The sequence below is a fragment of the Euprymna scolopes genome, chromosome 37 (genome assembly GCF_053919585.1).
Source record: "Euprymna scolopes isolate OS-2025 chromosome 37, ASM5391958v1, whole genome shotgun sequence".
Lineage (NCBI taxonomy): Eukaryota > Metazoa > Mollusca > Cephalopoda > Sepiida > Sepiolidae > Euprymna > Euprymna scolopes.
In genome coordinates this window covers 524,472-581,243 of record NC_136518.1, presented here as the reverse complement: position 1 = coordinate 581,243, position 56,772 = coordinate 524,472, and the positions used below count along the sequence as shown (strand labels likewise).

At 35.8% G+C, this 56,772-nt stretch overlaps 1 protein-coding gene across 2 annotated transcripts; it reads left to right on the top strand.

Annotated features, from left to right (window-relative positions):
- Positions 1-6,959: 6,959 nt before the first annotated feature.
- LOC145261024 (uncharacterized) lies at positions 6,960-56,024 on the top strand. 2 transcript variants are annotated; one of them, XM_080119154.1, is made up of 4 exons: positions 6,960-7,225; positions 16,957-17,102; positions 38,725-38,904; positions 52,973-56,024. In XM_080119154.1, exons 2-4 carry the CDS (start codon positions 17,078-17,080, stop codon positions 53,260-53,262), a joined length of 495 nt encoding a protein of 164 aa, XP_079975280.1. In that variant the 5' UTR covers positions 6,960-7,225; positions 16,957-17,077; the 3' UTR covers positions 53,263-56,024. The 2 variants fall into 2 exon arrangements, with proteins under 2 accessions (XP_079975280.1, XP_079975279.1); XM_080119153.1 differs by lacking the exon at positions 16,957-17,102 and having other exon boundaries at positions 6,964-7,225.
- The last annotated feature ends 748 nt before the right edge of the window (positions 56,025-56,772 follow it).

The following is a 56,772-nucleotide window of genomic DNA, read 5'->3' as shown; positions in this document are numbered from 1 at the left end:
ACTGGATCGATAGAAAGATCCCACCATTTTTCCAGCGGCCTTGGCAACAGATTTGATATACATGTTCCATTTAAGATCAGGAGTAATGGTCAAGCCCAGAAGCTTGTCAAAACTTGAGGCCTCCTGAAGACGAGAGCCATTCATTTCAATTGATGACAAATGTGAATTAGAATGTTGATGATGTAAAGAGAGAAGCTTGGTTTTAGATGCATTAAAAGTAACCAGCCACTCCTTTCCCCATTGTACTACGTGCTCAAGATCAGAGGAGAGAGAATTGGAGAGAACTTGGTCATTTACTGTCTTAGATGTGCTACCATAAATGGTAGTGTCGTCAGCATAAATGTCTACAAATGATGTAAGGATATGATTTGGAAGATCATTAATGTAGATCAGGAAAAGAGTTGGGCCCAGGATGGATCCCTGAGGGACACCGGCATTAATACTGTGAGCTTCTGATTTTTGCCCCTCAACTACTACTCTTATGAACCTATCAGAGAGAAATGATTTAATAATTGAGAAGACTTTTCCAGCTATACCATAGCTAGCGATCTTATGAAGTAAACCTTTATGCCATACCCTATCAAAGGCTTTAGATATGTCAAGAGCAATTGCCCTAGAAAGATTGCCACCGTCGAGAGATTTGCTAATCCTATGCGATATAACTGTAAGGACATCTGCTGTAGATCTAGCAGAACGGAAACCATATTGAGTGTCACTAAGAAGGTTATTTTTGTTGAGATGTTTGATTACTTCTGTATTTAACACAGATTCTAGCAACTTACTCATGACGCACAGGAGACTTATTGGCCTGTACTGAGAGGGGGATGAGCGATCACCTGAATTCTTAAATACAGGGCATACTGATGAGATTTTCCAGGGAGATGGGAAACTATTCTCCTTAAGACAACGTTTAAACAGTTTTGTAAGTATGGGCGCTAATTCAGGTTGAAGTTTTTTGAGTACTATAATTGGAATACCGTCAGGGCCAGTTGCTTTACTCGAATCAAGGTTTTTGATTAGCTTCGCAACATCACATACAGATATACGTATATCACATAGCGTGTTTTCTGATACAGGAGGAAATATTGGGGGTTGGCGGTCTTGGTCGCAAAGGGTAGAATTAGCTGCAAAGTTCTTGACAAAGAGTTTGGCTTTGTCAGATGCTGACGAGATTACCTCAGGTCCATTGATAATAGTTGGGATGGAGCACACGCTTCTGTTCAGGATTCTGTTTGCTATTTGCCAAAACTGGTGGGAACCAAGCCGCTGCTCAGCTACTTTGGACTTAACAGATTGAGCATACAACACTCTTGCGTTCCTTATTACTTTCTTACAATGGTTGCTGGCAGTCCTGAAAACGGCTTTAGTTTCCATACATCTATTACGTTTGAAGCAGTGGAAAAAGTGATTTCTGTGCGCAATGGCAGCAGCACATTTTGGAGAGAACCATGGCTGGCTGTTAGGTTTTTGCTGAAACTTTTTAGAGGGTATGAAATGGTCAATACCTACAATTAACCATTCAGTTAGGTCTAATACTATAGAGGACACATCCTTTTTAAACATGGAATGCAGAGGTAGATCAGATATAAATGTACGGAAGCTATCCCAGTCAGCCTTAGTGTATCGATATACTGTACGATGAAGAGGTACGTCTGGGGACTTATTACATTTCATTTTTATCTTGATTGATACAACAGAGTGGTCGGAAGATCCAAGAGGCGACAGAACAGAAACTGAACATAGTTCAGGGCAAGTTGTGAGAAAAAGGTCTAGTAGGCTCGCATACTGGCCGTCATTATCGGGCACACGGGTAGGTTCCTGAACAATCTGAGTGAGGTCATAGGCAATGGAGAAATCATGACAGAACCTCCCCTCATCATCGGTCTTGTTTGAGTGGGTCAACCATTCGACGTTGTGAACATTGAAGTCTCCACATATGTGAATGTTAGCTGAAGGATAAGTAGAAAGGACTTGGTCAATTTTCTCAGATATGCTTTGAAAGATAGTAACTCCGCTGTTGTGGGGGCGATAGAGAGTAAATATAAATGCAGTAGTGTGAGCTAAAGCAACCCGGAAGCACATATAGGGTAAGTTAGGATCTTCCCTGGAGATGTCCCTCCCACATGGAAAGCTATCTTTAATATAGGCACATATTCCATGCCCATGACGATCTTGGGGGTCAGTTTTAGAAGTTAAGTTAGAGTATCCTGAAATTGCAAACTCATCTAGGGAAATAGCCTGTCCAATGCCAGTTTCACTTAAAAATAAAAGGTCTGGTTTAGTCTCCTGTAATTGGGTTTCAACCTCTGGAAGGTTAGAACGAAGACCCCTGATGTTGGAGAAGGAGACATGGTAGCAGGGGTCTACGTTGGAAGTTGGAGAACCGGGTTTAATCGTGTATTTTTTCTTGAAACTTGTCATGATGAAATTTTGGAATTTGTGGACTAGGTCGACAGATTTACTTAGAGCAGGACAGAGAGGGGAAATTAAGAGAGAAAAAGAAACGAAGAATTTTTTTTTATTTGTAGCTAATGATAAGGTAAAGCCGTAACAATTACCCACTAGTATGGCATCGAGAGGCCCCACCAGAAGCTACTGCATGGTCCAGAATCCATTCACCAAATGGCAATACAGCAGCCCCAGTACTTTGCACCTGCTGATAGGACAGCCTCCTTAGTGGTTAATCCAAGGTTCGGGTCCCTGACTATCAGGCGGATAACGTCAGCCCAGACAAAACGTTTACCTCCAGCACCCTTACTAGTGACATGGCTACAAGGATAGACATAGAAACAGAAAATTTCCGCCATCTCAGCAAACTGATTCGCAAAAATACTGCCAACCTAGAAAACAGCTTTTTCTTCTCCCTTTGTCCGAAAAATCACTCATTTAAAAAATGAAGACTGAGGGACAAATAAGAAGAAGCGAGAGTAACAGGAGCTGCCGATAACGCATCCACAATGCGTTTTCTACTCTCCATTAAACAAAAAAAAAAAAAAAAAAAAAAAAACTATTAAGTATTGTACTTAATAAAAGTCCAACAGACGTGTTTAAGGGAAAGTATGGTGATAGATTCCCATCACACTCACTAAAAATGAGTATAATTCGTAATTTTTGCTATCAACTCGGTAGATAAATAAACATATGTACGAGGAAAGAGAAAAAAAAAAAAAAAAAAAAAAAAAAAAAAGCTAGCATTTAATACAACAGAAATACACAAATTAAATACTGAAATAAAATGGAGTTGTTAATATTTTAAATCTAAAATAAAAAGCATGGGCGAATGGTGGCCTTGTAGAGGTACAGGATACTTTCGGGCGTTAGTAGCTTTCTAGCATGGTAAAGAGAACCTACCTTCTTCGCAGCGGTCCTGGCAATGCTCTCAATGTAATTGTTCCAACTCATGTTTCCTGTGAATGTTAGGCCGAGGAGTTTAAAAGATGTACTTTCAGATAAAGAATGCCTTAGTTTTTGTATGAATTAAAATATAATATTTATGTGTATTTTATGACTGGCCAACGCTGGGCGACCTGCTTGTATTTTATAAAATGATGCATCACGTATACAATTTTGATTTCCATACTTACTTCAGTAGAGCTCAGTACTATAAAATATAACTTGTAAGTTTTACACTGACAAGACAAAAACATTTCACAAATTGTTGGGGGTCGGAGGTTACATCAGAATAAATGCAAAAATAACACTCAAGATAAGAATAATCGTTTGAATATTCCAATACAAGATGAAAATAATAGTCGAAGTAATGAAATTTTTTTTTCTTTTAAAACTTTTGCTTCTAATTCATAAAAATATTCTTGATGGCAAGTAAATAAACGTGTGTGCAACAACAGTGCTCATACAGAATATGAACCAAACTAAACAGACTTTCGACGAATAAGATTTACATAAACAGTTTGCGGTTGTTGATGCAATATTCACCAGAATGGATTAAACCAGCTCCTCCGATGAACGCAGACCACACACGACAATCTGAAGTGGCCAAGATAGTGATGTACAGCCAGTCCCGGGACCAACAGTGAACATCATAAACATGTGGACTGGAGCTAGGTTCAATGTTGGCTTTGATGGTGTGTAACCATGTTTTCAGTTGGCCTCCAAAGTGTCTTCATCAACCTTGGAACTATTCCTTCGTAGATGAACTCGAGTTGAAACATGCATGTGGCCAAACCAACAAAGTCTTCTCTTTAAAAGATATTAATGAGGATGTAAACAGTTGGAAAAAAACTGTCAAACAGAGAGTAGACAATGACCCTCCCCTACGATTTTGTAATAATTAACAAAAAAAAAACAAAACATTCATACTTATTTTTTTGTTAGTTTGAAAGAGTCTCCATTGTTAGCAAACAGTTAAATCAATACATAGATTAAGACTCCAAAAATTTGTTTTATAGAAATCATTCCAGACAAGGCATGAAGCTACTTGATGTAAGAGACTATCAAGGTTAACAATAATTAGGTTAGGTTAGGGTTGAGTTAAGGTTAGTTAAGAATTAAGAGTAAAAAAAAAAAGAAAGAAAATAGTTATCTTTTGTAGATTTTTTTATGTGAATGAAAAATTTATTTCTGGCTGGTTCTAACAAATCTATTTCATTAAGAGTTGGTTTAGTTTGGTTCATATACTGCAGAAGTAGTGATTAGGATAAAAGAAAAACATTTTTTTGGAACTAGGATGCAGCCAGGTCGTCTTGTATTTATCCTTCTGCTGGAACACGGTGTTACCGATTTTAAAACCCATCTCTGAACAAAACTGCAACAACATCAGACTATTGCTATTACACTTGCCCACTCCGTGTTTACCCAGCACGTCCCAGGTTTCAAAATCTCTTCCCACTCTAGCATTAAAATCTCCAAGAATGAAGATCTTATCAGCAGAAGGAATGCGTCTAACGACACTGCACAAAGCAAGGTAGAAAGCAACCTTTTCATCTTCTGTTGCATCCATAGTGGGTGCATAGACACTCAAAAAAGTTGTATAACGACCATTTACCAGAGGTAACCTCATAGTCATGATCCGGTCACTCACACTACAGGGAAGTTCTTCCAGGCTAGAAAGAATTGATGCCTTTATAGCAAAAGCCACGCCTGATTCCCTCTTACATCCATCCGCTCTACCACTCCAGAAAATGGAGTAGGCCCCAGCCAACTCAGAAAACATATATATATATATATATATATACTCGGGGTTTTTTTTATTCAAAAGTAATGGACTAGTGAATTCAACGAGGTTGTTAGATAGTGCTCAATAAAAAGAGCTAATAATACTTGTTTATTGTTATATAAACATGTTTACATCCCGCTGCTACAAACAGCCACTTGTTTCAATCAAACAACAGATATCATCAGGCAGCGACTTGACTATATATATATTGCACTGCCCAGAAAAACAATTTTAATCAATTATTTCAGCTGTTTTAAAGACTTTTCAATCGGATTATATGCATCGTCACGCTGGACCTATTTTGCAATTCATTCTCTCTAGAGAGTTATTTTGCATTTCAGATTAACTTGAGAGGATTTTCATGCAAGCTGAAATATTATGCGCGATTTATTTATATATATATTTTTTACATGTCCAACATTTTTTCACTTTTTTTTTGGCAATTTATAACTACACTAAATTGCGGTTTCACTTAATGTCGTAACTAGCAAATTCTACCATTGCTACAAATATAATTTGCTGATTTCTTTATGTCCTCTGCCGAGAAGAATAACAAGAATAACATTCTTTGAAACTCCGCAGAAAAAGGACTTTGTAAATTGTTTTTTGGAGTATTCAGTCGAACAGTAAATTTTGATTGTAAAGTTCAACTTACAGTTTTAATTTTCTTTCTTTTGTATATATATATATATATATATATATATATATATATGATGATTGCAACGTCTTGTCAGACGAGTGCCACTCCCTCAGACACTTAATGTCAATGAGCCCCCCCAAATTTTTCTTTTTAGTCCTACTGGTGAATTCACACGCTCAAGCAGGCATGACACTGAAGACGGTTATTCAGATCAAGTATTACATGCTTCCAGCATTTCAAGCCTCCACGCATCACAACTATTTATTGCCACAGGACCATGTTTATAGACAAATGCCTGAGGGAGTATCTATACACAGATGATGTTACAGAGTCTTAGCTTTGTACGACAGTATAGTCTCTCTCTCGGTTCAAAATGTTGAGATCCAGCAACAAGCAAGAGCAAGATAGCCAGCAACGTTAAACTGCAGACCAGCTTAATGTAGGTACTAATCTCCAATTTATGGTTTTTTAAATCAGAGGTTTGCTTCTCCTAGAAAGGTTGCCTTCACCACGGCTTATGGGAGCACTCTCCACCCCAACACACACATACATACACACAAACACACACGGTGCTAGTTGGCCGTTGACCATGAAAAAGGGTTCATTCACCCTTTGGAAGGTCTTGTTTTTAATCCTCACCAAACAAGTCTGGTGGGAGAACCAGTTTAGTCGCCGGTGACCCGACCATGAGGCAGGTAGTACTGGGTTACATGGTACCAGTAGCATATGACACGACCTGACATATATATATATATATATATATATATATATATATATATATATATAAAGAGGGATATGAACTGACAGCTGATGCACAATATATAACTAAGATAAAAATACAAAGAGGGATCTTCCAAGATGATTCCCTGTCACCACTACTGTTCATCATAGATATGTTTCTCTATCTCGCTTCTCTCTCTCTTCTCTCTCTCTTTTTCTCTCTCCCCCTCTTTCTCTCCCCTTTTCTCTCTCTCTCTCTCTCTCTCTCTCTCTACATATATATATATATATATATATATATATATATATATATATATATATTACAAAGAGTTGAATAGAGTGGGGGCAGGAATAAGACACGAATCTGTTAGAAATATGATATGTATAAAAAGAAAGAGAAAAGGTGCAATAGAGTATAAAATTAGATTGCAGCAAATCTTACTTTACGAGAATTATAACTAAATCACATCTCACATCACCTGGGCGAACGTTCTCTACGGCCGTGACTTATTGTTTCGTTAAGAGCGTGTAAATAATGAACACCAGAAGTAACACATTTACAAAATAACACAAAAAGAAAATACACACTTAATTTTTTGAACAAGTTGTCTATTGTATCTGATTAAAAACTACAATTATGAAAGGAAATTTATCGAAGTGTATCATCGTTTTTCTTATATTAATAACAGGTATGTACACTATATTTTTATAAAAATACATTAACAGAATATATATATATATATATATATATATATATATATATATATATATATATTAGTGTTGGGACGATTAATCGAAATTGAGAATTGGATAAAATCGGAATATTCTGGAGTATCAGAATCGGTATCAGAATCGGTATCGGAATCGGAAAAAATTGTGTCTATTTTCCGATGCCAACGATTCCTTTAATTATCTCTTTTCTTTTTATTTGATTTTGGTTTAAGAAAAATCTTCCACTGCTTGTAGTACTAATGAAATAATAAATATTTATTGATTTTAACTTCCAGTAAAACTAAAATCTATAGATCACCGCATCTCACAAATGTGTTTTTACATTTGAGAAAATATATGCACACTTAAGTGGTGTTTTTACCGTAATCGGGACAAAATAATAATTTTATGATTAAATATTTAGAGATTTATAAAGAATCGGAATCGGTAATTGTATCAGAATCGGAAATTTAGTTCGGAACTGGTAATTGTATCGGAATTGGTAAAAATATTGGAATCTTCCCATCACTTATATATATATATATATATATATATATATATATATATATATATATATATATATATTCTACATTTAAATATCCATTGAAAATAATAGAATCATTCTAACGATCCAGTAGCTATCTCACTGCTGATTCAATTCTCTGCCTATATAAGAGTCAAGTACGTTCTAGGATGGAGTACTGTTGCCACATATGGACAGGAGTTGCTAGAAATACTCATCCTGTGTGGCAGAGTTCAAAATAGACTTCGTAGCCTATTGGGGGATGCCCTTTTCTCTTCCCTGAAAACTCTTTCGCACAGAAGAGATGTTGCGAGCCTGTCTCTACTCTATCGTTATTTTCATGAAAGTGCTAGTCTGAGTTCCAATCTATGGTTCCTCTTGCTAAACTTTCATGAAAAGCATCCGTCTAGTAGAAACCACTATCAATAATTTCCCCCACTCTTTATCTGTGCCTAAACCTAAACATGAATTCCATGAACATATATATATATATATAAAATACATGTTTGCTGGTTATTTCCCTAAGAACCGAAATAACACACACACATATTCATATATATATATGCGCGTGTGTGTGTGTGTGTACATGTACAATTTAATATTTGCTCTGAAATTATTTTAATATATCCCCCTTATTCATACCATTTTCTGTCTATTTTTAAAACACGCATTTTTTTCTTGATAGGAAATTCAAGAAATTTTTTTTCAATCAGATTAAATTTAAAAAAAAATCAACACCATTATCATCAAAATTGTTCTTTTCGTGAAATTTATCTTTTTCTTCAAATAAAGCGATGAATAAAATTCACGGTTGTAGCCTTATGTAGTAAATAACCAAATTTAATATTAAAAGACTTTCGAATGAAAAAAAATTATCTTATTTCATAGTGTTCTTTATTATTTATTTGATCAAGAAAATATACACAAAACATACATACACGTGCATCCAAGTATTGTTGTAATAGCTGTAGACATGTATGTAAATCTTCAAGCTGTGACACTCAAAGGTGTATAATATAGTTCCTCTACAAGAACCAGCATATATATATATATATATATATATATATATATATATATATATATATATATATATATATATATATATATATGCTGGTTCTTGTAGAGGAACTATATTATATATTTGCAAATTGTCACTTGTTTTCGTCTTTCTTCCTCAACACCACCGACTACATTCCATTCCTTGCATTTTGATAGCTTTCTAAATCACTTCTATATATATATATATATATATATATATATATATATATATATATATATATATATATATATATATATATATATATATGGTAAAACTGGTAATTAGTAAAAACCTGAAGAGAGTGTTCAATACTATTGCAGAGCAAATATGTGTTTTATTTTTTTTATTACCGTTTTATCTCTTTGGTTACATATGTTTCGGATGTTATAATAATAATAATAATAAACAGAGAGACCCACTGGAAAGTGAGAAAACTTAAAGAAACAGCTCACATGCTCGGACATAACAACCTACTGAGCAAACCAAGCATAGAGCTGAATGCAATTTGGACACCTCTGATAGAGAGAGAAAACCTTGAATAACAACATAGGTTTAACATTAACAAAAACCAACTAAGAATTGTCCTAGTGACATATGGCCGAGTGGTCCTAGACGTTGTATCAAAGTTTACAGTTACCCAAAGGTGCTGAGTTCAATCCTGAACGAAGGTAGTGAAAAGGTAACATTCAAAACAGAGAATCAGCAACTATGTCCCAAAGCCCAGCTGGAGTCCGAACATGGTACCCCCGTAATAATAATAATAAAGAGTTGGGTTCGAGACTCCTAACAAACGGTTCCCCAGTTCGATACAAAACACCTGACGTAGGTCGGAGGGCAAAACGGCCGAAACGTTGTGACAATAACAACCAAGATGAGGGAGTCAGTCCGACAATCTCAATCCACGAATAGGTTAGCCTAATTAATCTGGAGTGAAATCTAGATTTAATATCCGGAACATCTTTTTGTTCTTTTGTTTAACGGAGGTAGTGTTTGATCAACACTGATGAGGAGTAAGGATTTAATATATTGTTTTGTTTTTAAATCCCCAAAACAGTATACCATGCTAAACAATTGATGGTTCCTGAAATAACATTATGACTTTTGTGAATATGAGAAAGCAATTGATTCAGCGAGTGCAGGGTGATTTTTTATATAGTACTAGCAGGCTGCCCGGCATTGTCCGGTCGTAAAATTCTCTTAAATATGATATTTCTATTAATGCCGAGTAGTTTTCGAGAGATAAATCCAACGTAAAGTTATTGTAATTTCTGACAGCCATTTTTTTCACAACCGAGGAATTAGTAATGCGCATGCATGTAAAAGAAAACAATTACAACTTTTTCCCTTTCGTTGAGTAATTTCATGTTAAGAACGGCTTTCGAATGTGAACGGTGAGTTGGACTTAATGTAAAAATTTACATAGATTTGTTTATTGCGCGCGTACAAAGATGGGGGTCAGTGAATTACAGTGCATGATACAAGTCTTTATATCTCGAAAACTACTTGTCTCTGCAAAATTTAATTTGAGCTTTTCTTATTCAGCATAGTCAAAAACTTATAAAAGTCGCAATTTTATAAAATTTTGTGACATAATGCAAAAATTTAGAAGAAAAACATAAAAAAACAAAGTTAACGTCTGTGCAGTCTCAATAAGCGGCCAGAAAAAGAAAATTGAATAAAATTCTCGACAGGAAGTAAAAGTGGTAAAAAAACAAAAACAAATATATAACAAATAAGTGTTTCTGTATCCAATGAAAATTTCTTTAAAACATACCTGCATACTATTTTGGTGTTTTAACTTATTTGTAAGCGTTTATTCAGTTCTACAACGATATGGATATGATAACTAACAGCTTTTCAGTCTAGGTAATCGGTGAAAAATATAACATTAAGTCAAATCGTCCACAGGAGTAGTAAATGCAATAATAAAAATTATATTGCATCCTGAAAGGGTCGATAATTGCTCAAAAATCGTAAATTAAATATTGGTACCTCCAAATTTTTTTTCAGGGCTGTTTTTTGTGAGAAGTAATAGCGTATAGGTATTTTGTGCATATTTACATTCCCAAAACCAATGCTGTGTTTACATTTTGAGAGTTCATCCTTGCACGGACGGAACTCTCAAAATGTAAGAAAGAGCAATATGTGTTTGTTTACATATTATTGTTAGTCTATCTGCGCACTGAAAGAGCCAGCAATGCGTGGTAAAATGACAATAATTCTCAAAGCTTTTATTAGAGCTTACTGTAATAAATTGTGACAGGGTTCCAGCAGTATTAAATTAAATTCCAGTTTTACGGCATCACTTTTTTTTTTTAGTTAAATGCATAAATCAATATAGATTAAACAGGCTAAACCTTCCAAGATTATATATATATATATATATATATATATATATATATATATATATATATATATATATATATATATATATATATATATATATATATATATATATAAGATTATTAAAATAGATAAAATCCGACATGAATTATAAATGGAGGAGGAGAGACCTAGAGGCTCAACGTTTCGCCCATCTTATGCGGGCTTTCTCAAGAGGCATTGTCAAAAACCATGAAATAATCTATAGGCAACAGAAGCAACTGTTACATTCCTGCGAGTAGACAGTAGATCTAATCCAAGTAGATCATATACTCTAGAGGGAACAGGGAACTCCGGCAAACACAAGGGATCCGTATTCCAAGTGGGGACAAATCATTGCCTTGTAAAGCTTAGTCAGCAAATGCCATTCATGAGGAGCTTAGGATACGCAACACGTAAAGCTCCTTATTAACCCTATTGGATATATAAGATAAATAGTTGTTGAACCTGATTGCTCAATATTATTACTGTTAGATAGGTATGACATTTCGAGAATGGCAAAAATGTGTCTTGAAACAAAATCCCACGGATAGGAACATGAGAGAGATATCTAGAGGACAATAACACAACTGTTTTGCTGAGTTGAACACCATGCCCCAGCCCACTCAGACGTAAAAACAAACAGCGACTGCAGGTATATCGACGTTGTGGCACAAAAATTTAGGTATCATCGGTATAAGAGCTTGAGAACACAGGCACGTCGTCACAGTTAAAATGGGATGTTGCACTGTCCATTGATGGCAGCAGGTGGGTATATGCGAAAGGGGGTAAAAGGGGTACCGTTAAAGGCTAGGTTATGGTTAGAAAAAAAAAGTAATATACGACGTACCAGGCGTATCTGCATCGCTCTTTGGGAAAGAAGAAGGAAAGGATAGCAAGCTCATCTATATACCCGAAGGGCATCGTGAGAAGGCAGGGCATGATGGGAGAAGCTATTTCTTTTCTTTTCTTTTTTCTTTTTTTTTTTTTTTTTTGATAGGAGGATATAAAAACTGGGAAAAATTCCCTGCAACACATATTAAGAAAACAGTTGTGAACATCTTGTCTTGAAAAGTATTTCGTGTTGCTGACGTTCAGATTGTGCGGTGTGACAATGGTGGCGAGAGGCCAGGTGTGGTTGATTGGAAAAGAAGAGGGCAAAAATGAGCTGTTGTCGAGCGAGTGACTCACTACTTCCCGAACCCCAGAACAGAATCCTGATCGTTGCCCGGGTATTTGGAGGTGTATGTTGAGCAAAAAAAAAAAAAAAAGCGGTCAATTTTGACCTCTATTATGACGCCTTAAATTTTATTGTTTTGGGCTCAAATGAAGTTATTAAGTTAGATCCATGTCCAAGGAACCCATAACTTAAAATTTCAAGTGTTTAGACCCAAAATTAGGAGTTTGGTAGAGTTCTCAAAGGTCAAATCGTTGAACTTTGACCCATTAATCGCCAAATTTATGGCCGGAAACCGATCACATCGAATTTCCCAAATCTCAGTACCTTGTATATCAAATTTCGAGTCTGTAGACTTAAAATTGATAGAGTTATTGCGTAGGGAAATGTACACACACAGATACACCCACAGACAGACCGATACTTTCACTTTTATAGATATACTAGCATGGATGTCCGACGTTGCCCGGGTGTTTGGAGGTGTATGCTGTACATGTGAAAAAGCGACACGCATACACACGTAAATATATACGTATAAGAAAATACGCACACGCAAGAATACACAACTATATGTATAGATACACAAATAATCTAGGTATACATATATAAAAATACGTACAAATATACACACATACACATACATATGATGATTGCAACGTCTTGTCAGACGAGTGCCACTCCCTCAGAACTTTTAAAATCCATGAGCATAAATGTCTGAGGGAGTATCTATACAAATATGATGTTACAGAGTCTTAGCTTTGTACGACAGCTAAGTCTCTCTCTCGGTTCAAAATGTTGAGATCCAGCAACAAGCAAGAGCAAGATAGCCAGCAACAAATTAAACTGCAGACCAGCTTAATGCGGGTACTGGTCTTCCGCTTTATGGTTTTTTAAATCAGAGATTTGCTTCTCCTAGAAAGGTTGCATTCACCACGGCTTACAGGAGCCCTCTCTACCCCAATACACATATACACACACACACACACACACACACACACACACACACACACACAAATATACACGGTGCTAGTTGGCCGTTGACCCAGAAAAAGAGTTCATTCGCCCTTTGGAAGGTCTTGTTTTTAATCCTTCAGGGAGACTAGCCACCCTCCTCACCAAACAAGTCTGATGGGGGAACCAGTTTAGTCGCCGGTGACCCGACCATGAGGCAGGTAGTACTGGGTTACATGGTACCAGTAGCATATGACATGACACATACATATATACATATATATATACATATACATATATATATATACATATATACATATATATGCACACACACATATATATAGACATATACAAATACAAATATACATACACATACGCACATATATACATATATATATATATATATATATATATATATATATACACACACATCTCTATATATATATATCAGCAAATACATCTATATGTACACCTACACATATACGTATTATACAATAAATATACACAGACGGGCATCTACAGAAATAAAACTACGTACAGAGATACTATTATACAGGCATAAGTACATATTTATTTAAATAGTATTAGTATATTAAAAATTAAAATGAATTATATTTAAGATAAAATTTTCGATTAAAGACTATTATGGAATTATTAAGAAATTATTAAGAGAATTAAAATGTAATTGTAAACATGAAAATATGTGCATATTATTAATAATAAGCAGTTATTAGTATCAGCATTATAATGAGTTATAAAAGGTGTTAAATTCTATCATATTATTATGTGTTGTGTAAAGTATTCATTTTACTAGTTATTAATTAAAGTTTATAATATCTTTTATTTATTTATTTATTTATATTATTTATTTTTTAATAGATTGGAGTTGGGTGGTGCATGCTTTAGACCATGGAATTGGAAATCCTATCAGAATAGTAAGAGAATATTATGAGAGGTAAAAATATACAGATGCAAATACAAATAGGTACGAACATAAAGTACGCATACAAAATAATACACATTTATTATATAAAACGTCATTGGGTCTCAGGCTCTTTTCTTCATCTAAATTATACATAGTTAAAATTTCGTTATATAAGAATTGAAACATACTAAAGTACTAGGATGAGGTTGCGGGGGGAATGGATATAGTAATATGTACATTTACAATATAGGTGGGGAGCAGACATTTAGACATGTGTAAGAAAAAATACAGAATTTACATATAAAAAATATAAATATGGTAAAAGATGGAAGAGTCTCTAAAATAAAAAACATGTAGTTATTAATGGGGTAGATACTTAATATGGGCGAATTAAGGGGGGAGTAAAAGGGGTATATAGAAAATAAGACCATTTTGAGTATGACTGTACACTGCAATATAAGAATTGAGGGTATGCCGATGGTATATTCGGCTATGTCTTATGTATGAGGTTCAAGTAGTGTTTAAGACTTCAGATTAGATTGAGGTTAGAAAGGAGGTGTTTTTATAGTGTTTGCAATTAATAAAGTTTTTTTTTTGTTTTTTGTTTAGGAGCTTATCTCTCTCCCTGAACGTTATAATAAATAGTTTCTCAAAAAGGCATAGATAGCAAGGTGAAGTTATAGACGAACAGGTGTTAGCTCTCTTAATGATAGACCAATTAACTATTGGTAATAATCTCTGTTCGATTAATTCATTTAAGTATTTGGATAGTGATGTTCCGTCCGTATGGTTAGGATTTTCAAAGGAGCATTTATGGCCTGTATATCTTTCCTTGAATGTATTGCCAGCCATGCCAATACAATACTTTTTGGTGTCAGGGTTTTCCTTAGTAGAAATTGTAGCTTTGTAAACAACTGAAGTTATTAAGCAGCTTCATTTACGGGGGCATTCATCCCATGTAACAACTGTCAACAAGCGTACATAGGTGAAACACAGCGAAAATTGAAATTAAGACTTTACGACATAGAAGAGATATAAGGAATGGCAACGTCCTAAATGCACTCTTTTGCCATTGTGCAGAACACGATCACTCATTTAATTTAGATCATGCGAAAATTATTAAATACGTGATAGATAGAGCTAAAAGAAGACTTTTAGAATCAGCACTAATATTAAATACTAATACTATTACGCAAAGAAAAGGCTTCTACCATTTAGCCCCTAGCATAGGGAAAATAATAATCAGAGAACAAAATATCAAAACAGATCCTGGCTAACCGTTTTTCCTTAAATATTTCAAGAAAATGAATAAGTTTACAGAAATAAAAAAGTGTACATATTTATTTAACGTATTTTTAAAAGTGTATATATAGACATTGAACAACCCAACCTTCCCATACGCACTCATATGTTTGTCCTTCCCGACATGGGTAGGATTCAAAAACTGTTCTCTTTTTCGTATGATCTATGACTTTTCTTTTCTTGCATTTTTACTTCAATATCCTGGAGATGTCCTCTGAAATAAGGACGAAACGTTGATTATTTTAATAATTTCATTCGGTTTTTCTATTTTTTCTCAAAACACACACACACACACACACACACACACACACACACACACACACACACATATATATATATATATATATATGAAAATTCTTTTTGAGGTACAAAATTTCATTATGACCAAATATCGACCAATTAGCATAATGATTAAAAAAAAATAATAAAAACTGACAAAAAGGTTAGCTAACTGTGTTTCGTTCCTCGCTCAACAGAACTAAATCGAGGAAATTGCGATTTAAAAAAACTGTCATGAATATGGCGGGAGAGAGAAAAAAAAGTAATGTATAAAAAATTAAAAAAGGGGAAAAAATCATATAGAAATCAAATTAAGCCCTAAGAGATTGCAAGCAAAAAGAAACTCTCAAAAGAGTGTAAAAAGATAACGATTTTCAAACACCAGACATATTAATAAATTGTTGGCGAAATATGTGCCATTATCCTTTTCTTAATTGTAATAAATTGTATTAATGAGTAAAGCAATAACTACAGCAGGATTCGAACCCAACATGCTAAGGTCACAGTTCACATTCTATACTACTACAATATGCAACTCTGTTTCTTTATCTCTCTCTTTCTCTCTCTCTCTCTCTCTCTCTCTCTCTCTCTCTCTCTATATATATATATATATATATATATATATATATATATATATATATATATATATATATATATAGTAAGTTATAAAAATATATATGGCAATTAAGCTACACAGAATATTCCCCATTTCATCCACGCTAGGATTCGTTAGGCTTATGCGAAGAGTTGTGGTTATTTCGCGTTTTTATATACGGACATTCTATTGAGTTTTTTGTCAGCCAATCAGCTTCCTAGTTTCCTTTCCTAATCCGCCAATGGGCAGGCACTTACAGGACAAAGGCCCAGTTGACCTAAGGTTCAACCCTTCCTTTGTGTGTTCTTTTTATCGGGAAGCGTAAATATATAGTTATGTGACCTATTTTAAACCTAGGTGTACTTAAATGTGATTTTTTTAAAAATACTATGTTAGTTTATATATATATATATATATATATATATATATATATATATATATATATATATATGTATATATATATATATAGGATAATTTATATATATGTATGCTTATTTTATTTATTTATTTTCTATTGTTATTGTTAATTGTAAAATTATTTTGTATCGCTGCCTTAGAGTAAAGTTTATCCTGTGTACACAGTCATGTTAGAGTTCGATTTAAAGCATGCCAGATGGAACGGAAGAAATGGAACTGTAACGTCCACCATTTGAAAAGGGGATTTTTTCCCGAAATATAATGGATATTGTCACAGACATAACAAGTAAGACATTTATACTTAATACAATTGAATAAATATATGTATATATAGACATATATGTACGTACTTATTGATTTGTAAATCGCCACTTATTTTCGTCTTCTCTTATCAACACGGACTATATCTCATTCCTCGCACTGTGATAGCCTTCTAAATCTTTACTACATACCTATCCCACACAATGCTTCAAGCAAACTACGTATCAATTCTCTCTCTCTCTATATATATATATATATGTGTGTGTGTGTGTGTGTGTGTGTGTGTGTGTGTGTGTGTGTGTGTGTGTGTGTGTGTGTGTGTGTGTGTGTGTGTGGTTTTCCTTCTCCTAGATAAATGGTCGACCATGACTAACGAGTTACATCTATTCTTGCTAGTTAGCCCATAACTGGAGGCAGGTCTGTGGGCACTAGGGCGTATCCACGCGCGAGGGAGCCTGCATACCGCACTTCTGGGGAACAAGCCTCCTAAGAGTCTCTTGTGTTTCAGCCTGGGTCTGCGAGGTACCTAGTTTTCGTTCGTTACCACTTGTAGGCAGTACATAGGGCATGCTGGTTATGTACTTGCAGGGAGAGACTTACACACTCGGCACTCCTTTTCGCAGTACGGTCAGTAGTGAGGGCTAAAATAAGAGATGAAAAGCACACAGACACTTCGCCAACACGTTAAACGCATCATGTCAACCATATGACACAGAGTAATATGACGGATGTGTGTGTGTATGCGTTACAATTTAAAGCAGATAAAGTCATTCGTATGCATATAGTAAACAAACATTTAAGCAATTAAATATTACTACTTTAAGTTAGTTCCAGGTTTTTTTTTTCATACTACAATTAACAGAAATAAAATACTTGTTTATTTTATCTTTTTATCAATACTATTCAATTTTTTTTTTTAGCGAGTAATGGTATTCCCTCTCGAAAAAAAGTCACTTAAATAGATTAAAATCTCTTTAATAGCTAAAAAGCGATCGCACAAATGGGCATTCCGTATCTTGAATCGGTAAATAAAAAGGGATTTGGAGGGAAAAAAACATATGAAGACTCCTGGACGGTGAATTTTGTTTAGGGAAATATTGTTTTCCCTTCTTTTTCATAGGTTGTCATCACCTTCAAGACAATTCTTCTCGATACGGTCAACATTTCAGTCCCTTCCATTACACGGGAAACAACAATCTGCTCTCTTTGAAAATCTGATAGATCTGTTGTTTTTTATTTTCTTGCTAATATGCAAAAAATATGCGATCTGTAAAAAAAAAAAAAATAAAAAAAAAAAAAAATAAAAAATACTACTACTACTACTACTACTACTACTACTACTACTAATAATAATAATAATAATAATAATAATAATAATAATAATAATAATAATAATAATAATAATAAATTTAACTAATTGATTCAGGAAAATCATAACCATAAATTAAAAATAAAATGAAACAAACATTTTGGTAATTTTTAAAATTTTTATAAGTGTTTTAAAATTGAGGCAAAATCCCCAAAATATTATGCGGTCTGTAGTCTCGTTTTTTAACAGAATAAATGCTTTAAAATAAGTGAAACTACTAACAACTTACCCAGTAAGATAGAAAATGGACACTTAAAAAATCGATTTTATTTTTTTGAAAACAACAGTGAACAAGTAAAAATATTTTTTTAAAATATTATGGGGGTATAATCTCTTTAAAAACAATATCTACTTTAAGAACGGTCATAAAATGTTCTTTTTAATCGATATTTATTCAATAAGGGACTAGCTAGCAAAAAGGGACGAGGTTTTCGGGTACGAGGTTTCCGGGTATCAGTTTTCCGGATATCAGTTTTCCGGGTACGAGTTTTCCTAAATTCCTGACTCCATTAGCAAGGAACAAACCAAACACACACGCGCGCGCGAGATTGCGAAATATATTGTTATAAGGGACATAATTACGTATCGAACCGGATACGAAACAGGATATAAAAGAGCTACCATTTTAAGGTGGGGACGTCTTGTCTTGTTTTGCAGTCTCGCATCGGACACTCTTCAAGTGAACTCCGGTTAACCAAGCTTCCCATGGACGAGTGCTTATCTCTCACACGCTAAGTTCCTTTTCTTTACCTTCATTGACATTTATCTAACTTCAAAAGCAAGTAGCCATTTTGTATTTGTATTATTACGAAGTACCAATAAACCTTCTTTTGTTACGTATCCCACTCGGCGTATTTTGTCATATTATTATATACCGTTGAAACAGGATATAACAGTTGGCGAACGAAGATGATTCTTTATCTCTTAACAGAGATAACTTAGCGTATTAAAAGAACTGTGTTCTATTCAATGATTTTTTGACAAAAGTTTAAAAGAATTTCGTTACTGAACACGTGCGACAATGAGCTCACGGAAAGGTAATAAAATTGTACTTGAAAGATATTGAAGGTAAAGTGAACTTTATATTTTTGACGAAAAAAATATTTGGGAAACGCAAAGTGAATTCGAACCCGGCACATAGGATTACGAGTTTTTCGAAAGAAAAGAAAGAACTCTTACGATTCTTTTTCTCTAAACAAAACAGAGACTATTGTTATAATTTTTTTTCACGTGCATTCGTATTTTTGTTGAAAAACAGTTTGTTCATCATTGTTTCGGGTAAATTAATTAGAACTATTTGTTGTGTGAATTTGAAAAAGTATTATTGTGTAAAATTACGTTGTTGAAGCAGTTTATTTTACAAAATCTGTAGAATTACTGTTGCTAAATTGTATGAACTTTGTTGAAACATTTATTCTGGCAAAACTTGAAGTAAAAAAATGACACAACAATTCTTACTGCAACAGCAACAACGACAATAACAGCAACAACAGCTACAACAACAGCAAGAAATGACACAAAAAACTTTAGAGGCACAAGAGCAAATAAAAATATTTCAGCGTTAAATGTCGACTCAACAAAAGAATTTGGAAAAATTAATTCAAACCTCGACAACTGAGAAAAAAAAAACGAATTTCTCTGCAGAGGGTATTTCAAACTCTTTGTCGGAATTTCACTACTCTCCCGATACTGGCGTTACATTTCCAGCATACTATAGAAGGTATGAAACAGTTTTTACAAAGAGGTGTTCGGACTGGACCGACGAAGAAAAAGTTACGCTGTTACTTCAAAAACTGGGTACTAATGAAAACACAAAGTATGCTAATTTAATTTTGCCCCAAAAAACAGAGGAAGTGACTTTTGAAGAGACAAATATTTTATCTAGAATATTTGATAAAAGAGATAGCCTTTTACACTCTAGATATAAATGTTTAAATTTACAGAAATCGGAATCTGAAGATTATCTAGAATATGCTTGTACTGTAAATTGCTTATGTGAATCATTTAAATTAAATGAAATTTCTGCAGATTTATTCAAATGCTTGATCTTTGTGCAGGGACTCACAGCACCAAGGGACAAAGATATCAGATCCCGGATCCTGACAATTATGGAATCAGATCCAAATATAACTTTACAAAAGGTTACCGAGGAATGTCAACGTCTCATTAATATCAAGAGAGACAACACCCGCATTGAAGAAAAAAGCGTTTACAAGGTACATGTAAAAAGACAAAGGACATCTAGAATGTACAAGACGCAAGAACAAAAGACCCCCCAGAATGCACAAGGACCAAAATTGTGAATGCTGCGGAAGTACGAGACACACCAAAAAGACCTGCTGATTCAAGAATAGGATATGTTATGAATGTGGATTCAGAGGCCACAAGGGAAAGTACTATGACCAGAAGAAAAGCGAAGGACCGACAACGTGAATGCGCTTCGTACAAGGAAAGAAAAGTTGCGAATGGCATAAGTATGTCGATGTTCACATAAATGGGCATCCTGTAACATTACTCCTATATAGTGGTGCGGATATCAGCATCATAGATGAAGATATCTGGAGAAGGATCGGTCAACTTGAACTAATGGAAACCATCAAGATAGCGAAGAACGTGTGCGGCAAAAAGTTGGAATTCAAAGGAGAACTGAGGTGCAACGTGACATTTGGTGGTCAGACACGCAAATCCAACGTGTACGTGGTACCAGGAAGGAACACAAGTCTATTTGGAGTGGATTGGTTTGTCCTGTTTAACTTATGGGATCGACCAGTTAATTCTTTTTGTAATAAGTTGAACACAGAGAAATCGAACCAAGTGGAAGGCTTCCTGGACGATGTAAAAGCTAAATTCCCAAGAGTTTTTGCCGAAGGACTTGGACACTGTGTGAAAATAGAAGCCAAATTTGAAATGAAGAAAGATGCCTCCCCGGTTTTCAAACCTAAAAGAAATGTACCTTTTTCATCGATGGACGCAATCGAGAAGGAGTTGGAGAGAATTCAACAGTTAGATGTCATTGAAAAAGTTGACCATACGGATTGGGCCAACCCGACTGTATATGTAAAGAAAAGGAATAACAAAATCAGAGTCTGTGCTGATTTCTCAACGGGCCTGAATGATTGTATAAAGGACCACAATTATCTCCTTCCGTCGGCAGAAGATCTATTCTCAAAACTAAACGGAGGAAATTTTTTTCCAAGATAGACCTCTCGGACGCGTACTTGCAAATCAAGGTCAATGATGAATGCTCAAAGTACCTGTGCATTAACACGCATACGAGTATCTTCAAGTTAAAGAGGATTCCTTTCGGCTTAAAGGTCGCCCCTGCTCTCTTCCAACAGATAATGGATACGATGCTTGCAGGGTTGGAATTTGCAATGGCACACCTTGACGATGTTTTGATAAAGAGCAGTAATTTGCAAGAGCACAAGAAGCACGCCAGAGAAATACTTAAGAGAATAGAGGTGTTTGGTTTCAGATTAAGTCCGGAGAAATGCGATTTCTTCATGGAAAGTATTAAATACCTGGGTCAAATAATTGACGAAGATGGACGAAGGCCAGATCCACAACGGACCGAAGCAATCGAAAAGATGCCTGCCCCAGACTCAGTACCAAAACTACAATCATTTTTGGGATTGGTACAATATTATGCGATATACATCCCTAATGTACATGATTTGAGAACTCCTCTTAACGAGCTATCAAAAAAAAGCAGTAGATGGAATTGGACAAAGGAATATTAATTTGCTTTCCAGAAAATTAAGAAATGTCTACTGTCAGATCTGGCATTAGCGCATTTCGATCCAGAAAAGGAAATAGTACTAGCAACGGACTTTGGATTTGCGGAGTTGGTGCTGCATTACTCCACAAGTATGAGGATGGAACAACAAAAGCAATCATTCACGCATCAAGAACTTTGATTGCAGCTGAGAAAAACTACAGCCAGATCGAAAAGAAGGCTCTCTCGATAATATTTGGAGTCAAAAAGTTTAACCGTTTTTTCCATGGACGAAACTTCATATTACAGGCGGATCCTAAACCGTTAATCACGATATTTGGATCGAAGAAAGGCATCCCTACGCATACCGCAAATTGACTACTGAGATGGGCTGTAACTCTCTTAAACTATCAGTTTAAGATGGAGCATGTGTCATAAAAAAAGCTAGGACACGCGGATGCACTGTCAAGGTTGATTCCAAAAAGAAATGAAAGTTTCAAAGAGACGCCAATTGCAGCTCTTAAAGATGAAAGCGAATGTACAAATCCAATGTGCAATATGATCCGTGAACTTCCGGTAACTCTAGAAGAGATATAAAAAGAAACTGCAAAAGACGTTTTCATAAAGAAGATGAAAAATCAAGTAGCACGGGCGGAAAGAAATAAAAAGGACAAATTACACCTTTTTCCATTTGCGAAGACGTACTCATGTATGCTGATAGAATCGTAATTCCACAGGTATTACGAAGAAAAATGCTAAAGGAATTTCGCACAGGTCATTCTGTCATTTCAAGGATGAAATCTCTAATTAGAGGTTACGTGTATTGGCCTGGTAAAGAGGTGGAAAACTGTGTCAAAGCATGCAAAGGATGTCAGTTAGTAGCCCGAGATCCCCCGGTAAAAACGACCCAGTGGCCGAAGACGGACTTGCCTTGGTCACGTCTGCGTATTGATTATGCCGGACCCTTAACTGTTTTTTTTTTTACTTAATTGTAGTGGACTCTTTCTCCAAATGGCCGGAGATATTTAAGATCAGATATCCAACATCAAGGAACACTATAAGTGCACTTGAGGAAATTTTCAGCCGGTTTACCATAGTCAGTGACAATGGTACAACATTCACAGGTTACGAATTTAAAGAATTCTGCAACTCACTGGATATACAACACATCACGACACCTATTTACCATCCTTGGTCGAATGGGTTGACAGAGAAATTTGTGGACACGTTTAAGCGGGCATTAAAGAAAAACATGAACATTGACACAGATGAGCGAACAATACAAACATTTCTAGCGATCTACAGAGTAACCCCAAATCCAAACAATGATGTAAATTCATCCCCTGCAGAACTTATGTTCGCCAGAAAAATTAGATCCATTTTCGATAGACTCCTACTGGATAAAAAGAAAGTTGCAAGAAAAGAAAACTTTAATGTAAAGTGCTATTCCTCAGGAGATAAAGTTTATTTTTAAAATTTTCAAAATGGGGAAAATCATTGGGTGGATGGTATCATTAAAATAAGAATTGAGTACATGGTCTATACTATCAAAGGCCCAAGTTTTGTCTGTAAAAGACATATTAATCAAATCTGTTCCAGAATTTCGGAAAATACAGAGGAAATCCCAATAGAAACGTTGTGTGACACATTTGACATTCCAAAACGGGTGTGTATACACGGACCGATGAATGTATCCCCGGAGCCTACCATACGGACTGGACAGAATTCTTTACCAAAGGAAACTCTGACCAAAAGGAAAAGCACACGTAAAAGGAAAGTCGTCAGGCATTTAAGCCCTGATCCTAAACGGAAGCGGTATTAAAGCTAAAATCTGGAAGATTTCAGCTTCAGGGAGAGGTGTTATAAGGGACATAATTACGTATCGAACCGGATACGAAACAGGATATAAAAGAGCTACCATTTTTAGATGGGGGCGTCTTCTCTTGTTTTTCAGTCTCGCGTCGGGCACTCTACAAGTGTACTCCAGTTAATCAAGCTTCCCATGGACGAGCGCTTAGCCCTCACACGCTAAGTTCCTTTTCTTTACCTTCATTGACATTTATCTAACTTCAAAAGGAAGTAGCCATTTTGTATTTGTATTATTACGAAATACCAATAAACCCTCTTTTGTTACGCATCCCACTCGGCGTATTTAGTCATATTATTATATACCGCTGAAACCGGATATAACATAAATGTAAATTGTTTTTAATTCTTTCTCCTTCTAATTCTGTTTCTTTCGCTTTTCCAAGAAATTCACCCAATGTGAAGCAGTCGGAGAACAATTTTTATTGAAACAGGCTGAAATGATTGTTAAGTTCTGCTGTAATTTTGTCTGTCGGAGTTTTGTGCTCTTTTTTCATGATCTTAAAAGGTTCTACGATCTGTTTCAAACAGCTACGAGTTTCTTTTAGAATTTTATTTAGAAGAGAATGTTTTCCCATTTTTTTTTCATAAGTTTTCATCACATTCGAGACCATTCTTCTTCGATGCGGTCACGATTTCAGTCACTTCTGTTAAAGTAGCACGCGCCACACGAACACCAACAATCTACTCTCTTTCGAAATCAGATAGATCTATTATTTCAAATTGTTTTTATGAATATTCAACATCTGAAACAACAACAAAAATAAATAAATAAATAAATAAACGTAATTAATGTCAAGGATGTGAGTTCATATAGAAACATTGATTTAATGTGAATAAAATAAAATGCGCATCAAGTGCGCTTGAAAGCCAAATCAAAACGTAATATTAGGAAAATAAACAAATATTTTACTTGTTTGAAATTTATAGCATAAATACATTTCGGAGTTAAACCTCATCTTCAGTGTGTTGTTTTGTTTCATCCCCCCCCCTTTTCTTCTTCTATACCATGTTGTAAATTTGGAGAAAGAAGTCTGTATAGAGCCGCGCGTTGTATCTGGCGGTTGTATTTTGAAATGTTTGAACTGTGCGTAGGTAACGCGAGAATAACGTCAAGAATGAGAGTTCAATAGAAACGTTGTTTTAATTTGAATAAAATAAAATACGCATCAAGTGCGCTTGAAACCAAATCACAACGTAATATTGGGAAAACCCCCCAAATATTTTACTTATTTGAATTTATCATAAATATATTTCAGATGTAGACACCATTTTCAGCGTGTTGTATTGTTTCATTTTTTTCCTTTCTTCTTCCTTGCCAAGTTGTAAATTTGAAGAAAGAATATTTGTTCATTTTCCTAATATTACGTTGTGATTTTGTTTCAAGCGCACTTGATGCGTATTTTATTTTATTCAAACATAATTAATTGATGTAGGAAAAACATAATCATAAAATAAAAAAAAAAATATGATACCAACGTTTTAGTAATTGTTTCAATTTTTATAGGCGTTTTAAAATTGATGCCAAATTCACAAGGCGTTTCCATTATTTTGTCCAACCCCCGTATATGTGTCCAACAATTTACACTCGTTTCCTTAAATTGATTAACGAAAATAAATTTGTAAATAGATAAATAAATGAAGTATTTACAGATAAGATAAAAACTACCGGGTAATGCAGGGCAATGATAAAATAATCATTCATACGAGTCAAGGCACGATTTGTTTCGTACGCCTGTTCTAAGTATCTACGCCATATTTGACAAAAGAGTACTTTCCTTGTGAAAGTTGTTTAACCATTTAGAAACTGCACGGAAACAAACATTACATTTAATAGGGTAAGTAGCGATAAGTTGTATCCCATGACTCAGCATCAACCACCTCAGCGCACTCCCAAAATGTTAGACATGTATGAGTAATTAGAAACAAAACACAGAATTGCAACAAAGAACAGCTTAAAATAGACCAACAATAAAACACTCTGTAGATGTGTTAGTACCAATTGGGAATACGTCCTCGACAATCAGTCAGACGGGAGGGCATTCTAGTTCTGCTCTGTTAGGCTTAGATATCCCCCCTTCCCACCTTTCCAGGCTTTACCTTCTATTTGCAAGGAGTTAGTTTATTGCTAGTCGTCTGGAGCGGTCCTATCGATGAATGTGGACGGGCCCGCTCAGGCATTTTTAGGCCAGAGTGCACTAATCTTAGTGTGCTGAGTTTTGAAAACCACACCTGAACTTGTGTCTAACTTACCCTAGACAGTAGGGACATAAAATAAAACACGGGAATCCCGAAGATGCGTCCATTTAATCTACACATTTAGCGATAGAAAAATGCCCCTTTTAACCTTTTTAACTTCAGCATGATAGACCAGAGAAATTCCACTTCAAACTGAAATGTGACAGACCGACTGAACGAATATCGGACGAATCTAATGAATAAACACACAATTCAATAAGCTTTTGGTCTAAGTAAAACAATTTTGGGCAAATTCAACTTTATTCACCAATATAGACTCCTTCTCAAATAATACATTGATATTTCATAGATAAGAGAAAAGTCCAGGTTTTCTGCGATGGCTGTACATGTAAAGAACAGTCTATTCATGCAAGTGTGCCTCAAAGTTCGATCCTTGCATCTTTATTATTACTGGTATTCATAAACGGACTCCCTGCTAAAATCGTGTCTGAGATGGGCATATTTGCTTATGGCACCACACTCTATAATAGACTTGAGGGAAAAATAAATGTATATATATCCAAAGCAATTACAGAAACCCTAAAAATGACCGTCAGTTCGTAGTGGAATCGGGCAGAAAATGAATGCCAACATTTAATGCTACTAAGACTAAGCTTATTTACTTGAGCAACTACAAAAAACCTCAACCAACGATTGACATTACAAATAACACCCTATCTAAGAGTTTGCCCTTCAAACTCCTTAAAATTCATAAGCAACATAAATTGGACCAGATACATTGAGGATATTATCAAGGCTGCTGCAGAAAAAGGTGAGATCCCTTTACTTTGCTAGAAAATTGCTCACACCTGACAGTTTCCTATATCTTTTGAAAGCCACCGTTCGTCCATGCATGGAGTATTGTTACCACGTGTCTGCAATTAGTCTTTCACTCTTAGGCAGAGCCCTAAAAATGCTTCTAAATCTAATAGGTCCCGCACTATCTGTCAAGGCCCAACCTCTGTTCCATCACTGCAATGTTGCATCCCTGTGTCTGTTTTACGAATACTTTAATAAAATGTGCTTTCATGAACTCATAGCACTTGTGCTCCCTCGATGGACATACTCGAAACTAATCCAACAAGCAGCAATACCCTACCTCCTCACTGTAAAGATCCTTAGATTCATGAAAGCCTTATACTAATAGTTTCTTCCCTTGGACTTTTAGATTTTGGAATTCCCTCCCTATTTCCTGCTTCCCTGGCTTTACTAACTTACAGAAGTTTAAATGTAATGTGAACATACATCTCACTCCTGAACTCCCCACAGTCCCATTAGAAACTATCCAGAATAGTATCCCTTTATGTCCCAAACGGCAATACGCCTATGTATATGCAGGTGAAAAAGAGTATAAAGAACACTGACTCCAACGCTTCTCTAACAAATCGATGTCGATTTTTAAAACGATTAATTTTTGGCCTTAAAATATGCTTCAATTGTTTGTATCAATTCTTCAACTGGAGTCAAATTATTTTCATTGGAGCATTCGTTTGAGGAAGATAACCCGCCAACAGTCGCTGTGGACAGATCTAGAGAGTAGGTCGAGTGCGAAAGCAATTTGAAGTAAAATTCATGAAAAAAAAAAAAAAAAAAAAAAGCCATTGTATATAATTTTTTTGTTAAAAAAAAAAAAAAAAATTTGTACATATTGTCATCTGGGGCTTTAAGTAGATCCAACTCCTAGAGTGATGCGGTATTGTGGTGATTGCAACTAGTAATAGGGAATAGACAAGTGGACGACCCCCGACACCCATCTTCCCCCCCCCCACACACACCCTTTCTGGTCTCATGCCACATTTAAAAAGAATTAGTTGCCTGTTTTATATAATTTTAACCCAAAAATTCTGTAAAATTTGTGATTTTTCTTCTTAAATAAATATTTAAAATTCATGAAGTTCTGTCATCATTGCGATCGACTTGTGACATGATGACTTGTCTTGGTGAAATAGCACTTTCTCTTTATCTCTCTCTCTCTCTCTCTCTCTCTCTCTTTCTCTCTTTATATCTATCTATCTACAGAGTAGAACGATAAAGTTGTCGCACAAGAGAAAACAACATTACAGCTTTATTTTAAAAAAAAATTAATAAAAAAACATATCAAGTAACTTGATTATGTAGCAGAGCTGACATCTATTTTATGTAGCCGCCTTCAGCTTCAATCACCGCCTTGATAGTGGTCCGGAACAGTGAGTATTCCTTTTCCACAAGCGCCGACAGGAGCTCAGTGAATACTCGGTGGATGTTGGCAATCAAGCTGACTTAGGTGTTGTGAGAGGTCATGTTGGTGATGTTCTCTACATATGACCAAATGAAGGAGTCCAACGGGTTCAGATCGGGGGAGGAGTGGGGGATTAGTAAAAGTAGGGTACAAAGTCGTAACACTCCTTCTGAAGCCAAGCCTGGGACTCTTTGGACTTGGGGGCCAGTGCCGAATCCTGCTGCCACACCCACGATCTGCCATCTGCCACCTGACTGCACCAAGGAATAACCACACTCTTTACCACATCCAGATACACTTTGGCGTTAACTTTCAAGCAGGCTTCAAAGATGTGAGGTGGCATGATGTGGCCTTCACTTGAAACCACACTAATGACCATAAGTGTGGATGAAAACCTTATTTTCATCACTCTTGGGACGTCGCTGTTGTCATAACTTGGATCGGTAGAGAACATGAGTTGTACAGCGACGCATCTCCGATCTTGCTTGTTGCACATGGTGTCACTTCCAGACATGATAGAAGGCTCGTATCACTCTTGGGATTTGAACACAACCGGCCAACTAGTAGATGTTCTGCAAAAAAAAAAAGAGAAAACCGGTTTTCATCAAACGGAAATGGAATGTCTTTTCTAGGGCGACAATTTTATCGTTCCACCTTCTATATCTACCTCTCTCTATTTCCTCTCTATCGCTTTTTATCAAGAATTTTTAATCGTGTGTAATCGACCCCAAATGACCCCAGCTTTATTTTACTACACAATCTTGATTTAATCACAAATATTTTATATCGGAGGTTACGTGTGGCAATGCTTTATGACTACTGTTATACCGGCCTTCCTTGAACAGAGTAATTTACACCGATTACCACTATAAATAGCGCTAGTAATTCCAACACCGGTGAGAGAGATGCGACTGCACTTCAACTGCTAGCCGATTGCCCAGCAGATATGCACGCTTTCCTATCTTTGTACATTATTGTTAATCCACTTGTTCCTTAATCGAACCTCGACTTGATTGTTCTTATTTTCACTGTTGTTCCACGACACAACAGATTGGCGACAAGGAATCGAAACGACCGTCACTGCAGAGAATCACCAAAAGTGATTGGAATAAAGATTCTTAAAATCTTTACGGCAGAACACCTTCGTCATGTCAACAGATATTTGGATACGCAAGGATTAACAGCGAATTAATTACTGCAATAGTTATTTGACGATGGAAAAAAAAACTTGGTACCAAAATCCACAGCGGAAAGCGCGAATGGTGTCAATTATTTAATAATTGAACACGCTTACCAAGTGTTTTAGAAAGAGAAAAGGGTTCATTTTTTTCTTCACCAGAAGCCATTTTTCGTATGCTAAGAATTTTCTTGTGCAAAGTTAAATGTCCAAAACCAACTAGCAAATACCGTGTAAGCTTATCGTTATTTCGATAACATCTGGGATTTGAAAAAAAAAAAAAAAACACACACACTTGACTTTTTCAAGAGAAAAAGAGACAGACCGTGAAAAATAATTATTTGTGTACGTCATTTGTGTTAGCAAACATAAAGAATCAAGTAATTTTTTGCAAGATGCAAAGAGGGTAAAAAAAAAGTTTCCCATACGAATTCGTCGGATATTTAAAGCGACGGATTTTATTTTTGCTACGTAAAAACGCGTGTAAATAAAAAAAAAATGTTAAACAAATGTTATTTCGCTGGATTGTTTCTAGTAAGACTAGAAATATAGCGTTCAACAAATTAAGTTACAAAAGGATTGCTAAATTGTTCTTTAAACAAAAGTATTGGGAAAGAAAACTTGGTTGACTTTTCTTTCTTTTTTTTTACTAAGGGATATTTCTTTAATACAAGCGTAAATTGTAAACTGAATTCGTATGATGGATGCAAAATTCAAAGATTCACTGTTGGAATTGTTTCAATTCCAGGCAGAGCAAAATCTCGCGTTGCAAAAGCAGCAAATTCAACAACAAGTAGAAAGAGAAGAGAGATTTAAACAAGCATTTGAAGAAAAAAATGCTTCAACAACAGAAACGCTTTGAGGAAATATTGATGAAAACACAAGAGGAACAAAGAAAAATTCTGGAGGTTAATACCTAAGCAGACAGAACCATTGGAGGATATGGTAATAGTATCCATTCAAGCGGAAGTTGAAGTAAAAAATACGTTATGTGATGAGAGAGAACTTCCAGTAACGCTTGATGAGATTAAGAGTAAGGCAGCGGTGGACGAATTTATTATACGCACGGATAAAGAAATTTATTCAATTTGCGATAACGTCCTGTTATATAGCGACATGGTCGTAATTCCTGCGACATTACAGAAAAGAATGCTCAAGGAATTCCATGTAGGACATTTAGGTATATCAAGAATGAAAAGCCTTATGCGCTCTTTCGTTTATTGGCCAAACATGGATAAGGATATAGAAGGAAAAATCAGGGAGTGTAGAGGATGCGCATTAGCTATGAAAGCTCCTCCGACTCAATTCGGATCGTGGGCAAAACCGGACCGACTTTGGTCTAGGATTCATTAGATTTTGCAGGACCGCTAGATTAGTTTTACTATCTCATTGTTGTAGACAGCTTATCTAAATGGCCGGAAGTATTAAAATGTAAGAATCCCACATCCGAGGTAACTATCAACTTCCTGTATGAACTATTCGCTAGGTTTGGAGTAGTAGACTGCATTGTTACAGACAATGGAACGCAATCTACGTCTACCGAATTTAAACATTTTTGCAAGATTTTAACCATTCCGCCATACCACTCAAGAAGTAATGAACAAGCAAAGAAATTCGTTGACACATTCAAAAGAGCTCTGAAAAAAGCTAGTGGGTCGCTGACGAATAAGTCAATCCAACAGTTTTTACAAGTCTACAGAGTCACTTCGAATGCAAACATCGAAATGTCGAAGACATGCTGAGGTTATGTTCAGACGCAAGGTTAGATCTATTTTTCACAAGTTGTTACTAAACCAGGATAGGCCAAACCCAAAAAAAACGATAACAAAAATGCTGTATAAAGTTGGCGAAAGAGTCTTCTACAAGATTCACAAAAATAATAAGACTTTCTGGGAGTCTGGTTATGTTGAGAAACAAATAGGCAACATGGTCTACATTATTAACGGATCAGACTTCGTACACAAACGTCACACTAACCAAATTCAGAAAAGATACTCAAACAGTGCGGTGACCAGATCGCTCGAGGAGGACATCATGGACACAGTGTTTGATACTTTTCAGGTGCCCATGCCAGAGACAGCTCCGGAGAACAGAAGATCAAACAGAAAACGGAAATCAACAGAATTGATTAGGGTGAACCCAAAACAAAAACGTTATTACTCCCAGACGGAATATTTTCAAAGGTGGGTGTTATACCGGCCTTCCTTGAATAGAGAAATTTAAACCGATTAGCACTATAAATAGTGCTAGTAATTCCAACACCGGTGAGAGAGATTTGACTGCACTTCAACTGCTAGCAGAGTGCCCAGCAGATATACACGCTTTCCTATCTTTGTACATTATTGTTAATCCACTTGTTCCTTAACCGAACCTCGACTTGATTGTTCTTATTTTCACTGTTGTTCCACGACACAACAACTACCATAGATTCTTAGTACTTCACTCAAAAAATCCCGAAACTAACAAATAAAACAATAATAACTTTTAGGCACAATTTGACTTTATTCATCAACATAGCTTCCTTCATAATCATGCTTACATGCCGGTTCTCGTCAGATCACCAAAGTGCGATTCATGTAATTTTGTCATCGTTGCAATCAATTTGTGACATGGTGTATTGTCTTGATAAAATAGCCCTTTTCTTCTTCATTTTTGCAATTTTAGCGATTTCCTTTTTTAATGGAAATCGACCAAACAAGTCATGAAACCACTTGATGTAAGAGGCTAAAACCATATCATTTCAAGGTGAACCACTAACTAACGATAAGTATTAGATGGTTAGATTCCGACCCAGAAAACACCAATTCTTCCCACTTCATCAGAAACATCAACCATGGATTCTGAGGACTAAGGGATAAAATAAAAGTAACGAGGAAAGTTGCAAGACTAAAATCCACTTTCTACGCTTCCTAAACCGTACTGTGAAACACACCAATAATGCTATAAAATATTTTCTGTTGATGGTTCTTCATTTAAGATAATCGATGAAAAAAATGCATTGCGCATAACAAAATATGAGGGCCAAAACTTTGCCTCCTGATGTTTACGCCTTTGTTTGGTTTCCACGTGTTGCTGTCTGCTCAGTGGTCCTCCGATTTCACTTCGGATTGAAGTAATGGATGAATAAATACTAAATTCCTAACAATTAAGACGGAGGTCATGACTGGAAATTGAAACCGAAACCTTGAGAACTTCAGTCTGATATTGTATCACCTGACATATTTGGATTTCTTAAAACATCATCTTAACAAAATAATCATAACTTTTGCGTGATGCCATAGATTTATGATTTATATCATGTTTAAAACTTGATTTTAATGAATGATACTTTTAGGTTGAGAAGAAAGTTCTTGCGGAATTTTCTATTTTAATTTAAAATGATGAATTGTCAAATGTTTTCGTTATAATACCTTTACTTTATATATCATTTTAAAGAACGTTTTAGTTCTATCTAATCGTTTAAATTACAATTATGTTTTCTTTTCAGAACGTTGAATACATAATGGGAAAAAATTAGCAAATTTGCATAATTTACTTATTTCAATTCAAGCTAGGCTGAGAAGCTGCTGAAATAGCTCGTGATATAAACAAATTGTTTGGCACAGGAACCACTATTGAACGTACAGCATAATTAGTCTTGAAGATGATGAGCGTAATGGTCGGCCATCGGATGTTGACAATGATCAATTAAAAGTCTTAGATGAAGCCAATCCACGCAAAGCTGTTTGAGAAATTGCTTCTGAATTAGACTAATGTATACGACGATTTCCAACCACTTGAGAATGATTGAAAAGACAAAAAAAACTTGATAAATGGGTGTCTCACAAATTTAACGACAACCCTCCCTCCAAAAAAAGAAATCTTTCCTTCATTTCCGCAACATGAACAATCCGTTTCTCGACCGGGTCATGACTTGCAATAAAAAGTGGGTTTTTATCACAACCGGCGATACTCAGCTCAGTTGTTAGACGCCAATGAAGCTCCACGACACTTCTCAAAGACAGGGTTGCACTAAAAGGTCATACTGACTGTTTGGTGACCTGCGACCAGTCTTATGCGTTACAGTTTTTTAATGCAGGTGAAAACATTTTGGCGGTGAAGTACTGTCAACAAATGGATGAAATGCATCAGAAACTTCGACAACAATACCCAGTATTAGTCAACAGAAAAATTCTGATGGTGCATGTTTCGATCAATAAATTTTTGGTTGAGCCGAGATATGAGCATCTGAATTTCAAAATTAAAAACCGCGAGAACTTTCTTGTCAATCTGATAAATAAATGAATAGATAAACATTATCAAAAGCATTGGAAATTAATTTAATAGTCAGAAACATTTGATTCTGCTTTAACTGTGTGTTATGTAATTATTTCACAATTATATAATCCTTCCAGACTAGCAAAACATATTTAACTAGAGGGATAATATATTTATTAGTGTTACTATATTTACTCAAAATGAATACATGTGCTTATTAATATGTCTTAACTAATAACTTCATAAAATCTTAAGTAGAACGGGCTTGCCTAAATCCCTACTGATGGCCAGAAACATGTTTAGCATTTACAAGATAATGGACTAGCGTCAGATTGATTAACAGTTCGAAGATTGTAGCGAAGAGAGGAAGCAGACTGATAGTGCGATAATTGAGCGGGTTATCTACGTGCCTGTTTTACAAGTACGTTAATGGAATGTGCTCTAACAAACTCGCAGCTCTCGTTCTACCTCAACTTTAATAACCGCGACTAACTCTACATACACTAAAATTCCACCGCTTCACTCTTGATATCTTGGATGCCAGAAAGCTTTCTACCCAATTAGTTTCTTCTCTATTACTGCAATACGTTGGAATTCCCTCTCTGGCTCCTGCTTTCCTGACTGTACTAATATGAAGAAATTTAAATGTAATGTGAACAGACATCTCACTGCTTGACTTCTACATAGTCCACCTGTAGGTATGGTTTCAAATAGTATGCCTTGTTTGTAGTAAGAGTAAAATAAGTTAACTGTAATGAAAACAGGATGAGAGATTCCGCCTAGTAATCTTTTTATCCAATTAATAATTCAGCTACTTGTCTACTCAACAAGGGGAAATGCACAGCTTTTATATCAAAGAGGAGATAATCATGTTTACAACATTCTCCCTCACCAAATTTATCACTCATAGAGAAGAAAGTCCCTAAAATGCCCAGGCTCCCTATGCCACCTCAGTAGTCCATGATTCGGGATCAGAGTACTCAAATAGGAAGGCTCTTCAGTGCGAGCTTGTCTGTGGACTCGCAAATACCTCGTTCTGGAATGTTTCCTTCTCAGAGAAGAATGCCGTTCCATGTCAGAGTAAGTCTCTGGATGAAGACATTTTTTCGGTTCTAGTCCTTCATCTCTCAGGGATTCAGATGTTGGCCAATCCAAAGTGTCTGATGGAGCCCCAACGGAGACAGTTTCATTAGACGACGTGTCAGGAGCAATGTCTTGATCTTCCGGAGGGGATTCAGTGTCAGGGGGAATTGGTCTGTCCTCAGGAGTTGTCTGCGGCCCTGGTACGTCTCCAGCAGGTGCTAGATCTCTGAGAGACACATTAGACTCTACTGTCTGTATGTTGTATTAGAGCGTACTGGGGGTTCACCTCTATGAGCTCTACCTCGTCCACCAACTGATCGTTCTTGGTGTAACGTGCATGTCGTCTCAGAAACACAGTACTGGATCGAGAGAGCCAAGATGGAACCGATACTCTCACCGAACTACGTCGCTGAAAAGGTAAAAACCTTTCATGTCATGGCGGTACACAATAGGAATTGTACGGCGTATCATGCAATAGGAAGATTTTCTCAATTATCAATTGAACATCCGTTATTTGATGCAGCCAATTGAACAGTCTTCTAAATAATGCCGTTATATCTTTCATATTGGCCGTTACCCTTAGTGTTGTAGGGTATTACTGTATTACTGTATTACTGGAAATGTTTTCTCAATCATTAAATCATTTCTCTCTGATAGGTTCATAAGAGTAGTGGTTGATGGGCAGAAAGCAGAGGCCCACAGTATTAATGCTGGAGTCCCTCAGGGGTCCATCCTGGGCCCAACTCTCTTCCTGATCTACATCGATGATTTCCCAAAGCACATACTTAAATCATTCGTTGACATCTATGCTGATGACACGACCATCTATGTCGCCTCGAAAGGTGTGTATAACTTGTCTCTAGGTCTAATGGTGATCTGATGGTACGTGCTTTTCAAGTCAAGAGTGCGAAACATAGGATATTTGGTGATTTCGCCTATCATTTCATCTATCTTGGGCAGTGAGAAAGTGTCCACAAGAGTGCATCTATTTATGGTTTGGGAGTAATCTATAACCATTCTCTTTTTATGGTGTTCAGAAGTGGTTATAACTACCTGAGCCTTCTAGGTTCATTTGCTAGGCTCAATTATACCCTCCTCTAGTAGTCTTTATCTTAGAGTCAACAATTTTTTTATTATTATAAGAAAATGTCTGCTTTTCTCTCTGCTATGGATTTGCAGTTTTTAGTTAGGTCTTCGAAAGTGACGGGACTGATTTTTTGCTGACGCCAATCCACAAATTTTCAATGCGGGCATTGAACCGCCAAACGGAATTTCAACCCGTGAGTGTTGCTGCAAAAATTGTCCCGGTATTATTTCACAACAAAGGTTTTTCATTACGGATAATTTAGTGTTTTTATAGGAAACATCATTAAATAGTAAGTCCACCAAACCATAACCACTTACTTGTGCAGACAACAACGCGTTTGTCATTGCTACTCTTCTGGGGGCGAGGACAAAATACAATTTGTTGGTTTTTACCAAGCTTTCTTCGATAAAATTTTCTGACCTGCCGGTATCGAGCAAACCATTCGTATATTTCCCGTTAATTTTCACTTTTACAATAATGTTTGAAAAGGATTCTGGAGCAACGACTAAAGTTGCAGATGTATTTTGATGGGTGGCGTTGTATCGGGTTTTAGAAGGTTTGCATACTTTTGAAAAATCACCAAGTTTTCCACATTTATGACAACGAGTATCTCTGGTAGGGCATGAAATCGTAGGTGTTTAGATAAGCCACAAAAATAGCAGGTGTCCCTTTTTAAAGCGGCAGTGACCGATTGTCCTTGAAGCTTCGTCGAACTATCGTCATGAGGGAGGAACATGTGGGATTAGCGCGGCGTCCACTGTGTCTGGCTGTGTCGGCGAGTCGCAAGTAGGTGTCTAGAAAATATCTCATGTTTGGACTTTATGTATGTAGCGTTCAGTACATCGATTGCTTCTTCGTAGGTAACGCAATCCGAGACAAATTTCGTTGACTGGGTGAGACAGGTAGTTGGTTAGGAGCGCAAGCTTATTGAAGGGACGTCCCGGTATTTCTGAATGTAGAACTTCGATGAAATTTGTAAATGTCTCCCGCTAATGTTTCCAGCACTTGTCAGCTGAATCGCTTTCTAGATCTGTTGTAAATCGGTCCGGTCGTATAAATTGTTCCATTTTTAATTGAATAAATTGTAATGAAAACAGGACGAGAGATTCTGTCTAGTAATCTTTATTCAATTAAGAATTTTATTACTCGACAAGCGAAAATGCACATCTTTTATAGCTTGGATTTTCAAAGAGGAGATAATCCATATTCACAACATTAACTTTTTGCTTTCATGAACTTAAAAATTCTACATTTTGTTTGTCGTCTTTACTGTTACTTTTTATGTCTAACGATTTTATGAAGTTGAAGTTTTACATTTTTATTTGTCTTTTTTAACTGTGTTTGACTTTTTTTTATCTAACGATAAGTTTTTTATCTAACGATAAGTTGAATATTTATTTTTTTATTTGTCCTGTTCAACTGTGTTTGACGTTTTGTATAACGATTGCAAATTCATGCTCATCCATAGTGTAATTTTTTTTATTTCTTCTCCGGGTTGTCTTTCGATTTCTTTTCCTTTCGACTTTCTAACGAAGGCGGCTCTTAGAGTAAGCAACGCTAGCAGTATCAGAATTTTTGTAGGAATTTTTGACACCCCTAACACGAAACTGCGAATACAATATAAAAATCTCGTAATTTCTCTGTTAAAAGTGGATTATTTATTTTCTTTATGGATTATACTTCCAAAATAAACTATTACAGTTGTTTTAAAAGTAATAGAAATATTTTTTTTTTTAAAACAGTAATGAATTTTCCGAACTCAATATTTTTCAATTTTTAAACTTTAAAAATCTATCAAAATTTTTCTATTGATTCTATTTTTACGATATTTTCAGGGTCAATGTGAAATTTTATGTTCTTTCCAATAAACCGAATATAATATTTTAGACAAACGTTTTTTTTTTAAATTCACGCCCCCCCCCCCAAGTGTCACCCATTTTGAAATGTCTATTAAAAAGTAAATAATTAATTTATGTCGGGGAGTTTTATATATCACAAATTGAAGAGAAAAGGTCAATAAATAATATATTCAAATTTAAAACAAAAAAAATCGCTTTTTTAGAAATTTACCTGTAAAGTCCGAAGTTTAAAACCTTATTTTATAAGAACACATTGTTTTTTTTTTGTCTTTTTTTTTTTTTAATGAAACCTTGGTCCTTGCTCCTTTAATTGAAAAAATAATTACGGCTTGAATTACATTTTTCGAGGAGTTATAAGCTTGGAAAGACAGGGGGTCGAATAATTCACGCCTCTCATTTTGAAATGTCTATTAAAAAGTAAATAATTAATTATGTCGGGGAGTTTTATATATCACAAATTGAAGAGAAAAGGTCAATAAATAATATATTCAAATTTAAAACAAAAAAAAAATCGCTTTTTTAGAAATTTACCTGTAAAGTCCAAAGTTTAAAACCCTTTTTTAAAAAAAAAAGCACATTGTTTTTTTTTTTGTTTTTTTTTTTAATAAAACCTTGGTCCTTGCTCCTTTAATTGAAAAAAAAAATTAGGGCTTTAATTACATTTTTCGAGGAGTTATAAGCTTGGAAAGATGGGGTGGAATTATTCACTATTTTCACGAAATTTCTGACACTGCTAAAGCAACGCAGATTACCTAATATGTGTACATTGTTTTTGCAGCCTATTCTGTTTTGGCACTTCACTGTTTCCACTGCGCCAGCAATGTACTAAGTTCCCCCTGTGAAACGGATGTTAAAGAGTTAAAAGAGGGGGTTTTCTCTGATTACGCCAAAAACTGTTCAGATTATAACATCGCCAATCCCGTTTGTGCCATCGAAATACACAAAGAAAAAGATGCGGGTACGTATCCAGTTTTTTTCTTTCACACCCACACTCTCTATGCCGCACTATCAGCTAGACTTCAACCGCTGTCCCATCGACGAAATGTTACATCCCTCTGCTTGTTTTACAGGTATTTTAATGTCCCCCCTCAGCGTAAATACCCCCGACAAACCCGACAACCAGGAAAACTTCACCCCTACACAGTAGAAATCCCTAGATGTAAGAAAGAGTTCTACTCTAATAGGTTCTTCCCCAGAACTGCTAGACTCTGGAACTCCCTTCCGGGTTCCTGTTTCCCTGACTGTTCTGACATGCAGAAATTCAAGTGTAATGTAAACAGACATCTTGCTGCTCAACTCCCTACATAATACCCTTGCAAATTATGTCCCAGATAGTAACCCCCTACATCAAAGTAGCATTGTGCCTTGTTTGGGGTGAAAATGCAATAAAAAATTGATATGTGAGCCGGCCGGACGTTTAAAATATGATTGTATCAGCTATCCTTTTTTTTTTGTTGCTTGCTGGGCTCATTTTTTTTCTTGCTCACTTCTTTCTTCTGTTCTGAGGCAATGGTAACTTACTAAAAGTGTAACCGAGTGCTGACGCGCTTATAGCAGCAGTAGTAGCCATATGCAAATGACCAAGCCGGTTGCGCGATGTGACATCAGAAATAAAAAGTACACATTCATTTAGAGAAGCAGGTATTCGAGAGGTGTTCAGGACGTAGAGAATTTAAGACACGAGAGAGCGGAAATAGGTGTATCACACATGTAACCCATGAGCGACAGGAACGACGTGTCCAAAACATGGCCGGACAAAGACAGAGCATCAAGTGTTCAACTCGGCAGAGTCTTGTTAATCACATTGGAGTACGAGAAGACTTTTGAACAAGAGTAAAGGCGTTATTCTGAAAGTACCTGTAAATAAATGTTTGTTGTTTTAATTGAAAAAAAGTGGGTTGAATTCTCTCTTTGTCTTTGTTTCTTTGCGACTGTCTGCATACAACGTGTTGGTCCCAGTTGTTGATGTGTAACGACTACATTACAAAAATTAAGTACTTTCAACTAGGTCTGCAGTGATAGTAAAAAATATATTTGATATAAATATGTTAACAGTAAACATCATCCTGCTCATTTGAAAGAATAAAATTAAAAAACCTATACAAAAGGGGCAAAATTGAGTAAAAGTTGGAGTTTGAGTTACACTTAAGGGTAATGTTGCCACATGTGGGCTGGTGCATCTACAGCTAGTGTCTCTCTCTTGGATAGGGTTTAAAGAATGGGGTAGTATTGTAGTATTCATTAGTATTGGGGGTTTTGATAGTTTCTTACTTAAAGGGGCGGTTTGTCAGGAGTCTGCAATCTAACAGGTCCTACCCCTGTCCCATCGCCGCAATTTTGCAACCCTGTGCCTGTTTTACAAGTATTTTAATGGAATGCACTTTGATGAACTTGTTGCCTTTGTGCCCCTTTCGACGTTACATACCCCCGATAAACCCGTGAAGCAACAAAATCATACCCCTTCACTAGACTTAGGAATTCCCTTCTTGCTCCCTGCTTCCATGACCGTACTGATACACAGAAGTTTAAATGTAACATAAACCAACATCTTGTTAATCTTTCCTAAGTATGATCCTAAATAGTAGCCCCTTACGTCCAAGTGCCAGTATGCCTTGTTTGGGGTGAACATGAGTAAAAAAAATATCATTTTATTATTACTACCAGCGGTGGAAGATTTTTCTTATACCGAAATCAAATAAATATAATTAAAGGAATTGTTTTCGGCATTGGAAAATAGACAAATTATTCCGATTCCGATACCCCCAGAAATCCGATTTTTCCAATTCCGATCCCAATTAATTGGCCCAACATTAGTATTAAACGCGCTCCAGTTTGCAAGATAATCGAAAGTAAACAGTGTTATGTAATTTGAAAACCTTGTTAAATTAAGTTCTATCTTCTTTTTTTTATATGGTAGTCACCACTTATCAAGGCCCGAAAGCCATTCGGGGATAAGGGTTATTGCGTGTACAGTAATCAATGGGATAATATTGTAGTAATTGTTAGTAATGGAGATTTGATAAAGTGTCATTACTTAAGGGTGCAATTTATCAGGAATTTGTTTATGTTGGACTTGAAGACATCCAAGTTGTAGTCAGGTGGGAAACAAGCAAACAGAAGAGAGTTCCACAGGCGTGCACTTCTAAGAAAGAAGCTTTGTTCATGGAATCTACGTTTTGATTTAGGCACAGTTAAAGAGTGGGGAAAATTATTGACAGTGGTTTTAGTTAGACGGGTATTTTTCATGAAAGATTGGCGAGGGGGAACCATAGATTGGAGCTCAGACGAGCACTTGTCATGGCAATAACGATAAAGCAAAGACAGGCTCGCAATGTCTCTTCTGTGGGAGAGAGGTTGCAAGGAAAAGGGCATCCCCCACTAAGCTACGAAGTCTATTTTGTACTTTGTCAAGGAAGGATAGACTGTTTTTAACTGCTCCTGTCCAGATGGGGCAGCAGTACTCCATCCATCCGTACTTGGCTTTTATATAGATAGAGAATTGCATCAGCAGTAAGATATCTTCTGGAGCGGTAGAAGGATCTCACCATTTTTGCAGTGACCTTGGCAACAGACTTGATGTATATGTTCCATTTCAGATCAGGAGTAAAGGTCAATCCCAGAAGCTTGTCAAAACATGGAGCCCCCCCCCCTCCCAAGACGAGAGCCACCCATTTCAATTGATGCCAGATGGGGATCAGAGCGTTAATGATGTAAAGATAGGAGCTTGGTTTTAGATGCATTAAAAGTAACCAGCCACCTCTTCCCTCATTGTACCACTTGCTAAAGATCAGAGCAGAGAGAATCAGAGAGAACTTTGTCATTTACGGCCTTTAATGTGTTGCCATAGATGGTCGTGTCATCAGCATAGATATCAACGAATGATTTAAGTATGTGTTTAGGAAGATCATTGATATAGATCAGGAAGAGAGTTAGGCTCATAACTGACCCCTGAGGGACTCCAGCATTAATACTGCGGGCTTCTGATTTCTGACTATCAACCACTATCTTATGAGCCTATCAGAGAGAAATGATTTAATAATTGAGAAAACATTTCTAGTTATTCATAGCTGGAAATCTTGTGAAGTAGGTCCTTATGCCATACCTTATCGAAGGCCTTTGATATGTCAAGAGCAATTGCTCTAGAAAGGAAGCCTTTGTCGAAAGATTCACTAATCCTATGAAATATAACCGTTAGCACATCTGCTGTGGATCAAGCAGAACGGAAACCATATTGCATGTCACTAAGAAGGTTATTTTTGCTGAGGTGATTGACTACTTCTTTATTTAATATGGATTCCAGCAACTTATTCATGATACACAGGAGACTTATTGGTCTGTATTGAGAGGGAGTTGACCTATCACCTCAATTCTTAAATACATGACATACTGATGAGGTTTTCTTGAGTGTTGGGAAGCACTTCTCCTTAAGACAACACTTAAACAGTTTTGTAAGTATGGGGGCAAGTTCTGGTTTAAGCTTTTTCAACACTATAATTGGAATGCCGTTAGGGCAGTTGCTTTACTGTAATCAAGGTTCTTGATTAGCTTGGGGACCTCACGCACAGATATTTGTATGTTGCATAGCATGTTGTCTGTTATATGAGGAAATACGGGGAGTTTATGGCCTTGGTCACATAGTTCTGATACTTAATCTGAAAATGTTTTATTAATTTATCACGATTCTTGCATCCTTATTATGCCAAATTAAACTTTTTTTCACGAATATGATCAACTGGATTCGTATATATTATATAGTTTAATTATGTTTGGACAAAAGCACATTTTCTTTTGATTACGTTCACCTCATTAAACCTTTTTATATGTGAAAATTCATATTTTTAATCCAGTGAATATAACCTGAAAATACCCCAACCACAAAAAATTGCAAGATTTTTTTTTCAGTTTAATGTCCGGTTGGGCATTTTATACATCATACTAAAAATTGAACAAGATTCGAGCACGGGAAAGTTTCAAATTTCGAAGTTAAACATTATCGATTTACGAGTCATTTTCCATTATGTTTTAAATCTCTAACTCGGTAAGTTTTCATGATAAATCAATAAATCTTGCATTTTTAACCCATGTTTTCAGGATCAATCGTTGACAGGAAATGGTTGCCAGTGATATTGAATCTCATCTTATACTATAGTTGCCCTTACCTCTTCTCTCATCCACTTCTACAGAGTGGGCCAAAAAGTGCTGTAATTTCGGTATGGATCCTAGGTTATATGATGTGATTTTGCTATTAAAATCTACCCCTACTCTTGAAATAAGATGAGGATCTTCTGTTTTCTCCACATCTCGTATTGTTGCACTCAATCCGACTCACATACACTAATTACATATATTTTCAGAGTAAAATATGAATTCAGTCCATGGAGAAACCTGTCCTCTATGTTAACAAGATTTTAACGGTGAAGAGACCGTGGTAATTCGAGAAAAATGAGCCAAAGGCATTAACCGTGCAAGTATCGAAATAGGTGTGAAAGTCCGGGTTGAAGCAGGAACTCGTGTTCTCAAAACGTGTCGGGTAAACTACACCAACAAAAAGGGCATCATTATTGCCCTTCGGCAAGGATGATTCTGCTCGATCAGTGAAAAGGAGCACTCGTCTTTCTCTGGAACCATATGACAGTAGAACACATTGCTTATTCTGTGGAACTGTTACGAGGGGAAAAGACCCAAAACGAAAAAGTGATGAAAAAATTATCCATGTGAAGACAGATGCATTTGTTCAAACCATTGCAAAACCAGAGGGGATAAGTGGGCTACTGCTGTTCAAAGCCGGATTGAATATTTTGATGGTGATCTAGATGCAGCAGATTGTGTTTACCACAAGTCATGTAGCGTCAACTTCTGTACAATGCGGAATATTTACATTAGCTGAATCAACCAAACGACTAAAAAAAGTGGAAGACCAAAGGACAGCGATCAGGATAAGGCATTCGAAATCCACAGCGTACAGAAATCAACACCTGCTGCATAAGGACAGCAAATATCCGGGAAAATCTTCGGTACAATTTCTTCCAATGATAGATATGAACCCAGGAGATAAAATATGTATCCTCTCCATTCTAGATTACTTATGCAGACTAACGTCAAAACACAACATGCCGACTATCATAACTTTTGATCAACCGCTATTTTGGAAGGCGTCTGAAATCGTGAACGTGTAGCAGACCAGGGTATAATACCCTAGCTCGCCACAAGAAAATAATGAAACGAATGGAATTGAAGGAAACAAAGACTCAATTGATGGATAAGATAAACGTCGTTTATTTGCTGTTGAAAGAATGAACGTTTTTGATATAACATGTGTTCATGTCCGCGTGTATGTAACCAATGTTCGTTGCAGGACTAGTGGTGTAGAAAGAATAGGAAATGTGTGTTCATCTCACTATCGTTTGTTCGCACGTGGGAAGAGAAATGAGTGTTGTAGTGGAAATGAGAATGATAGTCCAGCGTGTAGACAAAGAAGAGGATATGAGAGTTGACATCAGTTAGTAGTCAGCTACGTGAAGGTGTTCTCAGAGAAAGAGTGGGAATGTGTACATACAGTCTGTTAGCTCGTGCCCCATACATAGTAGTAAGTGGTAGTAAGAAGACCGACCGACCATCACGGAAGCTGGGCCGGAAAGAAAGAGCCGGTTGTTACTCTCTCTCTTTTATACTCGTTTCCGGAGGTCTTTTGCGCATGTGTATTTCCTTAGAAAGCGGAAGTGACGTCGTCCATGTGTGCGCGTGTGTGAGTACATGTGTATACGTTAGAGTGTATGCACACGAACGTGAATATATATACGTGTGTGGACGTGGGCATGTATGTTTGTGTGCGCGTATGTATATGACACAGCTTGAAATGTGAATGTGTGTTTTTGTGTGAGACTTGAAAAAGGCTCGTACAAACGTTGTTACAGACGATAGTTCAATTAGGAATGTGATACTGTTGCTTGGCACTTTCCATACTTTTGTGAATGTTTTGAGCGTCATTGGCACTGGACTCAAGGAAATCATGGAGACAGTATATGATGAAAATGTCGTTGTACACATTATGAGTGGAAAGGCAGTGCAACGAGCATTTCGTGACCACCTGTAAGGAGGTAGTCAAAATCACTGGCAACCATTTGAAAGATTGATCTTGAAAACCTGGGTAAAAATGCCAGATTTATTGGTTTATCATGAAAACTGACCGAGTTAGAGGTTTAAAACGTAATGGAAAATGACTTGTAAGTCGAAAAATGTTCAACTTCGAAATTTTAAACTTTCTCGTGCTCGCATCTTGCCCCACTTTTAGTATGATGTGTAGTAGACCCAACCGGACATAAAACCGCAAGAAAAGAAATTTTTGCAATTGTTTTTATATAAAATCGTATTTTGACAGGACTATTTTAACTATGTTCAATTAGCATTCGTTCAATTTTTTTCTATATATTTAATTTATTTTACTTTATTATATAAAAAAAATATTTTACTTTCAGTATTAATTATTTTTGTAAAAATAGTTCTATTTTTTTTTTTTACCTCAAACAAGTCGTATTGCCACTTGGACGTAAGGGGTAACTATTTGGGATCATGCCTAATAGATGATTATGGGGAGTTGAGTAGCAAGATATCTGTTCACATAACATTAAAAATTCTGCATGTCAGTACAGTCACAAAAGCAGGAGACCGGGAGGGAATTCCAAAGGCTAGCAGTCCGATGAAAGAAATTAAGCCTTTCCGGCATCTAAGGCCCTCAACAAGAAATGGGGTGGGGTTGCTACTTGTCTAGATAGTCAGGAGTACGTACGTCAGGAGGGGCACAAGGGCTATAAGTTTATCAGTACACATTGTACTCCCTCAACGTTCATAGCCCAACAAACATGTCTAGCGGAAAAAATCTCACCCTTTTTCATATAGAGGTTTGTAAATACTGGAAAGCTTTCTACTCTAATAGTTTATTCCCTTGGACTGCTAAACTTTGTGTTATATCCTTACTTTAAATAAGAATACAGCAAGAAACACGGGGTTATGGGTGAAAGACAAATGGGTTTATTTACAAGGGAATACATGTGACATAAGAATTACTCAACATCTTGTCTTATTCTCTTCCTGTCTTTTTTCCTTCTGCCTCAGTCACGTGAGAGGGTCAATCTATCTATAGTTCATTTCATCTATGAAGGGATGTTAGGTTATTCCATTACATCACCTTCCTCCCAAGCTAAATTCTTCCATAGAATTTTGCTTCCACCATTTTTTCCTTTTTAGACTTTGCCCAACAAATTCGGTCCTTTTCCTTTCACTTCTCCTCACGATTTGTGTTTGCCGATTTTTTACTTTTAGAGAGTGACTGGATTTTTTAGTTACTGGTACTTCCTTGTTTGGAGGTTGTATATGGAAAGTGTCATGTAGCACATCCATTGGTAACTCTTGGTTTCTGACTGTTTCTATGCATCGGGGTCTCAGTTGGTTAATATGTTTTTTGTGGAAAAAAATCTGCCCTTTTATAATGTAAACCATTCTCCCAATTCTTCTTGAGATTATGCCTTCTTCCCAAAAACTCTTCCCTGCCTGAGAATTTTTGAAGAAAACTTTATCTCCGTCATTGTAAGTCTTGTACATTATCCTTGATTCTTTTTTTTTTTTTTAACTTTTTCTCTTGGGATTAATCGGTCGAACACCGAACGTACCTTTCTGGCAAACATAATTTCAGCTGGGGATAATTTAGCATTTGTATTTGTATTTGGTGTTATCCTATATATTGCTAAGAATTTTTGAATGCGTTTTTCTTCCGTGTCGATGTTATTATTCTTTTTTAAAGCTCATTTAAAAGTATTGACAAATCTTTCCGCTTGTCTGTTTGATCGAGGGTTAAAAGTTGGTGTTGTAATGTGTTCAATGGCCAGTGCCTCACAGTAGTGCTTGAATTCTTGACCTGTGAACATAGTGCCATTATCACTAATAATTGTTTTCGGAACTCCAAACCAACTAAATACCTTGTCCAGCGCTTTATTGTGTTTGCCTCTGTAGGGTGTTTGTATTTAAAATTTTCTGGCCATTTTGACATACTATCTATGATTACTAGGTAATAATATCCCTTCAGAGGTTCTGCGTAATCAATATGGATGCGTGTCCAGGGTACATCTGCTTTAAGCCAAGTTTGCGTCCGTATGGAGGGAGATCTTGTGGTTAGTTGACAACCGTTACATAATTTCACCATTTTCTCAATGTCCTGATCCATTCCAGGCCAGTATGTGAATCCTCTCATTAGGGCCTTCATTCTGGAAATTCCAAGATGTCCCATGTGGAATTCTTTTAGGATTTTCTTTTGTAGTACTTGCGGTATTACCACTCTGTCTGCGTACATCAGAGTTTCATCACACATACAAAATGGAAACACTTTTAATCCTTTTCTATTCTTTTCGTCTTGTCCCACTTGGTTTTTTTTTATCTTATTAATATATTTATTTGTTTTCAATGCTTTCTTTATTTCCTCAAGTGTAACAAGAAGTTCCCTAACAGTATTTAGTAATATATCTGTTAGTTCATTTTCTTCTTTTAGTGCTGCTATAACAGTTTCTACAAATTCAGTTTCACTGAAGATCAATCTCGACAAACCATCTGCATGTGTAATTTTACTAGATGCTAGGTGTTTCATTTTGAAATCGTAATTGAGCAAAATAATACTCCATCTCTGTAATCTATTTGCTGTATGAGTAGGAATCCCCTTTTTTTCGAACCAAAAATCGATAGTAATGGTTTATGGTCTGTTTCCAAGACAAAATATCTTTCATGAATGAATCTATGAAACTTTCTCACGGCATACACAATCGTCAGACCCTCTTTTTCGATCTGACTGTACTTTTCTACAAATTCAGTTTCACTGAAGATCAATCTCGACAAACCATCTGCATGTGTAATTTTACTAGATGCTAGGTGTTTCATTTTGAAATCGTAATTGAGCAAAATAATACTCCATCTCTGTAATCTATTTGCTGTATGAGTAGGAATCCCCTTTTTTTCGAACCAAAAATCGATAGTAATGGTTTATGGTCTGTTTCCAAGACAAAATATCTTTCATGAATGAATCTATGAAACTTTCTCACGGCATACACAATCGTCAGACCCTCTTTTTCGATCTGACTGTACTTTCTTTGAGCGGGTAATAAAACCCTCGAGGTGTGAGAAATTAGCTAAGAAGATCCATCTTCCATTCTGTGTAGAAGCACCGCTCCTAAGCCATATTCACTCGCATCTGCCGCAACAATTAAATCCTTTTTCAGATTGTAATGTGCTAATGCTAGATCCGATAACAAACATCTTTTAATTTTTGGGAATGCTTCCTCACATTCTTTTGTCCAGAGCCATTTTTTATTCTTCTTCAATAATTCATTTAATGGTGCTCTTAGTTTGTGCATACTTTGGATATAAGAATTATAGTAATTTGCTAGACCCAAGAATGACTGTAACTTCACTACATTGTCTGGTTTTGACATGTCTCTAATTGCCTCTGTCCTATTTGGGTTAGGTCTTCTACCTTTCCGATCAATTATTTGTCCCAAATATTCAATCTTGTCCATATCAAAAGTACATTTTTCGAGAGCCACTTTAAATCCATAGTTTTCTATTTTCTCAAATACCTTACGAATATGGTTTTTATGCTCTTCAACATTTTTGCTTCTTATCTAAATGTCGTCTAAATAAGCCATTGCAAAATCCAAGCCTGCTAGCATGGCATCCATAATTTGTTGGAATAAATTTGGTGCTACTTTCAACCCAAACGGCAATCGTTTTAGGGAAAATAATCCTCTTTCGAAATCAACGACTTCTTAACGGCGATACCGGGTATCACCGTTAAGCCATCTATGCTGATGACACGACCATCTGCGGCAACATATCAAAGGCTCTCTCTGATTCTCTCTTCTCTGATCTCGAGCGCGTGGTTCAGTGGGGGAAGACGTGGCTGGTTACCTTTAATGCATCTAAAACCAAACTCCTATCCTTACATCATCAACGCTCTGATCCCCATCTGGCATCAATTGGGATGGATGGCTCTCGTCTGGGAGAGGCCCCGTGTTTTGACAAGCTTCTGGGTTTGACCTTTACTCCTGATCTGAAATGGAACACGTACATCAAGTCTATTGCCAAAGTCGCTGGAAAGATGGTGGGATCCTTCTACCGCTCCAGAAGATATCTCACTACTGATGCAATTCTCTATCTATATAAAAGCCAAGTACGTCCAAGGATGGAATACTGCTGCCATATCTGGGCATGAGCTGCTAAAAACAGTCTATCCTGTCTTGACAGAGTACAAAATAGACTTTTTGGCTTAGTGGGGAATGCCCTTTTCTCTACCCTACAACCTCTCTCCCACAGAAGAGACGTTGCGAGCCTATCCTTGTTTTATCGTTATTTCCATGGCAGGTGCTCGTCTGAACTCCAATCTCTGGTCCCCCCTTCGCCAATCTTTCACGAAAAACACCCGTCTAGCTGAATCCACTGTGAAAAATTTCCCCTACTCTTTATCTGTGCCTAAATCAAAACGTGGATTCCATGAACAAAGCTTCTTTCTTATAACTGCACGCCTGTGGAACTCTGTTCCGTCTGCCTGCTTCCCACCTGACTACAACCTGGATGTCTTCAAGTCCAACGTTAAATTCTTAATGAACCGCCCCCTTAAGTAAATACTTCATCAAATCTCCACACTAACGTGATGTAATTGCAATAACCCTTCTCCCTGAGTGGCTTCTGGGCCTTGATAAATGGTGATCACTGTGTAAAAAAAAAAAAAAGTTGTCGATTTCGAAAGAGGTAAAATGAGACCTCGAGTTTACAGCGTAAGGGTGGCTGGATGAAACAGCTGACGTGGATCAGCGGAGGAATACCCTACACCCAAAAAGTAAATACCAGGAAGATCAGAGAGAGTCTGATCTAATAAAAAAAAAAATAAATAAAATTATGAAGTCAGTTGAAAAGGGCTGACTAAAGAGTTTTATTTTTTTTTGGGGGGGGGGTCTGATCTTTCTTAGCCAAGTGGGTATAGATATAGAGAAAATGTACTAGAATTTAAAAATGCGTACATTTTTTGAAAAGGAGAAGGATGTTACAAGAAAGGTCTCCCTTTTCTTATAAGTAAGAAAAACATTAGATAAGTGGAAATGAGATTAGATAGACTGAGATTCGAACCTGGTTAGCAAGGGTCGGAAAAAGATAAAATATTGGCATTGTTCAATTTAATATAAAATAGTAGATATGTTTTAGTAAAAGGAATTTTGATTGTTCAATTCTTTTTTATGAAAACGGAATTAAAATAAGGTCAGTTAGAATAAAGGACAATAGAAAATGAAAAACATATTGAAAAATAAGTTAGGTCGAGAAATAGGTTGGAGAAATTCATTGTCTGTAAAAGTGGTTTGGAAACGTGCCGAACCAACGCATGTTTAGGCCACATGGACCGATCACGTGACCAGACACAGGTATGACGTCATGGAGAAATGAATTCTCAATATAGTTTGCTAGTTTGAGACAGTCAGAGGAGAGTTTGGTCGAGACAGAGTCAGAGAAGGCAATTCCCTTTGGAAGCGAGGGAGAAAGTTTTAATCATGTAGTCGACTTTGAATTTCTGGATGTCATCTTCATTGTCCGGTCGAATGTAATAAAGGAACATCTCATGATTTTGTAACTGCGTCTTCGTGTTGTGTCATTCTTCAACAACTAAAGGTAATGTGAAACATCCTTTATATAAACATTGTGTCCACTCATCGTTATAATGAACATTTGTGTATAAACGATCTAAGAAATGTGTCCCCCTCTCTATCATAAGTAATGAATGTCCCGTCCCCTCATGTGTCATAAGAACAGACATCCCTCCTCTCAAAATATATATTATAAGAACCACAGACACTAAAAGGTATAAGTGCCTTCTTTATCTCTCATCATCGTTCTATCTTGTATTAAATGTCCCCGTCTCTTTTTACAATGTACCCGATATGTGTCTCCCCCAAAAGACCCTACCTATGCAACATCTATTGTGAAGTGATTTTTCCACCACACGTCTTATATTTTTTTTACATAGTGGTCACCTTGCTTTACCCTTTGTATTTTGTCAACATTTTTCTCTTCGATACTAGTATTATCCTGCTTTAAATTTAACAGTTTCTGGCATTCCTCAGTAACTTTCTGTAAGGTTATTTCTATGTCTTGGTTCATAATGGATAGTATCCTGAAACGAATCTCTTTATCCTTCAAGGATGTTAACCCTTGCACAAATATCAAGCATTTAAACATGTCCTCTTTTAGGTCTTTCAACTTAAATAACTCGCATTGGGCATTTACTCTCAGCATAGGCGATAAAGTCTTCATCATCTTGTTTCAAAATATTTAAACACTTATAACGAGTATAAAATAAGCTATCCCGTTTGCCGAAAATGTTCGATAAAATTTCTATAGTCTCTTTAAAAGAAATATCTTCGGGTTTTCCTTGGGAGTATAAAATTTGTATACTTGGTATTCTCATGGGAACCCAGTTTTTGCAACAATAAAATGATTGTTTCTTCATCCGACCAGGCCTGACATCGTTTGGAAAAAATATTTTCGTATCTACAATAATATGCTGGAAAAGTTAAGTCATTAGTTGGTTCATATAAAAATTATGTCAGCGAATTTGCAATTCCTTCCGGAGTGAACCGATAATCCTTTTTTCTTCTTGTTTCATTAATATTGTTTTTAATACTTCATTTTCTTTTAATTGTTCTTTTTGTAAAAATTCCATCTGGCTTTGTTGAGCCGCCAGTGCTAATTGTATCGTTTTTGTAAACTCGGCTAATTGTTCCATGTTGAAGAATTTTTTTAAAGCACAGTAATAAAACAAAAGGTTAACAATACCTGCACAAAACATTAAATAAATTCACTGAATAGTTTTTTTTTCAAACCACCAAAAATCAAAACAAAACAAAAAACATTTTTTGTAGACAGTTTTTGGAGGGAGTTACACACACAAAATTGACACCGAACCAACAGCATACAAGCGTTCTTTCCGCTGTATTCTTTTCTTCTTATGAAACAAAATGAATTTGAAATGGACACCTTCTTCCGTTTCGAGAAAATTGGTTCTTTTCAATGCTTCGTGAAATGTCAATTTCTCTTTTTTTTGTCAGTAGGACCGTAACAGATTGAATTAAAAAAAAAATAACTTACTTTTTAGTTGAATTTTTCCGTGCAGTATTTTTTCGTTGTCCAATATTTTTTGGCTTAAATTTCCTTTTTGTGAATTCGAATTCTGTCGCCATTTGTTATATCCTTACTTTAAATAAGAATGCAGCAAGAAACACGGGGTTATGGGTGAAAGACAAAGCGGTTTATTTACAAGGGAATACATGTGACATAAGAGTTACTCGACATTTTTTTCTTCTTCTCTTCCTGTCTTTTTTCCTTCTGCCTCAGTCACGTGAGAGGTTCAATATATCTATAGTTAATTTCATCTATGAAGGGATGTTAGGTTATTCCATTACATCACTTTGTAATAATCTCCCTGCTTACTTTGTTCCAGCTCGTTTGGCTCGTTGGTCTAATGTTCTCCATCAATTCTCTGTTCTGATACTTTATTGTAATACAGCTTCTTATTCCAGTAGCTTAGGAACTGCAATCTTGTGAAACTCTCTGATAATTGTTTTTCTCCTACTCACAGCTTGGTCGTTTCAAGAATAAGGTCGGTGGTCATCTTATGTTTTGCGATAATCATCTTTTAATCTTTTTAGCTCCTTACATTAAGTGGTTTCACGACTTGCCCGGGGCGATTTTTATAAGAAGGAGAAAATTATTTCGACATTTTTTAATTTTTTTTTTTTTTTTTTTACAGTGATCACCACTTATCAAGGCCCAGAAGCCACTCAGGGATAAGGGTTATTGCAAGTACATAAAGTTAGTGAGGAGATTTGCTGAAGTGTTTACTTAAGGGGGCGGTTCATTAGGAATTTGTTAACATTGGACTTGAAGACATCCAAATTGTAATTAATTAAATTTGTTACTTTTGATTTTTTTTTTTTTTTTAGGCGCTGCCCAGAGAATTTTTCGAACCTGCAGTAATGGGAAGGACTTCACTTTTGATATGCAATTACCTCATTTCAAAAAATTCTCCCAATTGAACGCCAAAAGCAACGTGACTATTTGCACCCATTACCAGCACTTGATATGCGTTAGCATCTGCGATAAAGACATGTGTAACGGCCCATTAGGCGCCATAGTGGATTTTAACAGAACAAGCTCGTGTGGAAAAGTGGCTTTCACAACGATGCCACTTATTATTGGTACGGGGATTACGTTGGCAAATATGAACCCATGAAATAAAAAAATATCTTCTTCTTCTAGTGAAAGTATATATATATATATATATATATATATATATATATATATATATATATATAAAGCTGAATGTCTGTGTGTGTATGTGTGTGTATGTGTGTCTGGTCACGAATAGGCTCCTATATAGTTGACTATTATAGAAAACTGATCACATATAATGATAAAAGATGTATCGAGACACAGGAATGGGTATGTTTAATCTGGCAGAACGGTGGTTCATTAAAATTGTGGGGTCTGCGTTCGCGCCTGGTCCACAAAGTATGGAAATAAAAAAAATTAAAAATAAAAAAAACAAAAACGTTTACAAGTGTTTTTGATATAAATGTACATAATACTTTGATAAGTATGTTTTAACTTAAATAGGGATGGTATAATAAAATTGTGGGGTCTGCGTTCGCGCCTGGCCTCCATAGAATAGAAATAGGCACAAACTTTAATAAAAACTTTTCACATCTATTTGCGTAAGTATACTTTGATAATAATGTTTCAGTTTGAAGAAATATGGTATAATAAAATTATGGGGTGTACGTCCGCGCCTGACCTCCATAGAATGGAAATATGTCACAAAGTTTAACAAGGTTTTTTAATATATATCCACAGAATATTGTGATAAGTGTTTCAGTGTGAACAGGTATGGTATAATAAATTATGGGGTTTATCTATTTTATTTTTACTTTCATCATATTTTGCTTTAGTTTTGATACCCGCAAATTCGAAGCTATCTCTTTACAACCCTTCCTTTCCATAACCTATCATACTTTCATAAATCAGAGTAAGCTGTTTTTGAACCCAGTCAACGACGGGTATTTGCTAGTATATATATATATATATATATATATATATATATATATATATATATATATATATATATATATATATACTTTCTTAGGAACTTGACACCATACTGAAGCACTTTCATTAAACACTATCTCATTCAAACAGATTACTTAACGTTATTCCATTAGTAATAATAAACATAGTTATTTATCTTTTATTCCATTACTAATAATTATAAAATAATATTTATATATCTCTTATAGTTATTTACCCAACTCAGGTTTCTTTAAATAAAATCACCCAACCTATGTTAATTAAAACCCTGATTGTTCCGAAAATAAATTTAAAAAAAAACTCAGAATCTTCACACCCTCCCGCTAAACTTAACTAACATTCTATAACTACCCAATAAATACAGTACAGCTTCCCGTTTATTTTATAACCTTTACTTTTGTAATTATAAATCTATAATTATTATCCCTTTCATTCATATAAAAGGACATTATATTAATCTTATTAGACGCATGTATTTACCTACTGAACTGGGCGTATCTTTGCTCTATCTGTCCTACCACCACTATCGTAGCTGGAGACCACAGAAACTCTAACCGAATTATGACTTTGTTGACACACGCAAAATACTGCTGCTCTCCCTTGACACGTTGTAGTCCTAATTTTATTCGTTATTTATCCCCTTCTATCTCTCTTTCTGACTCCGTCATATTTTCCCTTTCTTTTTTTATTTTTACGTTTTTACTTTATTTTATTTTATATTTTATATATTTTATATTATATGTTATTAATTTTTCCCTTTAACAAACAATCTCTCCTCTTCATTTTAATTCATTTTAATTTCTTTTCTTCTTTTCTTAATTTTTAATTTCAATTCTAATTATAAATATAATCTATATTTCTCCGCCCCATCCCTTTTCTTTTTCTTTTCTCTCACTCTTCCCTCTCCCCTCCCTATCCAGCACTTAAACTCTTGGGTTTTTGATACCTATACGTAATTAAAAAGAATCGTTTCCTTTTAATTTATTTTGGCTTAGATCGCCTGACGAGATCGGAAGGATAATTTTATTGTCCTGTCTATTGAAACAACTTGTAATGATTTAAGTAAAAATTCCCGAGGGTGAAATAACACACACACACATACACACACACACACACACACACACACACACATATATATATATATATATATATATATATATATATATATATACAGTATTCTTTATGTAACTACAGTCATATCTTGCTACGATATGCAGACGGTTTCGATCATAATAGATCTCATCAAGCAAAGGAAAATTAAAAATATAAAAATTAAAAATGGTTTAAGACCATTTTCAATTTTAGAGGAGATAAGCTTTGCCATAGCTGGCATGGAGCGAGGTTAAATATCTTATAAGAAAAATCTTTAACCTCGCTCCATCTATGTAGATAGATAGATAGATAGATAGATAGATAGATAGATAGATAAATAAATATTTAAATCACTTTTTTTTACTCAACAGGGTTAAATTACATTTACTTCTAAGGAAAACACGTTACAATAAGTTGAAACAAAAAATATTTTTGACCTTGTGTAATCTTTGAATAGCAGCAGTGGTTTTTAATATCGGAATTAAAAGAGAGCAGCCATGAAATAAGTACGCAGACGAATTTTTTGAAACCGGAAGTCACAAAGCGGATGGACGATTTAGACGCCAAAGTAAGCGATTTGATCTGAGTTTTATAATTATATAGATATTAAATCACTATAGAAGTTGTGAATAAATGCTGTGGGGACTTCCCCATGCACAAGATATGAACTCTTTCCAACTGTATACATTAACTGTGATTTACGACTCTGTGAGTGGTCAGTCTACTTTTGTAGTCCGCAATCTCGGCAGTAGTTACTATAACAGTTGCTGTTTGTATATGTTGTTTTTTGTTTCAATATATTTTACCTTTTCTAACTCATTTCTGTGTCTATGTTTTCATTACAGGCGCTTCCATGGTCACAATACTAAACAATTTAGACTTATTACAAGTAATATGTTTGCGTGTTCTGTCTCATGTTTCCTCTTCTTGCATTGTGAGGGCCTTCTATGACTATATATATATATATATATATATATATATATATATATATATATATATATATATATATATATTAGTCGAGTCGTAGAAATTTCCAGGTTGGTTATATTAATTCACTAGGAAAGATGCACCCCAGCCTTTGTTAAGACATGATTCTAGGAGAAGGGAAAACTCTGACGTAAAAACCTGCGGTCTACTGTATGCTCTGTTTTGGGGCAGTCATCTGAACCGACAAAGTGTGGTCGGTTCTACACAAAATCTTCACAAACAAATCATCTATTTGGATTTCTGAACAACTTAGTTGATTTTCGTTTTTCATTAAGAATTTTGCTTTTAAATATAAGCGTTGTATCCTGAAGAGGTATCCAGTTACTAAATACTAGAAGATCGAAACATGCTCATGACTGTGTAGCAACACATTACTGCTTATGCAAAGACAAATTGAAAGTGTACCTTGCTCTACACCGGATGTGAGCACTCTTGTATTAACCTCGTTATATTTGACTGGTTATTTTACCTTTGGCAAATAGCAACCTCAAATTATATATATATATATATATATATATATATATATATATATATATATATATATATATATATATATATATATATATATATATATATATAT

Bases quoted from the DNA above. Each gene is read 5' to 3' on its own strand.
- LOC145261024 (XM_080119153.1), top strand. From the start codon at position 7,174: ATGAAAGGAAATTTATCGAAGTGTATCATCGTTTTTCTTATATTAATA. The intron at 7,226-38,724 runs GTATGTACACTA...TTGTTTTTGCAG, and splicing joins TTTTCTTATATTAATAACAG to CCTATTCTGTTTTGGCACTT. The intron at 38,905-52,972 runs GTACGTATCCAG...TTTTTTTTTTAG, and splicing joins ACACAAAGAAAAAGATGCGG to GCGCTGCCCAGAGAATTTTT.